This window comes from Lycium barbarum, chromosome 11 (assembly GCF_019175385.1).
Source record: "Lycium barbarum isolate Lr01 chromosome 11, ASM1917538v2, whole genome shotgun sequence".
Taxonomy (NCBI): domain Eukaryota; kingdom Viridiplantae; phylum Streptophyta; class Magnoliopsida; order Solanales; family Solanaceae; genus Lycium; species Lycium barbarum.
In genome coordinates this window covers 25,952,265-26,024,353 of record NC_083347.1, presented here as the reverse complement: position 1 = coordinate 26,024,353, position 72,089 = coordinate 25,952,265, and the positions used below count along the sequence as shown (strand labels likewise).

The 72,089-nt window shown below is 36.1% G+C and overlaps 4 protein-coding genes across 7 annotated transcripts in view; 3 read left to right on the top strand and 1 right to left on the bottom strand.

The window, feature by feature from the left end:
• LOC132616825 (4-hydroxyphenylpyruvate dioxygenase) overlaps positions 1–2,834 on the top strand; it is a 10,790-nt gene extending 7,956 nt beyond the window's left edge. Inside the window, exon 3 of the mRNA XM_060331521.1 lies at positions 2,444–2,834. Within this exon, the coding sequence (XP_060187504.1) occupies positions 2,444–2,630 (187 nt within the window). The 3' untranslated portion in view covers positions 2,631–2,834. The remainder of the gene's footprint in view (positions 1–2,443) is intronic.
• Positions 2,835–30,432: 27,598 nt separating this feature from the next.
• LOC132619610 (uncharacterized) lies at positions 30,433–31,254 on the top strand. The gene has a single exon (XM_060334461.1). The coding sequence runs from the start codon at positions 30,433–30,435 to the stop codon at positions 31,252–31,254; it is 822 nt and encodes a 273-aa protein (XP_060190444.1).
• A 117-nt stretch (positions 31,255–31,371) lies between these two features.
• LOC132619609 (uncharacterized) lies at positions 31,372–32,112 on the top strand. The gene has a single exon (XM_060334460.1). It carries the CDS (start codon positions 31,372–31,374, stop codon positions 32,110–32,112), a length of 741 nt encoding a protein of 246 aa, XP_060190443.1.
• Positions 32,113–48,174: 16,062 nt separating this feature from the next.
• LOC132616621 (rRNA (cytosine-C(5))-methyltransferase NOP2C) lies at positions 48,175–71,307 on the bottom strand. 4 transcript variants are annotated; one of them, XM_060331161.1, is made up of 13 exons: positions 71,164–71,307; positions 70,465–70,583; positions 68,687–69,047; positions 67,166–67,313; positions 66,172–66,309; positions 64,324–64,386; positions 63,021–63,142; positions 60,661–60,871; positions 57,845–58,056; positions 56,826–56,926; positions 49,575–49,656; positions 49,330–49,391; positions 48,175–48,612 (listed from the first exon to the last, which is right to left on the bottom strand). In XM_060331161.1, exons 1-13 carry the CDS (start codon positions 71,233–71,235, stop codon positions 48,498–48,500), a joined length of 1,806 nt encoding a protein of 601 aa, XP_060187144.1. In that variant the 5' UTR covers positions 71,236–71,307; the 3' UTR covers positions 48,175–48,497. The 4 variants fall into 4 exon arrangements, with proteins under 4 accessions (XP_060187144.1, XP_060187145.1, XP_060187146.1 ...); XM_060331162.1 differs by having other exon boundaries at positions 57,845–58,050; XM_060331163.1 differs by having other exon boundaries at positions 70,465–70,590; positions 71,164–71,270.
• Positions 71,308–72,089: the final 782 nt, after the last annotated feature.

The following is a 72,089-nucleotide window of genomic DNA, read 5'->3' as shown; positions in this document are numbered from 1 at the left end:
GAGCTTTCATGCCACATTGGTCCACTCCACACTTCACTACTTAATACTCCTTCCTTAAGGGCCTCAGCTTTTCTATTTGTTACATCCTTTCAACCTTATTGCTTTTTCTGGTGTCATTACCTATCGTCGCTGTTCTTGAATAAGCATTGGGTTATTAGATGTGATAATTTTGGACCCTTTACCTGTTCTTTTTTTGAAACTGTTGACCATTTACCTGTTCTTTCCTGTTGCATCTTTTTGTTGTACATCTTTTTGTTCTTTATTTTATTTCATCGTCTGTCTTCATTCCTAAGTGAGATTCCTTATTGGCTAGAGATCTTGCAGACTTGTTTATATCATCTTTATTCAGTTAAGATGATTCAATTCATTTTCCTCTATAAGACTCTGCTATCCTTTGAACCAAAGTTATTATATCCTCGAAGCACCTTGTTTTCAGGTCCATTTGTTCTTCCAACTTCTCTACTCTTGCCATTATTGCTCGTGGCATTGCTTTTCCCTAAAGGTTCTTTAACTTAGTGTGCCTGACCGTCATAATTTAGTTACATATTTCTTTCCCATGCGAAAAGGATGAAATGCTTCCAGGAGAAGTAGCTACCAGGAAGGACACATTTAGTGATGACAGCACGAAGGCAATTTGATTGCAAGATTGAAGTCGCTGGAAATGAAGGGGCAGAATATCTGCAAGATGCTGTTGATGCCATATGGAAAACTTTTTTATTTCCTTGTTTTTAACTAACACAAGATTTATTTCCTTGTTTTTAACTAACACACGATCATTGTCTCTGAGCGCCTTTTACCCCTTCAAAAGGAGAAAGCATTGTTTTCTTGTTGAGTGGTGATTGCACCTCCTTGAAACCTATCTCCATTGCATACTGACCACAGTAACCACAATACAATATTGTTTGCCTTGCATGTCTTGATTTCAGAAAATTAGCAGAAACTTCAGACTTCTGAGATTCCATCGAGGAAGGTTGTAGTTGTGAACACTGATTAAACAGGGAGCACGACATAGTCTGCCAAACACTAGTTATTGCTTCTGTTTAAACTATGTCGACACTTCTGCTATTATTTTGTTTCAACACTGGTTTGTCTTTTCTGCATTTGATATAATTTTTTGATTGTTAGCTACATTTGATATAATTTCTTTATTCTTAGCTACATATATAATAACATCATGCTTTTTAATGTGTTAGTGTTGTGTTCATTTTGACAAAGCTTTTCTAAGTTCATCTAAGAATATATCTAAATCTTCATCGAGCCATTTTGTCCAACGTAACACTCGAAGAACTTCTTCATTTAACCAAGTCTTCTCCCACTCTGTTTGTCTTAAGTTACTTTGGTGGATAGTTATCTTGAATTTTCTGCTTTTAAATCACGGGCTTGGATAATTCTGCACCAGCTAATGTGCTTTGAAATAATAAACAAAGCTGGAGTGGGAACTAGAAACTGAGAAACAGAAAGAACTGAACCTTTTGGCATTTTGAAAAGCTGTGAGACATGCTTTTGAAAGATTAGCTGAACAAAATGAGTCTGTGATTGACAGCTCGTGAATACACTTAGACATTGGTTTTTCTGAATAACATTTGAAATAGTTTTTTGTTAAACATTGGCTTACTTTTCTAATGGATAGGATTGAGCCCCAAGTAGTAGCTGGCATTCTTAGCTCATGGGAAGATGTAGGAGAAGAAAGAAAAAACAAGAAAATTGTATTTATCTGCAGAAATTTGTAATGAGAAAATATGCTAAAGTAGTGAAGATGCTTATTCTAAAGCCTTCCTAAAGGTTCTAAGAAGCTTTTAGACTGTATTTAAAAATTTGAATGTATTATCGTTGAGTTGGACGAGTTATCAATTCACGTGAGATGCACCAAAAGGATTTATACCCTTGCCCAGTTTTTTTTTTTTTTTTTCCTGTGGGGATGCTTGCCCTTCAATAGCTAAAAGTCTTACTGTAGCCTTACAGTGTTTACACTGGGATGGACAGAGTGCTCGAGATCCAGAAGGACAATTGACCAAGCTTTGGTTAATTACTTAGTCCATTTTTATCTTTTTGATTCTAATCCTACTTCTTATTCACACATTCTAAGGACCATTAATATCATGCTATTTGTATTTGGTATCGTTTTATACAGTGCAGTACAAAAGCAGCTGTCTATTGTCTTGACCAACTACTCCTAGATGCTTAATAGAAATGGCAATATATGATTGCAATAATCTCAGATTGTTTATGCGACTAAAGTTATAGTGAAAGAGTCTTGACACTTAATCTGGGGTGTTAATAGAATATGAACATGATGAAGATAGCACATAAGCTTAGGAAATACTTTTGCTGCTGCTGGCAGTTGTCAGACACTGATTAAACTGTACTCTTTAGCAAATCTATGTATTAATAGAACTAGTTTGGTGATCATAATTGCTTAATTAGTCGTGTTTATTTCCTGCAGGCCTACAATATTTATCGAAATAATCCAGAGAATAGGGTGCATGCTGAAAAACGAGGACGGAGAGGTTTATCAGAAGGGTGGATGTGGAGGCTTTGGTAAGGGAAATTTCTCAGAGCTCTTTAGATCCATCGAAGAATATGAAAAGACTCTTGAAGGTAAACAAAACACTCAAGCAGCCGTTGCTTGAGCATGTGCTCATCTCACAGCCCTGTATAATCGACGTTAAGGATGAGGTACCGTAGTTGGTATAGCAGCTGCATGGCTTCTATTTTACCTCTCATTGTTAATGAAAAATAGTTTTCCGTGAATATGTTTAATTATCTGCTATTGTACAAAGAGACGTTATTATTTAATGGAAAGAACCAAGTATAAATAATGCAGTACAAGGAGAGATCGTTGTATTTTTTTTTTTTTATTATTATTATTATTATAATTATTATTATTTTGGGGCGGAGGAGCAGTACACTTGGACCAACAGTAAGCCTGTTATTATCTCCTCTCTGGTGTTCGCATGAGTACCTTTGCGATAAGTGACTAAAGGTTGATCTAATGAATTTAATCTTCCTTTTTCCAGTCTTTCTTCTCCTTCCTAAATCCTTTATATAATAGAAATCTTTTTCTAAAAATGAAAAGGAAAGAAAAAAATCTCCATGCTTGGCTGTCTCGAGATTATATTATGTAATAGAGTGAATAGGTTAAAATCTCTTTAAATTGTCACTATTTTGCAAGTTTCATATCTAAACCATTGGATATTTTTGCTATATCCTTGGGCTATAACTCCTTTTAGATTAACCCTGCTCTCGCCTCCTCCCAAACCCCAACCCTCCCAGTTGAATATATAGCGAAATGCTTCGCATAACTTGTGAGATGTTTCTACCTAGCACAATAAGTTCATCGCCTCCTCCCAAACCCCAACCCTCCCAGTTGAATGCTTCGCATAACTTGTGAGATGTTTCTACCTAGCACAATAAGTCCATGGTAAGGGTGGGGTGGGGATGATTTAGTGAACACCCAATAGCTAGTTTAGGTATGTAACTCACAAAATGGTGATAGTCTTTGGAGGAGTTTTTAGAGCGTGATGTTCACGTAGCATGTCATATTTTTCTTGGGGTATTTTAATACTAGTTCATGGTAGTTCAGGTATTTTATAAACACCCAATAATTTAGATATAAAACTCGAAAAAAGTGATAATTTGGGGGTGGAGTGGGGTTTGGGGGGGGGGGGGGTTTAACCTAATCACGTATAGAGATTGTATTGTTGACTCAATTCATGCTTACGTACTGATGTAACATGGTTTTGGTGTTGAGGATGCATCGATCATGTGTCTTGTTTTTCCACAAACTAAGTTATATATAGTCCTCCTAACATCATTCTTTTGACCTTCAAAAAAAAAAAAAAAAAAAAAAAGAGTACGCAACTTCTTGACCCCATAATAAAGTAGTGCAATTTTGAGTCCTGTGTGGTTGAGTAAGAACTCTAATATTTAGATAACTCTAATATTTAGATCGTCCAGAAAGTCATAGTATTACGTAGGAGTTTGAAGAATTCTGATGATGTAGAATGGTTATTAGGAGAATATATCATTCTTTAATTCTTCTTTTTTCTTTTTCTTTTCTTACCTGCAAATTTATCTTTGCCTTGGAGCAAAGTTATTGGAACAGAACCAAGGAAATTAAGTGATAATAAGGGTTGCGTTCGAGAATTTTTCAAGCTCTCTCCTGTTCCTTTCTGGCGAAGATATGATTGGCATATATGTTCTCAAAATTAGCAAAAAGTGATTGACATTAACGATATTTAATTTCCTCAAATTACTAATGAAGATTTCAAGATGTGCTAAATTGTCAACCTTTTGGCAAGTTTCCTATTGAAAATGAGATTTTTTTTAGGTTGGGGTTGGGGGTGGGCGTGGGGGTGGGGGAGGCACATAAATCATAGATAGCTTTATCACCATCACACTACATGATTGATCCAGCATGTTTGGTGCCATATATATATACTAGTTACACGATGCCCATGCTAAGTCCGGGCCCAAATTTAAAATATAAAAATAGTAATTTTTTTTAAAGAAGTATAATTTATGTCATATTTTTTTACTGCATATTTAATATAATTCAGTGGCATGTTAAATATGTATTGTGGATAAGTCTTTTAAATTTTTAAAGTTTCTCTTAATTAGATAATTTTTAAACAAAATTTCTTTTATGGAGAAGGAAGTCTGGCAGGAGAATTATCAAAGAGATGCAAGCGACTCAATATTTTGTAAAGTAACATGATCTAAATTATATACAATAATTACAACTTGATGAAAATCATCAATTGAATTTTTTGACGTTTTTATGAATTTCTGGCTATATGATTTCCTTATTTATAGATTGAAATAGATTTTTTTGGTATTTATAAGGTTTTAATTTCACTCATGATACTTCATGCCGCAAGAGTTTATGTTAGTTAAATGTGGTGATTTAAGTTTAGTGTTAGATGAAATTAAGGAAAAAAATAAATTCATTAAATGAACCTCAAGAATCAATTTGGTTCTCCATATATAGTTTATACTTAAAAATATTAATCACCAGTTAAAATTGTAATTATAGTACTTTTGTATAATTTTTAAATATCTTAGTTTAACATAAAATATTAAATTGATTTTGGGTATGAGATGGCTGTAATTTAATTTAGCTTCAAAGATTAATCAAATTAACTCTCGGAAAATGAAAAGTCCCACATAAATTGAAATGAAGAGAGAGTAATCTAAGATCTAATAATGCTCCCGTAAGATACCAAAATGTGGCTCCACAGTTGACTAAATTTTACTAAAATGTATAATGATAAATAATGTAAAGGATAAACTAAAACTCCACTCGGTTCATATGATATGGTGTTATTAGCTAGGACACACTTAAATAAATACTTATCCCGAGAGAGTGAGGAACGATTTCGCTAAATTATCCTTAATTAAATAGTACCAATTTAATATAATTTCTTGGTCATGTTAAAAATTTTTTTATCTAAATAAAGGTAAATTTGAAAGAAGAAAAAAAGCTACTCCATTAATATTCTTTTGATTATGTAAAAATTACTATTTGTTTGAACTAAATATAAAAGTTAAAAATATGATACTCATAATATAAATTAAAGGGAGCAAGGGGCTAAAACAAAATAGACAAAATATTGTAGGGCCCACCTCACGTGGGCTGAAGAAAAATAGATGTGTGTGTCAAAAATGGAACAGGCAAGAAGTAACAGACATGTGTAAGTAAGCAACCAATCAAAATTCATCTTTTGCAATGTGAGGACGACCAAAAATTGAGATTGGCACTTATATATAGTATAAATATATATATATATATATATATATATATATATATTTTTTTTTTTTTTTTTTTTTTTAAGGTTAATTCTTTTTTTTTTTTTTTTGTCCCCACTAACTCTTTTATTAAATAATCCCAATCCAAATAAGTCTGTACACATAAGCAATGAAAAGGAAAAGTCCAAACATAGGTAAAAGAAAAAAATAAGACCAAGAGTCTAGAAAGAGACGTAAAGTAACTGCTACTTCACTGCTCAAGATCGTTGATGCTGTTGTTTTTCTTCGATTCCAGATAAGTTCCAGTTAATTTGAATGATATTTTCCTTTTTTTTTTTCCACTCCCTTAGCTGAATGCTTATGCTTTGTAGATCTTCCTTCTCAATGAAATTCCAGCTGAGATTTGTCATCATTCTTTCAATTAGAAGCATCCACAAGCTGCTGGAGATTTGGTGCCATATATAGCACCGAACATTGATCTATTTAATTAATAATGACAAAAGTCATAGATGGCCCCTCAAACTTTGTCACATTTTCCTCATGGCTAACTAAACCTAAACTTGTTCCAATTTGATACCTAAACTACTCTGAATTTGTACCACATAAGCACTTTTTTGACAATCAGGAAAAAATATAAAGAGAGTGTAGTCCACTCGCGATGACGTGACAAATAGACTAATTAAAAGGTGACATGTGGCATGGGGTCCAAAAGAATTGGGCAACCCATCACTTTAAAAAAAAATCAATGAAGAAACTCAACCCAACCCATCACTTTAAGAATGGACACGTGGAAACTTTTATTAAGAAACCCAACCAACCACTTAAAAAACCCGTACCCGACCCAAAACCCAACACCGGTCCGACCCATTTCCCTCTTAATTTTTCACCCACCACCCTCTGCTATCACACACCACCTTCTAGTTCATTCTCCTATTCATCACCGTGTTCCTCCATAAAACCATCACGAAAGCACTATGTTTTTTCATTGAATAACCACGAATCACCCTTAAAGTGCAATTGTCGAATACCGGAGATTTTGCACACCCATGTACAACTCCGTTAATAAACCAACAAAAATAAGGAAACGCCATTAGAGGGGAGTGGGGAATTCAGCTACTGCCATGGTGCTGCAAATTTTTTAGCCAGAATTAAAAACTCCCATCAGCAAAAATGGAGAAAATCTAATGCTCAACTACCATTCTCCTATTCGTCACTGTTTGTTGCTACACATGAACAATGCATTTTCTAACTGGGTTTTTCCCAATTTCCTATTGGGTGTCACTAAATTTGATCAAAGATTCCTTTTTTCCAACTGGGTTTTTCCCAATTTCCAACTGGGTGTCTCTAAATTTGATCAAAATTCCATTTTTTTCAACTGGGTTTTGCTTAATTTCCAACTGGGGGTCTCTCAGTTTGAACAGAGTTTCCATTTTCGTAAGTGGGTTTTGCTCAATTTTCAACTGGGTCTCTCTCAATTTGATCAAAAATTCCATTTTCTCCACTGGGTTTTGCAGAATTTCCAACTCGGTCATAGTCAATTTGATCAAAAATCCTATTTTCCCAACTGAGTATCTCTAGATTTGACCCAAAAAAAAAAAAAAACTCTTGTTCCTCTTCCATACAACGAACCCATTCATTGAATGCATGTGGGAAGAATATCAGTTTATCGTTTTTTTTTATGGATTTTTTTATTTAAAGAAGAAGAAATTGGGTGTCTTTATTCTTGATGTAAGGAATTTGTGGGTTTCTAAAGTTGAGAGAGTGAAAAGGAGAAGAGAGACACCAATGGAATCACCCTTAAAATTTGTTCTTACCACCAAAGTTTGAGGCTTCACCAATGAAAAAATAGATGCGGGTGATGATGAGTTCCACCACCGTCGCACAATGGCGATAGCACGAAATCATGGTAACGAGGGAGGGTGTGGTTCGGTTTTCATTGGTTGCGGCTCCACCACCAACGCCGACCACTGTCCTTATCCCTTTCTGTTGGCCGGAAATAGAAACCATCGTGTTTTAATTTGGAATAGGATGGAACGGGTTTTGGGTCGGGTATGATTTTTTTTTTTAAAGTGATGGGTTGGGTTGGGCAGCCCAATGAAGAAGAAGACCCAAAAAAAAAAAGGAAAATTGGGCAAAAAAAGCCTCTCATGTGCCTGTGATGTGTGCATTACACACATTTTGCCATGTCAGCAAAAAGTATTCAATAGGTATAAATTTGAAGTAGTTTAGGTATCAAATTGGAACAAGCTTAGATTTAGGTAGCCATGAGAAAAATGTGACAAAGTTTAGGGGGCTATCTATGACTTTTGCCATTAATAATTGATGCAAGCTATCATGCATCCAACATATTCTTAATTAATATCCGAGGCATGAATAATTCATGACACTAAGCATGCTTGATCATATAAAACCTAATGACATAATCTTTTGAACAATCCCTTCATTTTCCGAGCATACACGTCTTTTTTTTTCTCTCCGAAGTTGCTAGGCATGATGAGGTATGTTTAAAAAAATTAATGCTTTCTAAGTATCCTCATTTGGTATTTTTCTAATGAGTCATGGTAATTAATGTGTTAACTATTTAGTCCTCATTCTAATTAATGATCTCATTCTCCAAAACAGACTGGAGAAATAAAACTCAAATGTTTTACTTAATTTCATTGTTTTCCAAGGATAATTTAGTATACAGTAAGACCTCTCTATAACAGCATCTACATATAACAGCACCTGTCTGTAACATCCGCATTTTACTTCTTTATAAAATCATTTTACCTATAACAACAACGGTCAACTTTATAACAATACACTCTTTGTAAAATTACCCCCCATATAACAATTATCTTCCTCTTCGATAATATAATAATTAACCATCTTTATAAAAATAGAATATATGTAGTTACTTGGACTGGGATAGAAAATTCAACGGTTCATCTCCTAGATTCCCTTCAAGGAAAGCAGTTGCATACCCGTTTGCTGAAAGTTTGGATACGAATCTTCGTCAATTCAAATGTTATATTACCACTAAGAGATTAGAATACGAAACAATCTACGATTTTAAATTCCTTCCATCAATCTTAAAGGAATTTAATTTTCAAGTAGATTTAAAATGTGTGCCTTAGAGCTCAAAACTTTACGCATTCAGTTATGAATTTATTGAAATTGTGTTAACTTTCTTTAGTTAGTGAAGTATGCGTCGCTTTGAGATTTAAAATTTAAATAATTTTGTTATTTTTTTATACCATCTAAAAATAAAAAATTAGATTTTATGCATCTTTATAAATAGCCAACTATTATTTAAATGTCAAATGTTATTATAGGTGTATAACAACCATTCTCTATAATAGCAAAAAAGAATTGGGCCCAACGATGCTGTTATAGAGAGGTTTGATGAAAAATGACTAATGACTCTCTTAATTAATACTTTCAGCTTTCCACAGAAAAACGACATACCCGATAGGTCGGGTTGGTTCCATTTTTTTATTTACCAAACCAAAACCAACTATATCGGATTTTTAAATTTATAGGCCAAATCAAAACAATAAAGGTCGGTTTTTCTATCTCGATTTTTTTGATTTTTCGGTTTGGTTCGGGTTTTTCAATTTTTTTCCGGATAAGGTTTCCATAACATAAAATGTATTTAGTGCTTCGAAATATTTCTTCTATCTAGCGAGGTACAACAATTATATGATTCTTTCCAAGAAAATGTTACAAAAAGTGATATGAATCTTGACATTATGCTAAAATATAGTGTCACCAACAATAACGATAATAAAAAATTTTTTAAAAAAAACTGATAAAACAAGTAAGGTTAATAAGAAATAATGAAAATGAATTATTTTGATTTGAATTTGTTTTTGAGTTACTAACATCTATATGGGCGATAATTTTATAGCAAATTTATTGGACCATTCAAAATTGTAAGTCTAACATGAAATAATATGTTGAGAAACATAAACTATGAAAAAACTTAAGGAATACTTGTGATTAAATATTTTAGGTATAAAATATTTTTTTAAATGTATATATATAAAATTTCGGTTTGGTTTAACTTTTTTAGTTAATTAAAAACCAAAACAAATTAATTAAGTTCGGGTTGAATACTTGCGATTAAATATTTTAGGTATAAAATATTTTTTTAAATGTATATATATAAAATGTCGGTTTGGTTTAAATTTTTTAGATAATTAAAAACCAAATCAAATTAAGTAAGGTCGGGTTTTATTTTCCAATAGAAAATCAAACCAAATTACTAATTGATTTTTTTTTATTTGACTCGATTTATTGATTTGACGCAGTTTATCGATTTTCATTGAACAAGATCATGAACATCTCGATGAGAAAAACATATTGCATTATAAGCTCAACAACATTTTTCTTTTCCTCTTTTTTCTTTTGACAAATAATAACTGCAGAGTGGGATTATGCTTATAAAAATTCATTGGGGTAATACTCTTTTTGTTTAAACCAATAGTCAAAAGTCGGTTTTTTACTTCCAAAGCTAAACTACTATCGTACACCAAAAGGTTCTTATTCTCATTGGAGCAATCACACTTCACTTAGTCAAATACTCACTTTACGTGTTATATTCTAGTCCATGTCTCTTGTCAATATCAAACTAAGAGCCCGTTTGGATTGGCTTACAGCTTAAAGCTGTTTGCAGCTTATAAGCTGAAAAAAATAAGTTGAGGTAGTCCAACTTATTTTTTTTGGCTTATAAGCTGCTTTAGATAAACTAAGTCAAATGGGTCCAATTATTTTTTTGAGCTTATTTTAAGCATAAAATGACTTTAAGCTGGCCAGCCAAACACTCAAAAAAGCTGAAAACAGCTTATAAGCCAATCCAAACGGGCTCTAATTAACAAACTCAATTACTCAAAAGAAAACTATTTGGAAAATCTCAAGTTCTTCAGTTTTTCTTTTATTTTTAGGGACTCTTGATAGATGAGAAAAATGTTTACAATAGAGACGTTTAGTTGATTAGACTACTAACTCAATAAATACATACATACCACCTTACTTGATGCATGATTCACCAAAATATTTTTTTTTAATGATAGAAATTTCTTTAGTATTTTCCCATAGCTTTGTTTATACATACCGTCAATACTCAGCAATTAAAACGAATAATCAATCGAGATTTGAAATTGTAAAACTAAGCATAGTCGACGCTTTTGTTCTTCCTCTATTTCTTCTGCTTTTTTTTTTCTTTTTGTTTTTCTTCGATCGAGAGAGAGAGAAACAATATATATACCCCCACTCTACCCCAACCCCCACACCTTAAAAGGATATTTAATCCCTCTATTCAAGTTTATGTGATATTATTTTATTATTAGTTCATTTCAAACGGAATATATATGTTAGGAAATAATTTATTTAATTAATTTAATTTCTTAGTTACCTTTAGTGAGATTTCAAAAATCTTTATTTGTTTCTCAAACTTTATGTAAGTTGAATCAGTGCCGGAGTCAAGAATTAATCAAATAAGGGGATTCAAAAAACAAAATCTTATGACAAGGGAATTGAATAATATATATGTGTGTGTGTGACAAGGCCCTATTTACATAATTTAAAGAAGGGGGATCAATTGAACTCCTTGCACCCCTCTGTCTCCACCCCTAAGTCGAACTACATCATAAATTGGAATGGAGGGATTAACAATTTATAAGTCTTCACGTTGGAGTCACTTAATCAAATAACTGATACAATATTTTAATAAAGATTATGTATTTAGTTTGTCACTTAACTTTCTTTGAAGCCGCAAGTCCATTAGTATATATATTCAAGAGAGCACAAGTGGAGCATAAGCAAGTTTTTAAATTACAAGCTGGCAGTAGTAGTTTAATTTTCTCTCTTCAAAATGGTGAAAATAATGGCGAGGGTGAGATCATTTGGATCGAGAGAGAAGAAATTATCTACTGCCTATAGCTATAGTGATTATGTGAGGAGTGATGATGATCATGAGAGAAATCAAGTGATTAGAAAAGGATACATCCCTGTGCTTGTAGGAACTGAAGATCAAGAAATGGAGAGAGTGATGATACCAATGAAGTTGATGAAGGATCCTTGTATTGTAACCTTACTTGAAATGTCTGCTCATGAGCTTGGCTACAATCAACCTGGAACCTTAAGGATTCAGTGTCAAATTGAACACTTCAAAAGAATTCTACACACCATCTCCAAAAGAAAGTGACTTGCTCTTGGTTGGCCTTGAACTCCGGAGGATTTTAGGGTGAAATCAACTTTATTATCTGATGACAAGGCGTGAGAGATTATATATGATGATTTATTCAATAAGAGATTATTGCTTGAACATGCAGTACCAACTAGTACATCCTAGGACATAGAACTTATTATCTAATATATAGCAATCCATATCACTTATCCCATATATGTCATTTATATCTAGGACTCTTAGAGCTTATCTTTTTGTAAGTGATGCACCTATTTTGAGTGTATCTATTTCAATATAAATAGATGCAATATTGGCTCTCTTCATTCACTGAGTCATTCACTACAATCTATCATGAAATTAGAGCCAAGGTTTTGTGAGCCGTTTGAACATTCATGTTCTATTGTTCTAGGCTTCTATCTCTCAACTGCTCGTACAATTGCTTTCCTTTTCTCTCTATCTATCCATTTAGCCAATTGAGCCATCAAGTAATATTTCTTTAAGCCCATTCATCAGCCTGTTGATCCTAATATGCCTCCTATGACCAACCCCATTAAGCCACCGCCGCCTCCTCAGCTCCTCCTCCCCCCCTCTTTTCCTTTCTAAAAAGATCTATGGGTTACACATGCGAGGATGTGTTAAAGAATACATTGTCTCTCATTTGTTGTGTAGGGGTTTTCAAAGAGGTTTATAATTAATGAATTCTCTATGATGGTGAGTCCGATGAGGTTCCAGTTGAAGCAGATGCAGATCTTCCTCCTAATCCAAAACCTACCCCTGCAGATCCCATAGTAGAACTTAGGAGATCTCCTAAAATAGCTAGGTCTCCATTGTGGATGCATGACTATGTTTTTTCTCTAAGTAATCATAATTTCACTTATCCAATCTCCTCTTCCATTGACTATGCTCAACTATCTCAATCCTATAATAGTACCCTATCAACTTATTCAGCCACCACAGACCACAGATCAAGATGGGTAGATGCTATGGAACTTGAGATTGCAGCTTACTTGGACCATTGTAGATCTACCTCTTCGAAAGAATCCTTTAGGGTGTAAATGAATCTTCAAAGTTAAGTACAAAGCTGTAGGAGATGTTGAAAGGCTCAAGACAACGTTAGTTGCCAATTTTTAGAATTATAGAGAAGGCCTGGACTACAAGGAAAAATTCTATCATATAAACAAAATGGCCACAATCAGGTCAATCATTGCATTTGCAGCCTCCAAACAATGGTTTATCTACCAGATTAATGTTCATAGTGCATTTCTACATGGTAATCTTCTAAAAGAGGTATACGTGCTTACTGGGTAGATGGAGACTTAGAAGGTCAACAAACTCCACAAACTTCTGTATGGCCAAAACAGGCATGCCCAGAAATGGAACTTGAAGTTAACTGAAGCACCGATACAGAGTCATTTTAACAGAGTCATTGTAATTACTCCTCAGTTACTAGAAACAATCACCAACGACTATGTTAGACAAGAGAGGGTCTACAAAAGAAGTTCAAGATAAAGAATCAAGGTACACTCAATTTTTTTCTAGGCATCGGCTTTGCCAGATTAATAATTGTGATGTATCAAAGGAAAGATGCTCTGGAATTAGTATCTGAAATTAGACTAGGTGGAGCAATCCACTAAAGATGAATCAGAAGTTGACATCTTTGGAATATGATTGTGTTAAATAGAACAATGGAACAACATCTCCTGATAAGGTACTAAAAGACCTTAGAGGCTATCAAAGGCTAGTGAGGAAGCTGCTATAACTTACAATGGCTAAACCTGCTAAAGCTTTTATAGTACAGGTTATAAGTCAATACATGCATTCTCCAGAAAAACATCCGCATATTGAGGCTGCACTGATAGTAGTAAAGTACAGAAAGGCGGCCCCTGGACTAGGATTGCTTATGCCTGCTAAAGGCTCAAACAAGTTGTATGTGTACTGTGTGATTCAGATAGGGGAGCATGTTTGCAAACCAGTAGATCTATAACTAGCTACTTACTAACATTTGAGAATGCATTGATATCTTTGAAGCCCAAGAAACAAGAGACGATCTCTAGGAGCTACGCTGAGGCTAAATTCAGAACAATGGCCTCATGTGTAGCTGAAGTAATTTGGTTTGTTGAATTGTAAAAGAAACTCGGAAATGATGTACCTATACCAGTTGACTAGAAGTATGACAGTAAAGTTGTAATTCAGATTGCAACTAACCCAATTTTTCATGACTGGACCAAGCATGTCCCTTTGTAAGAGAAAGAATAAGTCCAGGTTTGATCAAAACTCAATGCGTATACCAAAAATCAACTAGTAGACTTACTGACCAAGGGCCTTAGAGAGCTCAATTGGGAGTGAAGAACCTGTTCTGCCCTCAGCTTGAGAGGGAGTGTTGGAGTAACAAGCGGAGTACCTAATGTGTATGGAAGTTGTGATGCATAGCGAGGTAACGAACACACTATAGGTATTGTTAACAGTGTTTTAAAAGGTGTTTTCGGGCGAGCCCCGGGGCAAGCCTCGGGGCGGGGCGTATCAAAAAGGCCCCGGGGTGATGGTTCGAGGGGAAAGTATCAAAAGGCGTATGCCCAGCAATTCGAGGCGTACGTCTGGGCATTTGGGGCGTAAGCCCAGAAAACCTCTTCAAATTAAAACAAAATTTGTTAAATAAGTCCTCAATATAATGCCCAAATTCTCAAAAGTCAACTAGTAATTACTCAAATATTTTAAAAAGGAACCGAAACATTAAATTTAAAAGTCACGACCTTTTTTTATTGCTAGAATGCCTAATATATGTTCTTTTCCAATTATTTATCTTGTCTTCTACTATCTCAAAAAAGTAACGAGCAGTCACTTGTGCTTGTAAATAGCGTATAATAAATTGTTCTGATTAGTTTTTTTGTGGGGATGGAGCATATATTTATAGTTTTCTTCATTTTTATTCTATTTTACCTATTTAAAAGTATTTATTATAATTATATCCTTTTATGAAATACTAAAAATTAAAGTCCCATGAGGCTTACGCCCCGTGCCTCGGGGCTTACGCCTCGCTGAGGCAGACGTAAACGCCTCGCCTTACGCCCCCGCCTTTTAAAACACTGGTATTGTAGTATAAGTTCAGTGAATTAAAATTAATTCAGTTAGTTTGTTAAGTAGGTAATTAGATGCTAGTCGAGTTAATGATGTATAAAATAGCTCTCATATAGATATGTCAAGCCTAAAAATTAGGGCGAGATGTGATGGGTACACGACAGTAACTGCTTGTCCAGAGAACCCTGAACTAGCTAATTAACAAGATGGATATCACTTGATTTGTCTAAATTAATTAGAGAGATATACTTAATCATTCAGGTCTATAAGTGAATACCGGAAACAGATATTGAAATCCACAAAATCCTCATTAGGATAAATCATAAATCTCTAGGAATACTACAAATATACTATCCCCAGGGCATTTTTCGAAATATAAAACGAAAGTCTAAAGTAATATAAAAAGGAAAGTCTAAAGCAATATGCTGTCATGCTTGGAGTGTAATTTGCGGTATTGCATCAAGAAAAGGAAAGTTGACACTCAGGGGCTAAGTAACTCTAATAGGATGTACCAATAAGTCTCATAGACTACCTCTTCAATAACGAGACTTTCTGGGTTAAAGGTACAAATAGCAAGAACATGAAATATCACATACGTTGGAAACTGACATATACAAATAAGGAAAGCTGTAACTAGAGACTGCGTGCTGCCAACTGCAAGTAGATTGTGAGTTGGACTGTAAACTGAATAACTGACATGTAAAAAGATGCATAAATAATTTTGAAAGCAAATAATTTTCATATGAAAAAAGTTTTCATGTAGTGGCCCTGTGTACGTGACACACATGGGGTGTCGGCCCATCCTCTACAAATTAAAATAAGTTGGCGCCTACAGATGTGGTATAGCTAACCTTGGACCTCAATCCTCATGACTCTCACGCAATGAAGGTTGGCAGATGCGGAGCCAGGATTTAAAGTTTATGGGTTCGGAATTCTAGTTCTTTTAAGTTACTGAGTTCTAGATTAATAATTTGCACATATTCAATAATTTTCTTAAGACAAATATAACGTCTGGGCCGAAGTTATTAGGTTCGGCTGAACCCGTAATCAATACATTGGCTCCGCCCCTGAAGGTTGGTCTCTTCTCCCTTCTGAGTCTGGATGTGATCACAGCTAAATTTGATTTGAGCATATAAACGTGGCAATGCAATCCACATGACATCTAATGGTTCGTAATTCGTTTAATGTAATTTCTAGAATTGACTAAATAAATCACATAAGTTATGAAAGATGTCTAACAGCGCATGTACGTCTCATACTTTTTTACTTAGGGCTGAACTAAAAATTATAATAGGGTAAACTGAGAGCTAATTGTCAAGAATATTATCTATGCCATTTTATTGAACATGTGGGGCACATAAGTTTTGCTAGAATTCCAATTTAGTAAGTTAGTACGAGTTTATTCAAAATCTCATGTTCGCTATGCAAATTTAACGCACAGTTTATGGTTCAGCTGACGTTTGGGGTAGAAAAATAACCCATAGTACATATCTACTAGTTATATCACGTTATTGGGCCTTACAAGAAAGTCGGATTTTCTCATCAATGGAATGTGCCCTCTTTACTCTTTGATATTACCTTTCTTAATGCCGTTCCTCGCGCTAGCTCAAAGCTTTTTTCTCAACTTCATAAATGACTTTTTAATTTGGTATCAGAATCATTCCAACTCTTTATTTATTCAATGTTGGCCTCATATTGTATTGTTCATGCTCCATATGTTCAATGCTCCATATGTTCAATCTGGGCATGCGGGAGATGTTGAAGTCCTATATCGCTTGTGAGAAATATGTTGGCCCCTTTATGTAGATTTAGGCAATTCTCATTTTATAAGCTAGCTTTTAGAGTTGAGTTACGCCCGTGATCAAATTTTCTAGAAAGGTACATATAATGACATCTATCAGTATCAAACTACATGATTGATCCAGATGTTTGGTGCCATATTTAACACCGGACATCGATCTATTTAATTGATTGATGCAAGCAATATCATGCATCCAATATATTCTTAATTATATTTTGAAGGCATGACTAATTCCTGGCACTAAGTATGCTTGATGATATCAAACCTAATGACATAATCCATTGACCCTTCATTCTCCGACCATAAAAGTCTTTTTTGCCTCCAAAGTAGCTAGGCATGATAAAGTATGTCCAAAACATAATCATTTGGTGTTTTCCTAGTAACGCATGGTAATTTATGTGTTATAACTATTTAGGCCTCACTCTAGTTAATGCAGATTTATTCTCCAAAACAGACTAGAGAAATAAAATTCATATGTTTTACTTTCATTTTTTTCCAAGGATACTTTAGTATATTTACTTTTGAAAAATGACTAGATCTCTTAATATTTTTCAGCATTCCATAGAAAAAGAAAACGGACGACATACACCAGTAAAGAGTGTAGAGATCATGAACATCTTGATGAGAAAGACATAATGCACTATAAGCTCAACAACATTAATTTTTCTTTTGACAAATAAACCAATAGTCAAAAGTTTTTTTTTTTTTACCACTTCCAAAGCTAAAGTACTATCGTACACCAAAAGGTTCTTATTGGAGGCCTAAATGTGTTAACTGGTTTCAACCGGACCGGACCGGTAACCGGTTAACAAACCGGCCGGTTCCGATTTACCGGTTAAAAACCCGAAACCGGAACCGGTCCGGTTCAAACACGTCCAAACCCTCTCTTTTTTTTTGTATAGTATATATATATATATTATAGTATTTATTAGTATATTGTAGGTATATTTACATATGTTATATAAGTTTATAAGTAAAATTTATATATTTACTGACTAACAGGCTAACAGCAAGTCAGCAATACATCATATACGTGTGTATATATATATTAAGTTATATGCTTAAGTTATACTACATATACCTAAAATATAGTAAGAATATACTTATATATATCAATATACTTAGGTTATACAACTTATATATATATATATATATATATATATGTTTAAGTATACTATATATACTTATAACTTATATATTATAACTTAAGTTATTTATAGCTTAATTTTTTTCTAAGTTTATAAATTCGTGTATATATATATATATATATATATATATATATATATATATAATGTTTAATTTATATGTATACTATATATTATAAGTATATTCTTAATATATTTTAGTTATTTTTCAAGTATATAACTTTCTAGTTTTTAATTTAAGTAGATGTATATTATAAGTATATTCTTAGTATATTTTATGTATATTCCTAACTTAATATAAGTAAAAATATGAACACAAGGAAATAGAAGAAGGCTCAATGAGCCACATATTTTATTCATTCTTGGATAACATTTATTTGCAAGTTGTAGTTTTTTTTTTTAACTTGCAAATAATACATGAGTTGTAAAGAAATAGTAGAATAATAAAATCACCAATTCTCAATCATTTGGTTAATTTCCCCCATATCATATTCGGCCATGGAGATATCTTCAAAGTCTTCCATTTGGTCCGGTCCACTTGCTATCAAATCTTCAATCTCTTCCTCTTCGCCTTCCTCCGCTTCTAAGTTTTGGTTGCGTCGCTCCGATCTAATCCAATCGCGAATGCACACTAGTACTTGTAAGCTAAAGCCGGATAATGAGTGTCTATGGTCTCCAATTTGTTATCTTCCTTGGCTAAATGCACTCTCCGAAGCCACGGTTGATACTTGAACCGTAAGGATATCTCGACTCATTCTTGAGAGTATCGGATGACTTGCCTTGTATTTCTTCCATCATGCTAAGACGTCCAACTCATCTAGTTCCTTGATATCCACATTTGGATGCATCAAATAAAAGTGATATTCATCAAAGTTTGCACTACAAGAAGGAGTTGGATGTGAATGTAAAATTTTTAAACCCGACAAGACCTTTTTGCTACTTTGAGAAGTAGTAGGGTGTGGAGCAACGGGTGTAGCATGTTCTTTCAAATTATAATAATGAGTAAAAACTTTTCTAAACTCGTCATCAATAGCGAGTTCGGCTTCAGCTAAAGGTGGTTGAACTCCCTCTTCAATTTCTAAAAATGTATAAATTTGACCAACCAATGCTTTAGTATAAGACACTTTTAAACAAGGATTTAAAAGAGAACCCAATATAAATAAAGTTGGGATGGAAAAAAAATACTTCTTAAATTTTGTTGTCATATAAAAAATAGCCGCTTGATAACCGGGTTTATATTTATACTCTTATAAAACTCTAGCTATTTCCGCTAAGTAGGCTAAAATTCCGGTTACTGTGGGATAGAATTGTTTAGAAAAAGCAAGAGTTGCATTATAAAAAATTTCTAAGAGTTCAACACATTCCTTAACATCTTCCCAATCTGTAAAATTTAACCAATCATCACTATTAATATTATATTTGTTGTGAACTTGTTGTATGGAAATCCTATACTCATATGCTTGTTGTAGCATAATGTAAGTGTAGTTCCACCTAGTCTCAATTTCTACTTGAATTTTCCTAGGTCTAAGGTTATTTTCCACACAAGCACTCTTAAAATCTCTAATTCTTCCCCTATTAGCATTACAAAAAGAAACGCAACCGCATCTCTAACTTTTTGAATAGAATCGTCAAAACGCACAAGACCATCATTAACAATTAAGTTTAAAATGTGACAACTACATCTTACATGAAAAATATTTTTTAGCGGAGGGTTTAATTCTCTTTTTAAAAGACCAATCGCCTTTGTATTATTAGAAGCATTATCTAAAGCAATACAAAGTATTTTTCTATAAATGTTAAAAAATCTCATAATAGTAAACATTGAATCCGCTAAAAATTTTCCATCGTGATGACCTTTTCCTTCATCATATAAAAAAGCTATAATTCTTTTTTGCATAACCCAATTTTCATCAACCCAATGACATGTAATAGCAAAAAAAATCTAACTTGTTAAGACTAAGACCCAAATCAGCGGTAAGAGAAACATTACAATTTAAAGAATTAAATACATGGCGCAAATAAAATCTATATTTTTTATACAAATCTATAACATCCGCTCTACAAGTACTTCTAGGAATACCCTCAAATGACGGATTATAACAACGTTGAATGTAAGTAGCAAACCCCGAACCCGAAGGAAAGAAAAATGGTAAACAATCATAAGCTACCATTTTAGCTATTTCTACACGCTCTTTTTTCTTGTCATACTTAAAAATTTTACCAGTTCGTGGGTCTATCGTCATTTGAATACCCCCACATTTGAACCCGTTTGCTCTCCCCAAACATCCATATGTTTCTTTCTCATATGAGCATTTAGTGTACCCGTTCCACTATCCTTACTAGTTTCTTGCTTAAAAGTAAATACTTGTCCACATAGGGTACATTTAGCTGTTTGGCTTTCCCTATCCTTAGTCATGTATTTCTAAATTTTAGCGGTTGGCTTACGAGTTCTAGGTGGTTTGTCTTGTGTATGTGATTGTGCAGGACATGTATCTCCTATGGGATTTTCGGGGGCTTGTGTTTCATCATCATCATCATCATCATCAATTTCACTAAAAGTGTCGATATAATGTTGTTGCATTGCCTCATGATCTAAAAGTGGATTTCCACCAACATCAATACGTAAATTAGGTGTTTCTTCCACAAATGTTTCCTCATTAAGCCCATGCCTAACAATACCACTACTACTGGCACCACGTCTAAATCTCTTCGCCATTATTAAATAGAATTAATTTAAATCATACTCAAATAAATCACAAGAAAATAAATTGCAACAAATTAAATTTCTAGAATTAAATTGCGTAAATTAAATTGCGAAAAATAAAGATAGAGTTGGAAAGAAGGTACCAAATTGCCGGACTAATTTCCAACAAAGTGAAGGCGGCTAAATTGCAAATCCAACAAAGCTACTTTGAATTGTTGCAAAATCACCAACTCCACCAACAATTTTATAATTGCAAAATTAATAATTGAAACTATAATAAGACTTTATAATATTTATTTGAGAGAAATTTAAAGTGGCTAATTGTTGCAAAGTAACTATAATTGAGAGATTGAGATTTGAGAGAAAGAGAAAAGTGAATTGGTGTGGATTAAAATGAAAATGGAGAGGGGTTTATATAGGGGTGGGGGATGGGTTAATGTTACACCTCGGAAATTTTTTCGTTCATGCACAGTGAATTGACTGACGAAGGGCATGATGCATACAATGTTTTGACAAGTAATAAATAATATTTAATGATTCTAAATGAGATTTCGAGGACATTTGAGGTAGGAGACGAAAGTTGTTAAGGAAAGCAAGGTATATGTTGTGTGTCGGGCAAGAATTTCGAGTATCGAATTAATGATGGCTTAATGACATTTTGGAGAAGAGTTACAATGTCCCTTATACTGGTAATGAAGTTTTAAGTATGTGTCAAGAAGGATCCATAAGCCAAATATGGGCATAAGCCATCCCAAAAGGGCGATTTAAGGGAACATTTTCGGATGATCTGACTTGGAGGGGCCAAAACGCCATTATAAGTTTGGAATTTGGAAAAATCTCTAGAAATGAAAGTTGTAGCTAATTGAAAGATCTTTTCAACCATAGGTCGTGGGCCCTCACAGAATATCGGGATCAAAAGTTATGGTCATTCTACGACAGACAGTTCGGGGTGAAATATCACATTCTGACGCACTTTGCGGCGCAACATGCGGCTCGCAAGTACGACATGCGGCTCCGCAGTTCCACCGCAAAGTGTGCCAGTGAGAGTTGGTCAGCTGGAAAGCTTTGCGACCCAAGATGCGGCTCGCAGAGCATGCTTTGCGTCTCGCAAAGCGTGCCGCATGTTGTGTCAGTCCAGAATCTTCTGGACCATTATATGTAGACCCAACTTCGTTTCTAACTCATTATTTCACCATTTTTGGTCCTAAAAACCTCTAGAACCCTCTCTAACATTTCATCCACAAGAAAAATCAAAGGAAACCAAGATTAACAACATCAAATTCATGAACCCAAGTGTGTGAAACTCAAGTAGGATTCATCTTCTTCATGAAAATCCTGAGGAAGGTGAAGAAGGGTTTTGGTGATAAAGGGAGGATTCAACTCTAAGCTTGTTCCACCATCATCTAAGGTATGTTTCATGGTTTTATTGTGTTGTTTAAGGTATTGGAAAGCTAAGATACTTGGATTGTAGAAAAGCATGGAAAATGAGTTTTGGAAGGATGAGTAGTGTCACTATTGAATGGTAGTTGAATGAAACCATGAACGTTGATATGTTGTGATCATGAGTATGTTATAAATGATGTTTAGACCATGAAATGTGATGTATGAGGAAAATGTGACGATAAGCTAAAACCACTAAATGTGGAGAAATCGGAGGAAATTGGTGGATTTTGCTAAATGTATATAAATAATGATTGTTGGTTTCTATATTGTGATTATGGTTGCGAATGTTTGGGGAGCTGAAATAGAATATGGGAAACGTAGTAGAAACAAAGGAAATGCTGCCCAATTTTCCCTAAAAATAGTAGTCCGTTCTTATAATTGCTTAGCTAACGACGGCATGAATTCTCTTGAAGGTAGAGACGTGAGCATTGAAGGAGAACGAACAAGCAATAGAATAGCTAAACGACAAAGGTATGTAAGGCTAGTCCCTTCTTTCTAAGGCATGATTCCTATGATAGTATTTTCCTTACCTCTCCATGACTCTCCTACTTTCCGGAAAACTAAGAGCCTATGTTCATGAATAGTCATATGGGATAAGATAAGAGGTATGTTACGAATGTAGTAATGATGATGATGAGTCTAAGTCTAAAGATACTAAGGCCTATAATATTATGGTTCTACAAGCTAATGATCCACATTTCGATCCATTGATATTGTTCATTGGCTACACTCACCTTATATGCTAATTCCTTCAAGGTGGGGCATAATGCTTATGAATGCTCCATAATGGACTCGGGGGTTCTCGACCTTATGTCACCCCTACATTGTTATAGATTGTCCATGAGCCTTAATGCATGTCCTATGACCAATGCTCCCCAAAGTTATGAGTCTATGTTCATAGAAGATTTCATATGAGATAAAGGTGAGAGATATGCTATAGAAACGATAATGGTAAAGATGAGCCTAAGCCGAAAAGATTATAAAGATTATCATACGATACTTATACGAAATTCGTGCTACGAATATGATGTGATTTTCATAGATTGTCTTTGAATTTAAATATGTGAATTAATGAAAGGTTATGATACGCTTATGAGATGTATGTTATGACAATGATAATGATGAGATATACCGATCCATGCTATGATATATGTAATATGGTCGAGCCACTACGTGGCCGAATATGGATACTGTCGAGCCACTATGTGGCCGAATACGGATATTGTGTATGTGATACTGTCGAGCCACTACGTGGCCGAATACGGATATTGTCGAGGCCTACGTGGCCGAATACGGATAATGTTATATGTGTATGAACAGATACGGTATTACGATGATGAATTATATGAAATGATGATGTATACACTATGATGATTCATGTACGACGATTATGTATATGTGGTATATGTATGAAATGCATTCAATCTTAAAGGTCGCGCAGGTTTTGCCTTCACCTCATGACTTATGATTCTCTATCATGTTTATTTCATTTATGCCTTACATACTCAGTTCAATATTCGTACTGACGTCCGTTTTCTTTGGACGTTGTGTTCATGCCCACAGGTAGACAGGAAGACGGCGCAGACTTATAGGAGCTATCAGCAGATTTTCAGGAGCACTCCATTATTCCGGAGGTGCTAATCGGGTTTATACTTCTATATATATATGTATGTATATGTATTTTGGGCACGACGGGGTCTTGTCCCGTCCATATGTCTAGTACTCTAGTAGAGGCTCGTAGATACGTACGTGTGGGTAATATGGTCTCACGATATTACTATGGTGTAGATGTTATTATTTTGATAGCCGAAGGGCGCATATATATAAAATCAATTATGTTTCCAAATGAAAAACGATTGTCTAATGATTATGATTTGAATATAATTGATGAAAGAGCATAAATGAGTATGACCAGTAATAGAACGAGCGGTGCTCGGTGGTTAGCCCCGGGTACCCGTCGCGGCCCTAGTCGGGTCGTGACAGTTAAAGTGTTAAAAAAAGTTTGGGGGGTTGGGGGGGGGGGGCAAAAAATGGGTTTGGGACCGTTTGGCAACGGCCATTTTGCAAATGGACCGTTGCCCAACGGTCCATTGGGCTGCCCCAACGGCTACAATTAAAAAAAAAAAAAATTCCACCGGTTTTAGCGATTTAACCAGTCCGGTTCCGGTTTTACCAGTTCCGGTTCCAAAAAAATTGAAACTGGACCGGTATATAAATAATCGGTTAACCGGTTCCGGTTCCGGTTCCGATTTTACCGGTCCGGTTACCGGTTTGAACCGGTTAACCCGAACCAGTTGACGGGTTCGATTGGAGCAAGTTGTAGTCCTCTTTTTTGTTCTCAAATCACACTTCACTTAGTCCAATACTCCATGAGTTTATTTGTTATATTCTAGTCCACGTCTCTTGTCAATATCAAACTAATTAACTCAAAAGAAAACTATTTGGAAGTGGCTATAAATAATAAAAATCTCAAGTTCTTCTGTTTTTCTTTTATTTTAGGGACTATTGATAGCTAAGTATAGGGGTGTACAAAATAAACCAAGTCAAACCGAAAAAAAAACCCCGATTAGTGGTTTGGTTTGACTTGGTTTGGTGTTGAGAAAAAAAACCCAATCATAATTGGTTTGGTTTGGTTTTAACTAAAAAAAGTCAAACCGAATCAAACCAACCCGACATTACATGTATTCAATTTTTAAAATATTTAATACATAAAAATATTTATTTGTAATGGAATTTATAGATATTTCTTTTATTTTTTCGTAGTTTTTTTTATCTATTATCATATTATTCAAGTTTGAACTTAGAATTTTGAATGTCAATAAGTTTTATATCCTATGAGTATTTGTAACTCAAATAAAGCTCAAACCAAAACCAGCTCAACACTAACGCTAACAAAAGAAATTTAATTTACCACTAGGAATGACAATAATATTGGATATCTATTCTTTAGTTTTGCATAATTAGTTTAGAGAGTGAAAATACATAACTTAAGTTTTTTTTCTTTTTCATGTAACTAATACTTATTAGACGTGCTTATTTTAGCATGACTTCGTATTTTTAGATTATGGTCATTTTCTTTATGGCTTGTTAATTAGCAATATTATTTTAACTGATTTTATTAGTTTTTGTTGAATATTTTAATACAATGTCATCACTCTTCTTACATTTTGTGTTATTTTCTTAAGAAACACCTTAATTATATAGGTGTATCTTACTATGACAGAAATATTTGAAGTAAAAGTTATATGTATTGTATCAAGACTATTCCGGAAAAAAAAACCCGAAAAACCCGAGGTTGAAAAACTCGGATTTTATTGGTTTGGTTTGGTGTATAAATTTAAAAATCCGACGCCATTGGTTTGGTTTGGTGTTTAAAAAATCCGAACCAACCCGGTCCATGTACACCCCTAGGTGAGTAAACTGTTTACAATGTAGATGTATAGTTGATTAAACTTCTAACACAAGAAATAAAGAAATACATATCATCTTACTTGATGCATGATTCACCAAAATCGTTTTTTTTAATGATTGAAATCTTTGTAGTATTTCCAACCTGACCATAGCTTTCTTTATACATACGGTCAATACTCAAAGCATTTAAAAAGTATAATCAATCGAGATTTGAAATTTAAGAATTAAGCATCGTCGAGGTTTTTCTTCCTCCTTTATTTCTTTTTTTTTTTCTCTTTCGATTAAGAGAGAGAGAGAAACAAGGAGTATATATACCCCCTCCCCCCCCCCACCCCCCCCAAAAAAAAAATCCGCCGCATGCCCCTTCTAAACTAATTACCCGCCATACTCCCTCACCCAAAACTATTTACCCGACATGCCCCCTCTCCCAAACTACTTCCTCCATGATATCATCACAGTATATTTATATATCATGATGGTATTAAGGAGGACTAAGAGAACGACTGAAGTAGTACTATATGATATCGTCTCAGTATATTTATATACCACGATGGTATCATGGTCCTGAGGAGTGTCTCATTGAAGGACTGAAGAAGTTCTACATGATATCACCACAGTATATGAACATGATCATCCATAATACCATCTTAGTATATTTATATACCATGATGGTATCATGGAGGACTGAGAGAAGGACTGAAGCATCTTATATAATACCATCTTAGTATATTCATATACCATGTTGGTATCATAACTGGGGGTAATTGGGAGCATCTCGGGTAAATAATTTTAATTTTTTTGGGGGGTACGAAAGTAATGAAGGTATGGGCGGGTAATTTTTTGTGTTTGAGGGGGCATCCATGATCTTTCCCCTTAAAAGGATATATACTCCCCCGGCCTGTTCAAGTTTATGTGATTTTTTTTATTAGTTTGTTTCAAACAGAATGATACATTTATATGTTTCAAAACAATTTTAATTCATTTAAAATTCTCGGTTACCCTTAGTGAGAAGTTTTATAGTCACACAGATGTTATGACATGTCTAAAATAACCAATGTCAAATATCTTTATTTATTTCTTAAACTCCATGCAAGTTGAACCGGTGGCGAAGTCATGAACTCAAACAAGGGGATTCAAAAAAAAAATCTTATGCCAAGGAGATTGAACAACTTATATATATATATATATATAAAATCCCTATTTCATATTTTAACTTTTCAGGTAAGGGGGTTCAATTGAACCCATGCCATTGCACCCCTCTGTCTCCGCCGTTGAGTCGAACTACGTAATAAATTGGAATGGAGAGAGTAAAATTTTATAAAATCTTCGGGTTGGAGTTACTTAATCAAATAATTGAGTCAATATTTTAAAAAGGCTTAATGCATCTGTGGCCCCCTAAACTTGTCCCTTTTTTTCATTTTGGCACCTCAACTAAGTGTTGTTCCTATTGAACATTTGAACTTGGCCTCAAGTGTGTCTATCAAACACAATCTGACTTATATGACATATATGGTGAGTTTCACTTTTTTTAGCCTTACGAGTGAATATCAATCGCATCCTACGTGGAAAACCCTAAGCCGACAAGACCAAATCACTAAAAACATGCAATCATTTATAGTCTACTACTGATGCCGCTTCAATGAAATGTAGACACAGTCAAAAAAGGATTTCTTGAAAGTGGGGCTAATAAGGCAACAACTCAATAAAATATAATCAATGGAGTGCATCCACCTCCTGAGATCCGCTAACTAACAAAGGGAGCGGATTCTACTTAGCTTACAGCAAGCCAGCTTTCTTCAGAGCATTCTCAAAATCTTCTTCGCTCCTCCATGAGGTAATCTGCATAATGAACATGAAACAATAACTTGAGTCTAATGTTCCCATGGATTACACCAAATTGAACTAAAACTGCCATATAACTCAAGTAGCATGCACCAATTCCCCCGCCATTAAAAGCTCAATTATGTTGGCATTCTACTGTAAAGAAATGGGTGGGGTGTTTTAATTAGTTGAATTTTCCACGTAGGATACAATCGACATTCATGCGCAAGGCTAAAAAAAATGAAACTCACCATATAAACTACTATGTGAGTCGGATTGTGTTTGATAGACACACTTGAGGCCAAGTTCAGGTGTTCAATAGGAACAACACTTAGTTGAGGTGCCAAAATGAAAAAAGGGAGCAAGTTTAGGGGCTGCATATGCATTAAGCCTTTTAAAAAAGATTATTTATTTTACCACTTAACTTTCTTTGAAGCCGCAAGTCCATTAGTATATATATTCAAGAGGGCACAAGTGGAGCTTAAGCAAGTTTTCAAAGTACAAGCTAACAGTAGTAGTTTAATTTTTTTCTCTTCAAGATGGTGAAAATAATGGCAAGGGTGAGATCATTTGGATCGAGAGAGAAGAAATTATCTGCTGCCTATAGCTGCAGTACTGATTATGTTAGGAGTGATGATGATCATGAGACACATCAAGTGATTCGAAAAGGGTACATTCATGTGCTTGTAGGAAATGAAGATCAAGAAATGGAGTGAGTAATGATACCAATGAAGTTGATGAATGATCCTTGTATTGTAACCCTATTTGACATGTCTGCTCATGAGCTTGGCTACAAGCAACCTGGAACCTTAAGGATTCTATGTCAACTTGAGCACTTCAAAAGAATTCTACACACCATCTCCAAAAGAAAGTGACCTGCTCTTGGTCGGCCTCCCCTTAGGGGGGACCTCGAGCTGGGGAGGGTCCTGGGGTGAAATAAATTAACATTATTATCTGATGAAAATGAGTGAGAGATTATATATGATGATTGATTCAATATGGAGTAAGAGATTATTGCTTGAACATACAGTACCAACTAGTACACCTAGGACATAGAACTTCCTATCCTAAATAGCAATCTTAGTACTTACGCCATATATGTCATATATATCTAGTTAGGCTCTTAGCACTTATCTTTTGGAAAGTGATATACTTATCTTTAATGTATCTGTTTCAATATAAATAGATGCAATATTGGCTCTCTTCATTCACTAAAATTTATCATGAAATTAGAGCCAAAGTTTTGTGAGAATTAGAATTTCTCTCTCTAGAATGGGCGTTCCTCTCAGCTAATCTGGATGGCAAAGAATGCACGGACTGGAGGGAGAGGGCGAGGAGGACAAGGTAACCAACTGGTGACAATTGGGGAGAAAGGAGTACCCCAATCAGGGGATGCTAAGAAGATGAAAAGTGTGTACCTACTGCAAGGGGTAACCCCGTTACCATTGGATGAAACACTACTTAGAGCACCTACCATGGGGGCTCAGGGAACACGATTGAGAGCTGGTGAGACCACACCAACGGGTAGTCCATCGGGAAAGATGGAATCGAGGAACGTGTCATGGGCTAATGAAGTTGACACAATAGTGAATTCAGGTAGGGTTCAATTCCAAAACCCCAATTTGAAATCGTGGAGTACAGTGGTAGGGGGTACCCCGCGTACTGAGGGGCTTGAGCTTGGGAGTGAGAAATTAAACACTACAACTGTTAAGCTAACCATGGAGGATGTGAAGGAGGAAATTACTTATTAGCAAACTGCAGCTGTTTGTTTTGTTCTATGGTCAAACCCGCTGATTACTGTTATTGAGGGCTATTTTATGAGAATTTGGGGCCCTTTGGGGTGGATAGGGTGGCACATGTTAGCAAAGCGATGTTTATAGTTCGATTTCATAGCGTTGAGGGACGAACAAAGGCACTAGAGGGGGGTATGCAAACATTTTATAGAAAACCAGTGGTGGTAAAGGCATGGAAGGCAGGGATAGAGATGAGTAGAATCATGGTGGAACAAGTGCCAATCTGGATCAGACTGCTAGGGTTGGACTTGAAGTATTGGGGGCAAAATGCTCTTACTAAGATTGCTGGGGTGATAGGCAATCCAGTGAGGGCAAATATGGCTATGACTATGAAGGAGAAGCTTATGTACGCAAGAGTAATAGTGGAGGTGTCGCTGAATGGCAAGTATCCTGAGGAGATCAAGTTTAAGAATGAACTCGGGCAACTCATTATGCAACCAGTCGAGTATGAATGGTTGTCAATACTTTGTGGGATTGTGGCAACTATAGGCATGAAAAACAAAACTGCAGGAGAATGCAAGGTCCTTCACCTGATACTACTGATAAGGTAGTAGAGGGTAAAGGTCCTGAAGGGCAGAGAAATAGGAAGGGACAAGGTATGAGAAGGGGGTATCAAAAACTTGTGCAAAAGAAACCGGTGGATGCTATACCAATAGGAAACTCATTTTATGCAATTGGGGATACTGGTGTTGGCTCTAGTAAGGTGATGCAAGGGCAACAAGTCCCAAATACTGCAGAAGGGGGTCAAGAGGGTCAATTGTAGGCTCCTGACATTGCTGAGCATGATCATAGGGTAAGTACTGGGGGTGTGGTGAATGGTGATGGGGGCCAGCAGGGGTTCGATAGTCAACTGGAAATCGAAGTGAGTTCAGGTACTAGGAGAGGGGGTGAAACCCCTTCCCCAAATGGATAAGATTGGTTTTTGGAATGCCAGGGGCTTGAATAGACTAGATAAATAGAGGAAAATGAATCTGTTTATGCGTAACTCTAAAGTAGGTCTATTTGGGCTCCTGGAAACAAAGATTAGGCGAGCAAATGCTCCATCAGCTGCGCTTAATCTTTGTAATGGGTGGTCTTTTAGCACAAATCTTACGCACTATCCTGGTGGAAGGATTTGGCTGTTATGGAAACCACAGCTGTTTCATGTCACTATAATTAGGACCTCAGCACAACTGATGCATTGTGTAGTAGAACATAGAGGTACCAAAAATATGTTTCAGCTAACAGTGGTGTATGGGTACAACGATCAGGCTCTAAGAAGAGGATTATGGGAAGAATTAGAATTGATATGTGGGACTGTTTAAGGGGCTTAGGCAGTGATGGGTGATTTTAATTATGTACTTCATAGGGATGAGAAGGTGGGCAGCCCAATCTCTATTGCTGAAGTTAGGGAGTTTAAAATGTGTGTTGTGGACTGCTCTCTGCATGATCTTAAATCTTCTGGGGCTTTCTATACCTGGAATAATAAGCATGTGGATGGGAGTAGAGTCTATAGTAGGATTGACAGAGTGCTAGTAAATGGTGTATGGTTGACCTCCTTACCTAGCTCAGAGGTGCACTATGGGAATGAGGGAGTGATGGATCATTGCCCTGCAATCATCAGTTGGGATACAGGACAACAAACACATAATGGCAGATTCAATTATTTTAATATGTGGAGCCAAGCTCTAATTTTTCAACAACTGGTAAAGGAAAACATGGAAAGGGACATATCTGGCACTCAAATGTACAAACTAGTGGGAAAACTCAACAGGCTTAAATCAGCCTTGAGAAGCCTAAATAGAACACAATTCAAGGATGTGGAACTGACTGCTGAGAAAGCTAAGAAGGAGTTGGATGCTTGTCAGACTACCCTGCAACTTGATCCTAGAAATATAAGTTTGATTGAACATGAGGTACAACTGCGCAGAGAGTATCAAAACAGGGACAAGGCAAGAAAGCAGTTCTTGGTGCAGAAATGCAAAATGCATTGGCTGGCACAAGGTGACATGAATACTAAGTATTTTCATAGCATGTTGAAGGCTAGAAGGAATACTAATAGGATATTCAATATCAAAGACTCTCAAGGGGTTACAAGGACTGATATAGAAGGAATAGATGATGCTTTTGTTGAATTTTATTCCGGTCTGCTGGGTACTTGATATGATCCTACTTGGCACACCTCATTTCAAGCCTTACATCCAAGGCCTAGATATGTACTTCATAGGGATGAGAAGGTGGGCAGCCCAATCTCTATTGCTGAAGTTAGGGAGTTTATAATGTGTGTTGTGGACTGCTCTCTGCATGATCTTAAATCTTCTGGGGCTTTCTATACCTGGAATAATAAGCATGTGGATGGGAGTAGAGTCTATAGTAGGATTGACAGAGTGCTAGTAAATGGTGTATGGTTGACCTCCTTACCTAGCTCAGAGGTGCACTATGGGAATGAGGGAGTGATGGATCATTGCCCTGCAATCATCAGTTGGGATACAGGACAACAAACACATAATGGCAGATTCAATTATTTTAATATGTGGAGCCAAGATCTAATTTTTCAACAACTGGTAAAGGAAAACATGGAAAGGGACATATCTGGCACTCAAATGTACAAACTAGTGGGAAAACTCAACAGGCTTAAATCAGCCTTGAGAAGCCTAAATAGAACACAATTCAAGGATGTGGAACTGACTGCTGAGAAAGCTAAGAAGGAGTTGGATGCTTGTCAGACTACCCTGCAACTTGATCCTAGAAATATAAGTTTGATTGAACATGAGGTACAACTGCGCAGAGAGTATCAAAACAGGGACAAGGCAAGAAAGCAGTTCTTGGTGCAGAAATGCAAAATGCATTGGCTGGCACAAGGTGACATGAATACTAAGTATTTTCATAGCATGTTGAAGACTAGAAGGAATACTAATAGGATATTCAATATCAAAGACTCTCAAGGGGTTACAAGGACTGATATAGAAGGAATAGATGATGCTTTTGTTGAATTTTATTCCAGTCTGCTGGGTACTTGATATGATCCTACTTGGCACACCTCATTTCAAGCCTTACATCCAAGGCCTAGATATGGGACTTCAAGCTCTACAAGCGTCATGGATGATCAAGATGGAGTTGAAGGCCTTTGGAGGCCCATACAAGCCCCACAATGAGGCCTATGATGTGTAGGAGGTGGCTTAGGAGTTGATTGAAGAAGAAGCTATTAGAAAGGGGACCAAATGCGCAAAGTGGCCAAACGTGCAAACAAGGACATTTCTGAAAATTGGCTAGGCTTGCAAACTTGGAAAAGATCGGGAGTTGGCTATTTGTGCAAAAACGGTTATGCTTGCAAGAAGGTCATGCAAGTTTGATTAGAGGGCCATCTATGCAAGGAGGGGCGTGTTTGGCCATTGAAGGTCAATTCTTGAATTGAAGACTACACTAAGAAAACTGGCCAAACAAGGCCCTTACTTCTTTACGGGTAGCATTGTAATTGCCTATTAGTCTTCTTTACTTAGCTTGTATATATATCTTGTCTTTCATTTCATTACGAATATTTTGGATGATGAATATTTGAGTGATGATAGGATTATCGTAGTTTGTTTAGCTAGGGTTTAGCTTAGTTAGTAGATTTAATGGTGGATTCCATTGTTGGTTTGTGAACCTTTTATGTCCATTGATATTCATGAAGAGATTGCCATTTGTGGATTCAAATCGAATCTCTTGCCTTGAGTGTCAAATAGTAGTGGTTCTTTTAGGATCGGATTCAATTGGAAGGGTCTAAGTTTAATATACTTAGGTTTGTCCATAAATTCGCCTTAATTGGGTCTTGCTTTTATCCTCTATTCCTCATCCCCCTTTTCTTCGTATCTTTAAATTTCGCGTTTTGGATTGAATTGGTTCTTCCCCAATTCGATTCGTATCATTTGGTATCAGAGCATAGGCTAAGAGATTATTCTTACAATTTCTAATCCTAGGCTCAAAATCTGAAAATTAAAAAAAAAAACATATTTCGAAAATTCCAAAAAAAAAAATTGAAAATTGATTTTATGTTGTTTTTTTGTTGGATTTAAGGTTGAATCTGTGTTTGGTGCCATCTATAATCTCTAAATCCGAAGTTTGAACTGGTTTTGGTGAAGTTTGAAGTAGTTCACCATTTTTGAACTTGAAGGTTTTTGAAGAACAAGTGAGTTTAATTGATTCGACCAAAATTTTGCTGTTTTTTGTTGGTTTTGATATTAGATATGTGTTTGTTGGTGTGGAAAACCCTTGGAAACGAAATTTAAAGAAATTTGGAAAGGGTTTGTGATTTTCACCATTGAAGGACCTTCAAAAGCTTGAAATTCAAAAAGTGAGTCTTGTGATTTGGTTGAAATTGAAGCTAATTGAGTGTTGAATCTTGTTCTTTAGGTGAAAGGGGATCTTAGATCTAAAAGTTGGTGAAAAAACAAGAAGATTTGAAAGTGTTTTAAATTTGGGTGTTCTTGGTGTTCTTGAAGGTATTCATATCTTCATAGTGGAGAAGAGAACCAAAAAGGGGATTTGAACCAAAATATTTTCCCAAAGTTGTGGAAAGTTGTTTTTCTACCCCAATATATATTAAATACAAGGTTGTTAGAGGGTCAAAACGTCATCAAATCCAAGAAAAACAAAATATAGAATAAAATGCATTGGAGGAGTGCATTTTATAGCCTGCAAAGTCAGCACTGATCAGGGCAGATTCAGAAGGGGGTTTATTGTGCGTTGAACATGCAACGCACGGCCATCGCACAAGGTCCAAAAAAATTCAATTTTTTTCGAAATTTCTAATTCTCTTCAGGGTGCGTGTTGCACAGATTCAGAGAGGGGTATTTTGTGCGATCATTGTGCGACACATGACCATCGCACGACTCTGAAAATTTTGAAAATTTTCTAAGTGTTAGATTCATAGAGGGGTGTTTTGTGCACTGGGTGTGCGACGCACAACCATCACACGATCATTCGAAAGTGGTTCTAAGTGTTCAAAAACGGTTCGATTCCTTCTTAACTTCCTTTCTTTGATTCTTACAACTAATTAACAACTAGGAATCGATCTTATTAGTATTTAACTAGTTCTTGAGTCCTTAATTTCTTTCGTGCCAATTCTTTTCAAGCTTTGCTCATTTTAACCTCATTGAAACTTCTTTGGCTCAAGTCCTTTTGCTTTATCGAGTCGTCCGTCTTTCGATTAACAAAAATATATTCCTCCGCAAAGGTTAGCAATCTTGTGAATTGAATTGGATTAAAAAGGTTCTTGACCAACCTTGGAAGAACCTTAGGTTGAGAGGTAAGTTTGAGTGCAAATACGAGTGACGTGAGGAGCTTTTGCTACTAATCTTGTTTGCTCATTTTGTAGGTACGCGAAGAGGAGACATAACGAGAAGGAGAGATAAGGATGTCATCCATAGCTTCCGAGTCTTGTGGAGATGATTTTGAAGGTTATGCCTCTAGAAATTGAGGGTATGACTATGAGGGTGACGGAGGCTATGAGGGAGATGACATGGGATATGAGCATCACTATTCTTACAATAGATATGATGGTAATGGTACTCATGAGTCGTATAAGGAACGTGGTCGATACGATCATAACTCGTATGAGGGTGGAGAATACTACTCCGAGGGAAATTGTAAGGCAACACCTCATGAGGCTTATGAAGAAGAAGGAGTAGAAGAGTATGAAGAAGAGTCCTATGGTGGATACGAGCATGAAGAGTCTCATCCTACACGCCATGGACCTGGGGGCGAATTGAGGTATGCTCCTTCCTCACACTTTCGATATGAACCACTCAGTGAGAACTTGAAAGAATGGGAAGAATGTGGTGAATATGAGCCTATTGGATATGCACTTCATGGTGAGTACGCTTGTGAAGATAATGGGATTGCATATAATTCTTATGAGGGGTCTTCTAATAGATATTCATGTGCATCGCCTTGTAACACTTCATATTCCAAACAAAAGGGTATAAGTGTGTGGGTTGGGCTGAGTAGGAGTCCGCCTAGAAGGAGAAGAAAGTATACATTTCCACCTCCAAGAAACACGATGAATCATGCTTGTTATCCTAATCCGGAGTTACCATGTTCCCAATATGGTTATGATGTAGAGGGTAGAAGGAGAGAAGTGTTGAGAGGAGATGACCAACATGTCGGGTATAGAAGTCCTTATGGTGGTTACTCAAATCCGACATCTTATCCTATTCCAAGGAATACAATGAATCATTACTCTTATCCTAATCCGAGGTTACCATGTTCTCAAGGTGGTTATGTTATGGAAGGTAGGAGAGGAGTGACAATGGGTGAAGGAAATAGGAGGAATGAGGGACCTCAAGCGAGGAATGATCCCAAAGAAGAGACAAGCACAAGTGGTGGGTTCAAGGAGATAAAAGAAGACGTCGAGTACATAAGGGAAATACTCCTCCGAATGATCAAGGAGAAAGAATTGAGAGAAAAGAAACCCAACCCTTGTGAAGCAAAAAAGGGAAATGAAGAGGAGAATTCCCCTAACCCTTCTAAGGGAATACTTGGCACTTGTTCCAACTCCCAAGAAATTGAGAGAGAAAAGAGTGAGAGGAGTAAGGGAGTGAAAAGTGAAACTCTAGAGAGGAAAAAGGAGAGGAAGTGAGGAGTGATGTGAGAGAGTTGTCACAATCTCTTTCTAACCCTTATAACTTTTCTTTCTTTTCTAGTGGTCTTGTTGATAGTGCAGGTATTATCGGAAGCAAGCCAAATGATGAACCTCAACCTTTGAAGGATTTTGAGGTAGTTGAGAGCTTCCCGAAGGGGCAAGTGAGCTCCAAAGTTGAAATCCGAGGAAAAGGAGATGTTGTGTGCGAACTTCAAGGTAAAATAGTTAATATTAACACCACAAATGATGTGATTGACCATGTTTTTAAAGTGAGTGTAAATGATAGCTTGTCCTTAATTGAGCTTAATCAGTCTTTGCCTTGTGATGAGCTTAGTGCTATAATAACAATTGACAATGTAGTTGAAATGGATGGTCCAACACTAGTTGATCCTATTGATGACTATCTTGACTCTTATTTTGAGTTCAAGTTGTGTCCACCTAGTGTTGATCCCTATGATTTGCATGTTAGTACATTGTCATGTGAGTTGTTAGGACACCCACTAGTTGATCCTAGCGATGACCGAATTGATTCTTCTAGCAAGATCAATTTGCGTCCAACTAGTGTGGTTGATTGTGTTGATCAATTTGTTTTCTATGAAAAGCCACTATTTGATGAACCTTTTGATGTGCTTAATGACCCTCAATTTAGTGATGATGTTGGTACAATTGACCATTTACCTAGTCGTGTGCATGAAAGTATTGTGGAAAGTGCTCGTTGTCTTTATGAGAGTGGAATTGCATGCTTTGATACATCAATGTTAATTGATCCTTCTCTCTTTATAGATAATGCGTTATTTGATATTGACATGACTATTAGGAATGATGAACCTAGTGGGATGTTTGGTAATGTTGAGCATTTGGTTTCCTTTGGAGACTATAATGTGATATGTAACCCACTATGGAATGATGACACTCTTTCCCATGACAGAGATCTTCCTTTGAGGAATTGTGATCCATTTGTGGGGAAGAAAAGTGTTACAAAGGAAGGTGATTCTTGTCTAGAAATTGTAAATTCTTCCGTTCATGTTCAACTTCATAATGGCCATTTGAATGATCTTATTCTTGAACCTAATAGTGAGGCTATATTGGAGAATGACATAGATGAGGAATTTATCTTAAGTGATACCTTTCTTTATTACTTGTTTGTATATGATGACGCTCTTATTTATGTTGGGGTTGCATCTTATGTTGGGGAAGGTACTTGTGGGTAGTTGGTTGTTTTATTAACCCTAATAGGTGGCTATACTTCCCATTTGACCCGGGTATTACCTTGTTGGATTTAGGAACACCTTGTTTGGAAAATGAGTTCCATGGTGCTTCTTGTCAAATAGAACCAATGTAGTATTACATGCTTCGTATTTTGCATCCATTGGTTTTATTACTCTATCCTCATGTCATGAACCTTCGAGGATTAACTTCTTGATACCTCATGTATGCGATTGTTATCCATGATTGTCATTGATGGTGCTTCTTGTCAAATAGAACCAATGTAGTATTACTTGCTTCGTATTTTGCATCCATTGGTTTTATTACTCTATCCTCATGTCATGAACCTTGGAGGGATTAACTTCTTGATACCTCATGTATGCGATTGTTATCCATGATTGTCATTGATGTGTGGTTATACCACAAATTTGTTCATCCTTGGCATGAATATGTGATTATGGTTTTGTGTGCTAACCCTCAATCTTTGAGGAGTATTTTTCGTATATCTTCCCTTGGATTTTGCTAGGTTCAGATTCGAGGACGAATCCTTTTGAAGAAGGGGAGGATGATATGATCCTACTTGGCACACCTCATTTTAAGACTTACATCCAAGGCTTAGATATGGAACTTCAAGCTCTACAAGCGGCATGGATGATAAGGATGGAGTTGAAGGCCTTTGGAGGCCCATACAAGCCCCACAATGAGGCCTATGATGTGTAGGAGGTGGCTTAGGAGTTGATTGAAGAAGAAGCTATTAGAAAGGGGACCAAATGCGCAAAGTGGCCAAACGTGCAAACAAGGACATTTCTGCAAATTGGCTAGGCTTGCAAACTTGGAAAAGATCGGGAGTTGGCTATTTGTGCAAAAAAGGTTATGCTTGCAAGAAGGTCATGCAAGTTTGATTAGAGGGCCATCTATGCAAGGAGGGGCGTGTTTGGCCATTGAAGGCCAATTCTTGAATTGAAGACTACACTAAGAAAACTGGCCAAACAAGGCCCTTACTTTATTACGGGTAGCATTGTAATTGCCTATTAGTCTTCTTTACTTAGCTTGTATATATATCTTGTCTTTCATTTCATTACGAATATTTTGGATGATGAATATTTGAGTGATGATAGGATTATCGTAGTTTGTTTAGCTAGGGTTTAGCTTAGTTAGTAGATTTAATGGTGGATTCCATTGTTGGTTTGTGAACCTTTTATGTCCATTGATATTCATGAAGAGATTGCCATTTGTGGATTCAAATCGAATCTCTTGCCTTGAGTGTCAAATAGTAGTGGTTCTTTTAGGATCGGATTCAATTGGAAGGGTCTAAGTTTAATATACTTAGGTTTGTCCATAAATTCGCCTTAATTGGGTCTTGCTTTTATCCTCTATTCCTCATCCCCCTTTTCTTCGTATCTTTAAATTTCGCATTTTGGATTGAATTAGTTCTTCCCCAATTCGATTTGTATCTGTTCCACCCCGCACTTTCAGAGCATGAGCATGACATTTACATCACCGTAGTAATGGAGTGTCGGAGAAGTCCCATGATGTTTTGAAAGTACGTAACAACAAAAAAAAGGGTGAATTACGATCTCGTAAATCGTAATCGGGAAAGAGTATTTTGAAACACGAGAACATGGACATTATTAGTATAATAAATGATAAGTATCATGTATGGAGAGTTTCGGAATATTTCGAGATCGAGAAAATTGAAGAAAATAAGTTCGACGAAAATTTGAGAAATGCTGGAAAGATTTTTAGTCAACTTTGGAGGGGTATATCTCCATCTATATTTGGAGTTTTAAGGCGTTTCAAAAGCCTAAAATGAATTTCGTCGAGTCTAGTTTGTAATGCAACAAACGGCTCGTTGATAGTACCTCGGAGTAGAGAATTATAGACGTTACAAACTGAACTGTCGCGCAGAAACAGCACTGCTACAGTACCGCTACAGTACTGATACAGTACTGTAGCTACAGTGACGCCGACTTTGCCACATATAAAAGGGGTAAAAATCCCTCTTTTTTTGTCATAAAAAGCTCTCCAAATTTCCAGAAAATTCAGCAACGAAGGGGAGCAAATATACCTCACAAAAATGAGAATTTTGAGTGAAATTTCAAGCTACGAAGTACTAATCGAAGTCCGGGCAACGCATAGTCACGAATATAATTTCGTTTGGAGTTATAGGAGCATGGGAACAAGAAAATGTTGAAGATCTTGCAACTTTCATAAAAGCAAGGTATGAATCTTCAAATCTCTCTTTATCAAGTTTGATTAAGGAATAAATGCAAGAATAAAGGTTATATTTTGTTGTGTTGATATTTTGATTTATGGATTGAGGGTTGAAGAGAAATTTGGATGAGAATACATATATTTATCTTGTAGGATGTTGGGGATGTTATTATTGATGTTGTTGTTAGTATTAATTTCAATTTCCTTACGAAAGTAAAGATTATTAAATAGTCGTATCACAAGTGGGTTGGTTGAGAAATTTGAAAAATAGTGTGTGGGTTGTTTTATGGCATATGTTGGTGTTGGAAATGATATTACGACTATTGGTATTGTTGTTGATGTTGTTGGTTATTGAATTGGAATTTCGGGCGAGGCATACAAGCAGGGGAAATGCTGCCCGAATTTCGACAGAACCTAAAAGGATTTTAATTAAAGTTTCGAGTTGAGCGTATGATGATGATTCTAATAATAGTATGAATGGTTGTAGATGTAGATTACGAGGCTACGAATAATTCTTAAGAGAGGTGCAAGACGAGAAGTAAGTTAGAAGTCGAGAACTTTCTTCCAAGTATGTTAAAGCTAGTCCCCTTCTTTCTAAAGGCATGATCTTTTCGTTATAAACCTTTGTGTCGTATCCATAATATCATTGATTCTGCAAATGCTAGAAACCCATGACTTTCGTGATCCTTATGAGGTTATCGAATTTCCAAAAGCATGAATCTTTTCCTACCAAACTATGTATGGATTCCATAAAAATTTTCATTTCTAAGAATGTTAGGAATTTATGACTCTTAAAGTTTTATGATGGCAAATATGAATGATTTCTTTTATGATAACCATGACGATGATTATGAGGGATTTATTTATCTAAGCTCCAAGGCATACGGATTTCATGTTATTATGAGATAATTTGTATTCACAAAGATTTCCATGTAGATGAGCTTTATATTATTATGATGACTATGATGAGAATGAATCCACGCTTAAAGGTTCTAAGTTTATGATTCCAACGACGATATAAGAATGTTGAGTTATTTACTGATTTCTCAATTCAATCATGGATGATGACTCATTTCTTTTAAGATTCCAAAAATACATGGCTTGATGCCTTATGAGATTTACGAACCTATTCTATGTTTTCTCTTAATTCTATTCTTCATCGATAGCCTCACCTTAAAATCATTGTTCCTTCAAGGTGAGACAAAGCGACGATAAGTATTCCATAATATAATCGGAGGCTACCGACCTTACGTCACTCCGATACAGTAATGGCTTTTGATTGGGCTCTTATGCATGCTTTATATATATATATGTATGTATTTTTCTCACACCGCGCCGCGCTATAGTCTGCCGGGCAGGCACGTAGATGTGCACACCACTGCAGTGGGCATGTTATGATATTGCCCCGGACGCGGGAGGCCTGGACGCAGGCTAATGATGATAACACCGAGCCTTAATGGCCGGGCATGTTACTATTTATATATCACACCGCGCCTTAATGGTCGGGCATGTTACTATGTATATGTATAAAAATATTTTTTAAAAAGGCTAAGCATGCATGACATCTGCCCTACGAGGCATCCAGACGTACAGGTTATCTCTCTTATTCCTTGTTATTTTTCATGTCTATATTATGTTGTTACTCATGCTTTACATACTCAGTACATTATTCGTACTGACGCCCCTTCTTGTGGGCGCTGCGTTTCATGTCACGCAGGTGCATACAGAGGAGTAGAGGATATTGATAGAAGATGTTTCAGCTGGATTGGCGAGCTCCATTTCTTTCCGGAGTGTTGCCGAGTCAGAGTATCCATGTCATGGTATAATGATTTATGTTAGATACTTTGCAGACAGAGTCACGTATTTAGCCTGCCAGTCTTGTATGCGGCTATATAAGCCGATGTATTCATTATGCATCACTTTACAGATTTATATGATTACAAATTTTATTTGATTCGAGAAAGATAAAAAGAATGTTTTTATTAAAAGCTTTTCCTATGCATTTCAGTTCATGACTTAAGAATTGTTAGTATAACGAGATCCAACGGGTTCGCTCGGCTCTAAGTAAGGGTCGGGTGCCCGTCACGCCCTATCGGCATTGGGGTGTGACAAGTTGGTATCAGAACGGTTCGTCCTAGGGGTTGTCTGCAAAGTCGTGTCCAGTAGAGTCTTGTTTATGGGTGTGAAGCGCGCCACACTTATAAACAAGAGGTTGCAGGGCATTTAGGAACTATTGACCTTCTTTCTTATCTTAGATCGTGCCATAGAACTAAATCATAGGATAAGACATCTCATGTTCTAACTGAATATTTTGATCATGGATAAGCAATTGATTATGTCGCTACGAGGAAATTGCTTCGAAGAGGTTGTTCATTCGAAAGGTATGTTTCCTGTTTTATTAATATGGATAGATGTTGATATAAGAGCTTGAGCAAGATATTATGGTATTTGTGATTGCTCGGTGGGGGCATTGAATGTGTTTTCTGGGCTGTGTGCAGGAATGAGGTAGTAAGAATTATAGGGGGAACTCTGTCGAAATTTTTGCAAATTGAATTGTTTGCATGCTAATAGAGAAAGAGTAAAATGAAAGTGTGGTCATTAGTCGTTCATTGAAGGAACGGTTATGGGACTTATTGGAAACATAAAGAAAGTTGATACCAGGAACTTAAATGCAGTATTACGGTTTATAGATTCGAATGGTTAGTAAGTGATAACAAAGAGATATTGAGATGGGAAGGAAGTTAACGAGTACGGGAAAGTTCCATTTAGAAGTATATATAAATATATACGAGATTAAGATGGGTTTGTACTCCTTGTGGAAGGATCTACAAAACTACTAAGTAGATATTGTTAAGTGGCAAACGGGAAAGGAGCCCCTTTAAGAGCAATGGAAATCTAGGAGGGCCTTCAAGATGAAAATACGAGAAATAAACATACATACGAGCAAGCTATGTTATCGTAAAGGGGAATAAGAAATGAACGAAGAAAGAAAGAAAAGGACGTCTAAGAGTGCTTATAAGTTGAGGAAAATGTGATGAAAGTATGATTAGTGATATATTCCTCGATACATATCAGCTCGGGTGAAGGGCAAACTTGGTTGTAAGGTGTTCGTTTTCCACCCTTCTTTGGGCGTAAACTCGGCTAGAACATGAACATGATCGTTCCATAACCAATCCAGTCCATTCCCATGCCTTATATTTCGAATCTTAATGCCTTTTCATTTGATCGATTCTTGAAATATTACTTTACTCACCATCGATTATTCCTGTGGATTCGATACGAATTCCATAAGCAATTCAGAGATTATGATCTTGTGTTACTCGAAAGGCCAAGAATCAGATTCATAATTTCTCATTCAAAATCAGCTTCAGAACATCGCTGCGGAAGAAAACAGAGTTCTGCGCAGAAAGCTTCAGGGAATTGCGCTTTCCGTCCGCATCGCGGAAGGAAAGCGGAAGGCTTCAGAACTTCCCGCTTTTCATCCGCATCGCGGAAGAAAAGCGGAACTCTGCACAGAAGGAAGTTGTGTTTTCCGTCCGCATCGCGGAAAGAAAGCGGAAGCTCCCAGAAAGTTGTGATTTTCTTCCGCATCGCGGAAGAAAAGCGAAACCCTGCGCAGTTAATTTTTTTCGGACTAGACCAATAATGGTACACACGTATGAATAAATGTAATGCACCCTTTTAACGACTGAAGGAGCACGATATAGTCAGGCATTTTATAAGGATCCTAACGAGTTCTAATGTCATCATAGATTCATTAACCTAAGGGACTATTAGATGTGAAGGAAGGAAGTGATTTGAATTGTGTCCAAAATGTGTGGACATTCGACTTGATACAAGAATTCAATTAGCAAAAGAGAAATAAGTTAAACCATACGATAAAAGTAGCTCCGACACTATATGGACTAGAGGAGTTGAAGGTTCGCTAGGATCAGCCAATTGACTACCAAAGACGATCAATACTCGAATGCTACTGGTATAGGAGAACCTTCTTAGACGAATTAGAATAATTCCAAGTATAGAAGAAAGAAATGTACCGGCTTGAAGGAGTCGAAATTTGAAATGAACTAATAAAGCAAGGATGCGCTAAAGAAAAGTGGCAATGGACTAAATGCAAGTATATTATGAGACATACGGGGGAAAGGAGGCATGACAAGATAATGAAGGTTTAACAAATCGAAAGAAATAAGTTTTTGTCGAAAATAATACGTTGTGTCCCGGGCTATGATTTGAATCGCTCATACCAGAGAAATATTTTGTTACAAGTAAATATGCAGTCGATGTACCCCAAAAAGGTAACGCAGGAAATGAGAATGCCTACAAGTGATCAAGGATAAGTATCAGGACAGATGGGAATTACTAAAGAAAAATCGCGGCGTTGGAAGAGATGAGAGTTCTAAAAGAGAAATACTTATAAGAACCTCAATGATCGTCAAAGGAAAGAAAAATAGTATGCTTATGGATAGCACGACAGCAGTACTATCTGAGGTTTGAAAATATCTCCTGCGCCGTGAAATCGCAAGTCACCGTTTATATTGAATTGCGAGAGTATATGTTACAGGACCATATGAATAATCGTCCTGATAAAATGGCTAGTAAAATGGTGCGGAGACGACGATAAATATTTGAAGAAGAATAGAAGCTCGTCAAATCTCAATTAGCCGCTAGTATAGGAGAGCCAAGTACTTAAAGAGGGAAGCACGCTTGTATTGAAAGAAAGTTGTAACTAAGTAAGATTTTATTTTAATCTCATGCTAACGAGTCATCTTGTAATGATGTGAAGATCAGAGGAGAAGAAATTGGAGCACCGGCACTGCTACTTTTTGAAATGTCATATACTACAATAACTGATCAAGACACACGAAATTAAGAGGTGAACTAGTAGTTTTCACTCTCAAAACTTTGATTTTTTTTCTCAAGTGAAATCATATTCAAACACAGTTCAACTTTCAAATACTTGTTATCCAAACACAGTTCAACTTTCAAATACCTGTTTTTCAACTTCACCTAAATATTGTTCAAACATGATATTTTTGCTAAAGTCGGTAAACTAACTTAATATTATTATATTTCTATATTTCTTGCTTAATAAGCAAACAGTTTATCTAAAAACGTTTATATCAAATTTTTATTGTCAATTTAATCTTACATGAGCACATTTGTTGCGCACTATATTCTAAAACATAAGAAACTTTTCCTCGTAAGAAACCCAAAGTCTCTCCCACATTATTTAAGTTCTTGTAACAGAGTTTAGTTCGCTACTTCGGTGATTTTTAAATTTTTTTTTTTTTATTTGGTGTACAATTTATTTGGAGTGCAACAATTTAAAAGTTTGCCCTTTTAATTTCTAGTGTTGAATTGAAGATGATGTTCCCGATATGGAATCATCATCATCCGAAGATGAGATGATGAGCGAGGCAACAATGAGCGTGACAACAAAGACTCTATTTGTTGCAATGGAACTATGAGAAAGGTTTGTAAATTGAAATTAGTTCCAAACTGTTATTGCAAGATAAAAGTTCTCACATATTTTTATTGTTTGGTATCTTTAGCACCCTTCATGCTAGATTGGAACTGAAAATAATAGAGATGGAGGTTATTTTTGTGCTACCTTAAAGAGCTATTGGAGGTGTTGGATTTCATCCATCAAAAGGGAGTAATCCATGGAGACTTATCTCAAGACAATATACTCCTAAGTGAAAATTGAAAATTTTGACTTGGGTAAGTTGGTTATTCTTTTTTGAATTAGGACATATGGTATAACAACCGCTTGCCTTTTTTCGGAGCTATTTCTTTAACATTTTACTAAACTCTTCTTTTTTTTTAGAAATCTGCATAATTGTCACCAAAAATTCATTATGATTTGAGTGTTTTTGAGATCAACGTATATATAGCATGATTTAAAGAGTCTCAAATTACAATTTTTTTATATATATGCTTAATATGTCAGAGAAAAGGACCAAAATCATCCATAATGTTTGGGTTTGGATCAAAATCATACATATTCTTTCACATGGAGCACTAATAATACATTATGTTTGCATAAGTGGTGCACTTATAGTCAAACTCCCAAATAAATTTAACGGAAAAGAACAAAAATGCCCCTGAACTTTTAGAAAAGGTATAAAAATACCCTTTATTCATCTATTTTGCTAAAACTACCCCTCAATTCAACTTTTTGGCTCATTTATTCCCCTTGACTAACGGACAACACTAATTTAAAAAAAAAAATTTACACATGACATTTTATTACTGAAAAAATGATTTATTCTTTTAAAAAGAAATCTGAAACCTTGGAATTTTTTTAAATTTGAATTTTTTTTAAATTTGGAAAACTTTTTTTTAACGAGTAAAACCTTGACTAACGGACAACACTAATTTTGTTTCTTTTCAAAATGTGAAAAATTGGATTTTTATAAAAATCTGAAAAAATTAAATTTTTTATGGAAAAACTGTGTTTAAAAAAAACCAGAAAACTATTTTTTTTTAAATCTAGAAGAAAATTATGGAGTATTAGTTTTGCACATTTTACTTAAAAAAACAATCAGTTTTTCAGATTTAAAAATTGAATTTTCTAAAAAAAAAATGGGGTTTCCACCCGTTAAAAAAAGTTTTCCAAACTTAAAAAAATTCCACATGTTTTAATGAAAATCCAATTCTGTTGTTTTATATATATATATATATATATAAGGCTTACTACATTTGTTTTTTAAAGAAACGGATGTTGAAAAATTATTTTTCCTTATTCTACAAAAAAATCCAAGGTTTCAGATTTCTTTTTAAAAGAATAAATCAATTTTTCAGTAATAAAATGTCATGTGCAATTTAATTGTTTTTTAAAAAAAAAAAATTAGTGTTGTCTGTTAGTCAAGGGGAATAAATGAGCCAAAAAGTTGAATTGAGGGGTAGTTTTAGCAAAATAGATGAATAAAGGGTATTTTTATACCTTTTCTAAAAGTTCAGGGGCATTTTTGTTCTTTTCCGTTAAATATATTTGGGAGTTTGACTAAAAGTGCACCACTTATGCAAACATAATGTACTATTAGTGCTCCATGTGAAAGAATATGTATGATTTTGATCCAAACCCAAACATTATGGATGATTTTGGTCCTTTTCTCTAATATGTCACGTTAGATTAGTTTCTATAAACTATATACAAAAATGTATGACTACATAACAAGATATGTTTCATTGTGATATATTTTACAAATCAAAGAAAAAATAGTTGACTGATGATCTGTAGAACTTAAACAACATATAAACACTTTCCTTCGACGTTAACGTGTCCTAAACTTCCAAAAGTGCTTTTTTTTTTTTGTTGTTTCTCACCCAGTTTCGGTACCACATTGGGCCCTGATGAAATCCGGATACACCCCAGAAAGTCTCACATTGGGGATAAAGTGCCTTTTTTTTTGCACGGATTGTCCTTCTTTTGGGGTGGTCTTTAATTTTTGCCCCTCAAATTGGTGATCTTTAATATTTTCCCTTCGCTTAACACCCAGAGGTCCTGGGTTCGAACCCAGGCTCCGTTAAAAAAAACAATCGTAAGGCATAAGTTGGGATTCGCAGGGTCCGCTTGGGGTCCAACTTATGCCTTGAGGTAAGGCAAATTTTACCCAAAATTAGGCCTTAAGGCAAACCTCTATCTTAAGGCCTAACTTTTGCCCAAATTAGGCCTTAAGGCACAGGTTTGCAAAATTCAGCAATTTCCTTCTTTTTTTTTTTTTTTTTTTTTTTTTGCCTTAAGGCAGAGTTTGAAACCCAACTTATGCCCTGCGAATCCCAACTTATGCCTTGCGAAATTTTTTTTAATTTTTGACTGGGCGTGGGTTCGAACCTGGAACCAAGGGGCTTTTAGCCACTGATTTGAGCGGCAAAAATTAAAGACCACCCCAGCGAAGGGCAATCCTGCAAATTGCTCATAAAGTGCTCCCTAATAAATGCGACATACCCAAGGCTCGAACCCGAAACCGCTGATTGAGGACGAAGGAGTACTTATTATTCCATCACAACCCTTGTTGGTCCCAAAACGTTTACGTGTATTAATTTTGCAACAAAATTAAATGCAAACGAATCCTCGAGCTGATCATGGGGTAATATGGCTCTCCTTATGACCGTGAATGTATGCAATAGGAACTCATTTAGCCGTATTCTTCTTCGTCTCTTTAGCTAAAATCTTACCAGCTCCCCATGGCATGTTCATTTTTACTTGTTTTACAACTTTGGCTCCTACCAACTATTGATGTCCTTTTTTGTTGTATCCTAAAATGGCCTGAAATTTCCCTCTCGTTCTCAAGCTCTCAGCCTCTCACCAGCGTCCAACGATTTCGAGACTTAAAAATGACACTATCTGGTAAAGACACACTATTACTTGAAGACCTTCGAGAAGTCCAATTGTCCAAAACGAAAGAAAATATTGATTGCAATTCAGCTCTGATTGAAATCGAACAAATATGTAACATGTTTCTTTTGACGAGAATCGAAATGACTACTTGGGGTGGACAGCCTTGATGAATTAACAAAGCCATATCCAAATAAAGCAAAAGTGTTTTTAATAGGAGCATTTGCCCCCACTTGTACAATGCATTTCCTTCAGATGATAAAGCTTCCAAGAAGAAAACAAACCCCCCTACCCCCGGTTCAAACTAAAAAAGACCATTGGAATCACATACATGGCCTTCTAGGCTATGTTAAATTGGACTCCGGTTAAATGAACAAATAATTAAAAAGAGGTTAAAAGAACAAAAGATTTAAGTAGTGTCAAACTATTTAAACTTGAAGTTAAATCAAGCCAAAGATAATCCAAATGGCCTCTTTTGGGCTCTTGGTACCCCTATGTGTTTAATTTTTCTTTTGCTCAATAATGTCCCAATCTTCAAAGCCGAAGTAGCAAATTCAGCAGTCTCCAATGAAGCCAACATAATGCTTAAAATGTTAGAATTACAATCAAGAGCTTTTCATTGCAATCAGTGAGATGTTTAAAAATAAAATCACTGCAGGGATAAATGAGAAAGTCCCATAAATTGGTCAACCGCGTGAGAATCATAAACCAAGTTTTTCATGACCAATGTGCAAGGTTGAAATATCTTTGATCATTGGAGGTTGAAGAATTTGGCAATAGTAGAGTTTAACTACCAACTGAATATAAGATTGTCGGTTATCTCTTACAGGACTAATAGTAGTATCTACCTAGTCTATCTGGCATTCATAGTTACACTAACTGATTCTGCAACCTATATTCCAGCATGTGATTGTCAACGAGGGTACAACAAGAGAGGAACTGGGAGGCTTGGACTTCCATCGCCGAAGCTCATATAAATTCATTGCCAAATTACCTATCCCGAGAGTTGTATCACATTCAACTCAGATGTTTTTGGGTCCAACGCTGAACTTTGCTATGAAAAATCCTATCGTATCAAGGTCGGATGACGGATCAAACCTCTGAACGAGATTTTCCTCACCGGGCTTTAACCATTCCCTGGAGAATTTAGAAGCAGCAGAGATGTCAATACCACCACTAATGATATAATGCAACACTATAATAGTGCGTTTCCATACATGAAACAGCATCTAACGGTGATGTTTTTGGAAGCAGTTCTTAGAGTGAAGATGAAAAAACTACTAGCATTTAGATAAATGTACATCCATTGCAGAAATTCTGTTCCTAAATTTAATTTCCTTTTACCCACTAGTATTGGCAGTTAAAATTCAGAAAAATAGACATAACTCAAAGGTTCTTTCTTGATCTTTTTTTTGGTTAGCTTTTTTTGGGTATGCACCCACATATTGACAAACAGAAACTGTACGAAAGCAAGAAACAATTAGCGACACTCTCCTATACTATCCAAACATTTGAATCATAACTCATCCTATATACCATCAAGCAAAGGAACGAGTGCCTCGGTCTTCACGTCTTACATCAGTATCACAACCCAAGACACATATTTTTCTCCACTGACGGAACAAATTCAAAGAGACCGACCTTCAAGCTTCACCTTATTTACTTTAGAAATTACTCAATAGACACTAACACATCCATCTTATAAGAACAGATGAAAACGACTGCAGAACAAAAAAAAAATAAGATTAACTTAGCTAAAGCACCTGTCACAGGTATATACTTATACAGGTTTTCAACACGCAATTGATAAATAAGTCTTGCAAAGCAAATACTATGAAATGGCAAGATGCTTACTCAACAAATCCATCAGGCAATTGACAACTACCAGTAAGGCCGGGTCCTCCAATTTTTGGATGCTGAAAGACATACAAGAGTTAGAAAAATATGTAAGATCGATGGTAAGTTAGAAAAAATTGATAAGTATATCTATGAAAAGTATTAATCAGACATCGTCAATGATATCTACACAGCAAACAGTTCCTTTAATATCATTCCACTAGATTATTCTTTTACATAAATATACAAGCTTTTAAGCTAACCTGAGATGCCAACGAGAGAAACTCATATGTGTTCAATGCATATCGTACTAAAGCTTCATTCTCACCAGGGTTTATCGTACATCTGAAGTTGGAACCAGTAACATCAGTTGTTCATGCTATTAAACATGACAAAGTATTGAAGCTGGAACTAGTAACATCAGTTGTGGATGCTATTAAACATATGACTAAGTAATGGAAGAATCAATCGACCAATCTGCTGAAGTGTGTAACCATCTCATCTAAAAGTTTTAAGTGTAGGAAAGAGTACACTTTTATTTACTTAATTATATTATGTCTCATAAAGTTTAACATAATAAAATGCATTTAAATGCTTGTCTTGCATACAGTGTTGTCATAGGCGAAAGCATTAGAAAGTGCTCCAGGTCCATTGGGCTTTAAGTGCAGCGGAAATGTGGGCTTTAGTTAAGAAAGGAAGCAGTGAAGAAAAAATAAAAATATTTATGTAGTGCAAGAAAAAAGTAATAATCTTATTCATAATGGTTTCCTTAACAATTAATATATCTTCTGCTAATCAAATTTATTGTTTAGTATCACTCTACTCAAATTAGAACTTAAGCACGTCTAAAATGAGCCTTTGACAACGCTACTTAAATAATGTGCAAAACAATAGGTGAAACAAGGAGGTACTACTGTCAGAAACTAAGAACTCCATTCACTAAGACATGCACTACCACACTCAAGATTTCTCTAACCAAAAAGATAGTCATCTCTTTTGGAGATGGAGATGGAGATATAGCAAGTGCGCACAAACCCAATGAATTTTCTCTGGAGGGGAAAAAAAGGTAGCATCACGATCTGCATGTTATATTCACACAGAATTTAGCACCTGGTGAATAACCTATGGGATGACTTTAGCACAACTAGACGTTCTTTCAATCTCCTCCATGCAGGATTCAGAAATAAGAGAAAATATTTTGTATTAGATTCATGCATCACACTCAGAACATCTGTGAATTTGATTTCTTATAATGTAACTTTTGCTGTCCTAATTATTTATTTGTACGACGACTGCAGAACAGGCAGTTAGACATTTGAATGATCCAAAAGGAGAGAAGTTTAGATTAAGATAAAGAGATGTACAGCTGGTATAAAGGTCAGTCAGGAAGAAAAAGGACAGATGGAATGATAATTCTGACTCAAAAAATTGCACTAGACACAAAATGATCTTACAAAAAATGCTCTCAGGCACTCTTTTCGAGACTCTTCTCTCTCCTTCCCTCTAGGAGGGAGAATCTCTCTTTCTCCGGTATTCTTCCACCAGAGATACCTCTTTTTCTTCTCTTTCTTCTCTTTCTTCTCCTCTCATTCTTCTCTTCTTTTCTCAGGGACTCACCTTCTGTGGTTGCTTCCCTCATCTTTCTTAGCTTCTCTCTCCAGCTTTTGGAATGGGGGAGAACAGGATTTATTTTAACGCTGGGTTCAAATCTTTTGATATCACCAGGTGGTCTGCCAGCAACTCAGAATGGTACGAATGGGTGGAGAGAAGTCGCAAAATGATGAGGAGATCAACCATCAGCAGCAAGATCATGGAATGGATTTGCTTTACTCTTACAGAGGCTTCAAAGGACCAGAAAAGAGTGGTTAGGAGATGGAAATTCTCAGAGCAAGACTCAGAGCACTTTTGCACCAGGAAATTTAATGAGCATGGGAGATACATGAGCATTCTGTCCTTGAATGGTGGAGGAAGATCAGTACTTATTATTCCTGAACCAGTCTTGAATGCAAGTTGGAATGAGATAGCATTTAAGATCAACAACTTTATTAAATGCTCCAAAAAAGTAGCATTGGCTGCTCCCCCGAGATTAACTGAGGCCAACTACCCGTATGTGAAGGCTGTACAAGATAGTAAATGGCAGACTAAGAGTCTTCGTAAAGCAGAGGTGACTAGTAACAGTGGAAACATTGTCATCTCTGAAGCTGCTGCAGGACAAGAGAAAGGGCTTCTGAAGAGATGTTTAGTGGGGTGTTTTGGAGACGAGGCTAAGGAAAGACCCACACTTGCTGATATAAGAAGGTGGTCAACTTCAACTTGGAAAAATGTTTTTGGGGTGAACATCTATGAGATGTACGGGGATTTGTTCTTATTCGAATTCCCTAATAGATACATGGCGGAGAGGACCATTCATGGGCAATGGTTTTGGAAAAAGCTCAGGTTGCAATTAGAATGGTGGAATCCTATGGCGGGCAGTATTTCAAACTCTGTTGAAATCAAGGAAACCTGGATTAAAGCGGTCGGAATTCCTCTTCATCTGCGGTTGCAGAAAAATTTTCAAGAAATAGGGGAGTTGTGTGGAGGATGGATGGCAACAGAAGAAGAAACAGAGCTCAAGAATCATCTAAAATGGGCCAGAATTCTGGTAAGGAACGATGGGAGGAATATGCCAAGAGAGGTGTCCATAACTCGTAATGGATTCACTCACCACATTCCAATCTGGCCGGAAAGCAAGACAAGATACGAATTATCACCGGAATTAGCAGAAGGAGGCATCGGAGAAGAAGAAACAGAGCAAGAACCAGTTATTGCTTTTACCCATCAGGCAAATAGGGTTACCAACTGCGTTGAAGTACAAAAATCCCCTTTTTACAGGGATTTCAAAGACAGAGACCACGTGGGTGGTACTTCTTCTACTGCTGAGGTTTTTTTGAAAACATATGCACGTGAGGAGCATGTGGTTGATTTAAATGAAATAACAGAAGTGGGCCAGCAGGTTGAGCCCAATAAGGAGGCAGCTTTTAATAAATATTTTGGGCCAGACTTTGCAGGCCAAGTCATTTTTAATGACTTACAAGGCCTCAATTCACAACATCTCTTCAGCGATCACTTTGTTGAAGTACTGGAACCTTATTCCATTCAAAAGCCGGAGCCTGCAAAGCTTCAAAGTGCAGAATATCAAGTAAATAATGCAGAGATAACTGCGATAACAACAGAGGCTGGTTTTGGGGGAACTTCTCAAGGTTTAAATGGGGCAACAGAATCTTTGGAGGAAAGAGAAGATGAGAGCAGGGATATGGAAGATCAAACTATGGAATTAGCCCAACAAAATTCAATCACAGCTATAGAAAATTGGGAAGTAGAAGAGGCTGAACCTCTTCTCATTCAGCAACAACAAGCCATTCATGACAAAGAAAGGGAGACATCAGTTTGGGTTCAACAAAATATGATCAAACTGGGCAATTACTAGGGGCAGATTTCCAGGGGCATGAAGAGGAGGCCTTGGAATTGTTGTTACAAGTAGATAGTTGCAGACAAGCTAGAAGGATGGAGTCTGACAGTGTGCGCAAAAGACAAGATTCAAAGGGGCACAAGAATTAAAAGGTCTACTTACTTTTGATGTTAAATTCAAGAGCAAAGGGGGAAAGGAGTAAGGGGAGCAAGATACTTAACGTGGATCCATGCAGTTCAAAATAGTTTCTTGGAATGTGAGGGGATTGAATGACAGGGATAAAAGGAGAATTGTGCAGAGTTTGGTAGTTGACTGGAAGGCAGATATCATATGCCTCCAGGAGACTAAACTAGAGGGGGACATTAGAGATATTGTCAAACAAGTATAGGGAGGAAGATGGATCAAATTTGCTTACTTGGAGGCTAGTGGCACTAGAGGGGGTATCATGATGATGTGGGATTGCAGAAGATGGAAGGGGAAGTTTTGGAAATTGGTAGCTATACTTTGACGTGCAAGTTTGAAGCACAACTTCAGAACTTTTCATGTCATATAACTGGGGTCTATGCTCCAAATAACTACATCGAAAGAAAGACAGTGTGGGACGAGGTTGGTGCAGTCCGGGGATTGATGGAAGGGCCTTGGGCTGTTTGTGGAGACTTTAATGTCGCCAGATTCATCTCAGAAAAAAGAAATTGTAGGAGAAGAACAAGGAGTATGGTGGAATTTTCTGATTTCATTGAAGACATGAACTTAATTGATCTACAATTAGAAGATGGTAACTACACATGGTTCAAAGGGGATAATCAAGATAGAGCTTCCAGAATTGATAGGTTCCTGATTTTTGAGGAGTGGATGACAGTTTTAGTAATATAAAACAGATTCCCCTACAAAGATTAGTATTTGATCACATTCCACTAGCTTTAAAGGGGGGCACGTGGAACAGGAGCAAAAACTATTTCAAGTTTGAGAACTGGTGGCTAGGAACAACTGGTTTCAATGACAGAGTCCAAGAATGGTGGAGCTCTTTTAGTTTTTCAGGCATGCCTGACTATGTACTGGCTTGTAAATTAAAAGCTCTCAAATCAAAACTCAAGGACTGGAGCAGAAGTGAGACAGGAAATCTGGGTCATCAAAGGAGAATATGTTAAGCCAAATGGCAGAACTGGATGAGGTGCTGGGAGATAGAGTTTTAACAGAGGAAGAAACTGTAAAGAAGGCAGCACTGTTCATGGAGTACGAGGAGTTGATAAAAAATGAGGAAATCTCATGGAGACAAAAATCTAGGGCCCTATGGTTGAGAGAAGGTGACAGGAACACAAAGTTTTTTCACAAAGTGGCAAATGCACATAAAAGATTCAACAATATTGACCAACTGATGATCCAGGGAGAATTAACAGAGGAGCCACCTAGAATAGAAGAGGAAATTATTGCTTACCATCAGAAACTGTACAAAGAAACTACTCAGTGGAGACCTACATGCCATTATGACAATTGCCCAGTCTTATCTGAGGAGGATAAGGATTCTCTACAAGGTAGCTTTGATGAGAGTGAAGTGCTAAGGTGCTTGAAGTTGTGTGCAATAGATAAAGCACCTGGCCCGGATGGCTTTACTATGGGGTTCTTCATCAAGTGTTGGGAGATAGTGAAGCAGGACATCATGAATGTTTTTCAAAACTTCTATGACAAAGAAGTCTTTGAAAGAAGCTTCAATGCAACATTTATTGCTCTCATTCCTAAGAAGAAAGGTGCTAAGGAACTAAGGGATTTCAGGCCTATCAGCTTGATAGGTAGCATCTACAAATTGTTCTCCAAAGTTTTGACAAAGAGATTAAAAGGAGTGATCTCAAAATTGGTGGATTCTCAACAAATGGCTTTCATTAAAGGTAGACAGATCATGGATGCTGTCCTCGTAGCTAATGAAGCAGTTGACTCTAGGTTGAAACAAAAGAAACCTGGTATCTTGTGCAAACTTGATATTGAAAAGGCTTATGACCATGTTAATTGGAGTTAAGGATGGGTTTTGGTCAAAAATGGATACACTGGATTAAATTCTGCATCTCTACTGCTAGCTTTTCAGTCCTTATAAATGGCTCTCCAGCGGGGTTTTTCAAAGCACAAAGGGGACTCAGGCAAGGTGACCCTTTATCACCTTTTCTGTTTGTGATTGCTATGGAAGGCCTTAATAATATGATTAAAACAGCCAATCTGAATGGATGGATAAAAGGCTTTGATGTAGCTAGAATTGGCAATGACAGATTAGAGGTGACTCATTTACAATATGCTGATGATACTCTCATATTCTGTGATGCTGAAGAGGATCAATTGAGATATCTTAGGGTGATTCTGGTTCTTTTTGAAGGAATATCTGGCTTGCATATCAACTGGAGGAAAAGTTTCCTTTACCCTATTAATGAAGTTGCAAACATGGACCTGTTAGCTGCTGTTCTGGGTGGTGAAGTAGGCACCTTACCAACAATATATCTTGGAATGCCTTTAGGAGCCAAATCTAAGTCAGTAGAAATTTGGAACAATGTCATTGAGAAGTGTGAAAAGAAATTGGCCAGGTGGAAGACCCAATATCTGTCTATGGGTGGTAGATTGACTCTTTATCAACTCAGTACTTGATGCACTTCCAACATACATGATGTCCTTGTTCCCCATCCCAACAGGGGTCATCAATAGGTTGGATAGCATCAGGAGGAATTTTTTAAGGCATTTTTTATGGCATGGGAACAAAGAAAAGAAAGGTTACCACTTGGTTAAGTGGAAAGCAATCACTTTTGGCAAGAATCTTGGAGGGTTAGGGATCAAGAACTTGAAGATTCAGAGTGAAGCTCTTGGAATGAAATGGTTGTGGAAGTTCACCAACAAGAATCAACTCCTTTGGGGGAATATTATTAAAGCAAAGTATGAACAGGAAGACAAATGGATGACTAAGGAGGTCACTACACCATTTGGGGTTAGCCTATGGAGATCCATTAGAACACTGTGGAGTGAGTTGAGGTATAATTCAAAGATCAAAGTGTTTGATGGGAGTAAAACTAGCTTTTGGAAGGAAAATTGACATGAAGTTGGCAGATTAGATGTGGTCTTCCCAGATATCTTCAATATAGTTCTAAACCAGCAAAGGACTATAGCAGAGATGTGGACACCTCAAGGATGGAACATCATTTTTAGAAGACATATCAATGACTGGGAAGTGCAAAGAGTGGTTGAATTCTTTAGTACACTAGAGCAGTTTAGTGGACTACAGACAGGCGAAGATGTATTATGGTGGCAAGGCAGCAGTAAGGGTTTATTCAAAATTAATGCAGCTTACAAGTTGATGAATCATTCCAATCAGCAGATAGCCAACTGGCCTTGGAAACACATCTGGAAAACAAAAATTCCTCACAAAGTTGCCTGTTTTGTGTGGCTACTGGCTAAAGAAGCAGCTCTTACACAAGATAATTTGATGAAAAGAGGTTTCATTTTATGTTCCAGATGCTTTTTGTGTGGGGAAACATCAGAGACAGTTAACCATCTTTTCCTTCACTGTAAGATAACAGCTCATCTATGGGGAATTATTCTTAATCTCAAAGGCATTTCCTGGACCATGCCTGGGAAGGTTACAGATGCTCTTAAAAGCTGGGAGGAAACAGGCTTACAGGCAAAGGACAGGACTAGATGGAGAATTATCCCTGCTTGCATTTGGTGGACAATTTGGAAGGAGAGAAACTCCAGATGTTTTGACAATGTGGAGAATGGGGTGCAGAAGATCAAGTTAAGCTTTATTTTGCTGTTGTGTTTTTGGTGCAATCAGATCTACTCTAATGATACTGTCACTATAATTGATGTTTTAGATACAATATAGAGAGAGGGCAGTAAAAGTTAGACTTTCTTGTAAATACGGTTTCAGTACTACCTAAGTACTGTTTGCTACATATGAAATATAGAAAAAGTTACCAGTTTCAAAAAAAAAAAATCTGACTCAACAAAAGCAGTGATGAAATATGCGTAATAATCTCAATACCGAAATTAGTCTCGAGTCTCATTAAAGAAAGTTCAGATACATGTTTGTACTTACGTGGAATAGACAATGACTCCACCTGGGCGAACAAGCTGAACAGCTTGGTCAAACATTTTTCTCTGATATTTGGCATCACTCCTCAAGGAATCAATTGTGTCCTGGATACAACAAGAGACATTTTATGAATTAGTTGTCCTGAATATAACAACAGAAATCTCTTCTCATTTACAATGTAAAGGGGATACACTTTAGAGTAGTAGTGTTGAAATATGAAGCAGGAACAAGGAATAAACTTGTTCTGATTAAAAGTGGTGTAGATAATCAAGAGCATCGCCCCCAACCCAGCCCATCAGAAACCTCTGAACAAGAAAGAAACTTTCAATTTCATCGTCAAATAGAAAATAGGATGTCGAAGAACATCTGCATGTCATTGGATTAGTGAAGTATGACTAATAATTATTCAGATAGACATGGAATATGAAAGGCATGGAGGGAATTAAAAGCTACTGATCCACCCTTAATAAAATTCATGGAATGAATCATTTGATTTGGGTACTTAACCAAGTCATCTTTTTACTGTGTATGCCTTATTTTTTCTTTATATAACTTTTCTATGATTAAATTTCACCTTTTTCCTTAACAAAAAAAATGTTAATTTAAAATAAAATAAGGCATACACAAAAAGAAAATTGATAAGTTAGGCATATACAATCCCACTTCCTTTCATAATCGTCTTCTATAGCAACACTTATTCTCAATTACTAAACACAAGCAATTGTGCTTGTCTATTTAAGGAGAACAGTGTAAGCCATTTTTTGCTCTCTATGTACCATACAATAGTCCCAAAAAGACATCCAGTTTTATCTTCTCTCTTTCCATCTACTTTTATCTGATTATCTCCGTGCACCTTATAACCATTCCTAAATAAGCAGAACATGCTATTTCATCCATACTCCAATCAAATAAAATGGTAGATAAACTTTTAGCATAGAAAAAAGAGTAAGAATACTAGTCTTATAAAAGGAAAAAAGGAGCAAAAATACAATGGAAATGAGATAATTCAGAAGCTAACTTACCTCTCCAGCAAAGAGACGAGGTCTTAAACCTAATGCAGAGCAAGGAGCATCAAGCAGCACACGATCAAAGCTATTGGGAGAAAAACCTCTAGACTTTTCAACCCTCCCACCTGCAGTGTGATTCCTTCCTGGCCCATTTTTTAGTTGCCTGATACGTTTCCGTAGTTCAGCTTTACTAGTGTACTGACCATCCTTCAGCTGCAAATCTTTGACTGAGAGATTTGTTTAGTTACTCTAGTTAACTAGAACTTTCAGTAAACATTTTTATACTGAATTGACAGAATATGATCTTGTGAAAATGTCCTTGAATTAAGAGCATGAGCTAGCATTCTTCAAAAGACTATCAAACCAGTCTGATCAAGCAACTTATATTAAAAATTTTAACCAAATAAATATCTGCTGTTTATATACACACATGTAGATGTAGGGGTGGCAAAACTGACCACCAACATCTTATAACCCGCCCAACCCGTCCAAAGATAATGGGTTGGCATGAATTATTTTATTCATGGACTGATTGGGGCTATGCCCAAATAAACCCATCACTGTACACTAGCCCAAAATAATCCGTGTACATGCCCGAAAGTGACCCATCAGATGCCCAAGGATAAGTTCCATTCTTGTAATAGTTTATGGCCTGTCACCTATGTTGCTTGGATATGGGTGTTGGCACCCGACTCGGGTGCATATCTAGTAGTCAGACTCAATATCATCACAATCTTAGTTTTCGTGGATACAGAAGGAGTATGGCTACGAATGTTGAGATACAACCAATATATATAGGCTGCCTGTCTTTTTGTAGTTGGATCTCCAAGTTTTTGGAATGCTCCAAATTCGACTTGAGCATCTAAATCTGGGTCAATACCAGCAAAAACATCTCTGAACAAGGTTCTAGCACCATGCCAAATGTGTCCGAAGAAGAAGAGTAAAGAAAACGAAGCATGCCCAAAAGTAAACCAACCCCTTGAACCAATTCAATTGTTTACTTATTCAATGAGACTGAGTGAATTTGCAAGCTCACCCAACCTATTTTCATTTAAAAATCTCAAGTGGATGAATCAGAATCTTGACAAAGTCTTTCATTTGTCTATCATTATAGACAATCCCATCCGTATTATCTATTCTATGGAATTCGAACCTGAACTTTATTTTCTATTTCTATTACGATTCATTATTTGTATCTAATTGGCTCCTCTTCTTATTTCATTTTTATTTCAATTTCAGCATATCGATTTATGCCTAGCCTATTAACGACCATATATAAGTGCATATTTCGACAAGCAATTGAAGTTATTAAACTAAAGCTAGTATACTTAAATTCAATGCAAAACACTGGGCCCGTTTGGCCATGACCTCAAATCATGATCTATAATCAGGTTGATTTGAGCAATTTGGGTCTCAAAGGTTGTCCTCCTTCTCATAAACATGAAAACGCCACAATTTGTGAAAACTATCAAAATTTCTCCAAGTCTTACAATCTTACCAAATAAGCAAACCATACTTCATACACAAGGTATTAGAATATCCTAAGGCGTAGCCATCAACAAATCGTATATTTCCATGTTCCTTTTATAAATAAATGCTTGTGATTATTTATTACAAACTTTCGAATAATTTTATAAAGATCCACTGGTCCAATAAATCAACAATAGTAGTAAGCAGCTATTCTTTAATATAATCCTCCCACATGGTTCGGGCAATCTCTTCACGTCGAACATAGGTCTTTTTTTTTTGCAAAACTTAAAATTAAGGTCCTTTTTTGCAAAGTACAGACTTTGGGTCAAGTTTTAAAAAAAAAAAAAAAAAAATTGAAATCCTACCTTTTAGTAGAATTTGGGATTTGAAATCAAAATTTCAAATTGAAGTTGAAATTTTGTTCAAATGTCATAAACAAACACTGATTTCAAATCAAAACTTCAAATTTAAGCTCCAAATTGCATGGTCAAACGCCTACTTAGTAATATTTTATTAGGTAGGTTACCTCGTATAATTGCAAAGGGTTTTAGTGTTGTATGTGAACATATATATGACATCAACCTAAATTCAACCCAAATATTGAATTAACCTATACTTTTTGGCCATATGTGTAGCCAATGCACCTAAGTTAAGTTGACCAAATCCAGCGCACACCCACACCCATTAATTAAATAGGAATGGATTTAAATCACCTTCTTAACAAAAAAAAAAAGTTATTTTCAACAGTTTTAAGTAACTCCGTAAAGAACTGAATCTTGAGCCTAACTCAACCCCAAAATCTAGCTCATGACGGGAGGATTCTCCAAGACCATATAAGGAGACCACACATCCCCTTTTCATCCAATGTGGAACTCTTTCAACACCCAACCTCACGCCCAAGGCTGGACATTTGGAGTATTGGCAATTTCTGATTTGGGGGCCCAACATCAGGAAACAAGAAACGGGATAGATCCTACATATTATTCTTCTATAATTATATTTATTAGCGGTACCCCCAACACCCGCATCAGCACTCAGATCCATACCCCAAAATCACAAAAATTCATGTGATGGCGAATTTGACATCTAGATCCACCCCCGTATCTCATACCTGCACCCATATCTGAGAAACATATGCCAACGCACATCAATCTAGTGGAACCACTAGTTACGACGCTCCTTGTTTCAGGAGATCCCAAAAGACAAACAAGGGGGAGATACCAAAACCTCTTACAGGCTAAAAGAGACACCAAAGACCGTTCTTTTTAAATAGATTATACAACACACAAAATACAACATTATCAACACATCACCAAACTGAAAAATATCATGATCAAATCGAAAGATTTCGAACTACTCACAATTCTTTTCCGATAGCAACTTTGCATCAAATTCATCTATAACAGTGGATAATAAATGTGTTGTTCGCGTATTTTGAACATCCTCAACACTGCATGTGTTAGGCAAACTATCAGATTCAGCTCCATGGCAAACAGACTTCAGTGCATCAAGCTTATATGTAGTTATACAGCTTAAACCCATCTCAGCCGCCAATTTCTGAATTCCAAGCACCTGCATAATTGTAACAAAATTAGAACTCTTCAAAGAAATGGACCACCAAAATTTGGCCCTCTTCTGTACAATTCAAAAAGTGGAAAGAAGTTTGAATTCTGGACTGGAAAAATGTAAAAATTTACAGTTTCTTCTTAGACACAGGATATACTTTTTATGTACTTCTCAAGTTCTTTATTTACTAATTATGAGTTATGACATGATGAGGTATGAGTATTTGGAGCAGAAGGCGTTTACCCGCAAATGAATGTGCTTTTAACCTCAAATATAAGCATTAGGTAGGCTTTCCTATCAAGGCTGGAAGGCTTTGGCAATAAGAGTTCTGTTAGGTAGTTTGTATGTATATTATACTTAGTGCCCACATTGGAAAAACATGTGCTGTGTAATGTGGAAAGTATGGATGTAAAAAAGGGTTCAGTGTAAGACAATTGTCAACACACATCTCAATAATACTGTCTCTCATGCCTTTATTTCTCACATGGTATTCTAGCGTTGGGGAGAAACCCTCGTTATGCGGTAGTAAGCTACATCTGGGACAGTTTCCGAGCCTTCTTTTCCAGCTACATCAAACCTCTGATCTGAGGTTCTTGGGAGACGCCCGGTGATTCTTACCTGAGTCCACCCATCTCCAGTTCCGACAACTAAATTTACAGATCTGGTCATATTTTCACTCTCCACAAACTTGTTCTCCAGGTCCATAGGCTTCTCGGTTTCTCCTTTTACTGTGGGTGTCGCCTGAACAATCTATACTCTTCAGATTTTATTTCAGGTCACTTTTGCAGAACACTAGCAGTTTAAGCCACTCTTCGACGGGTTTTTAGGCAGAACTGATACTGTTTCCTTCCTGAATCTTGATTGTTTACTATTTTGTTTGCCTAGAACTCTCTTCAATCCAACCATGTCTTTCAGGTTCGCTGTTTTTAGTTCCAAAGAACAGTGTCCAAGATCACTTAACCAAAAAGGGAAGCCAGGGTGATGAGAAGGCCTGAGCACAATGGGGAAGGTTGATGCTCAGTTGTGCAGTCATTTGTGGCAATCTATTGATTGCAAGTTGATACCCTTGTTTTGTCCATTCCATACATGTTATTAAGTTTGGAAAAGGCTCATACTTTATACATTAATGGCATATCTCGTTTCTATGATGTCATATCAGATGACTAACTAAGGAAGCAGAAATTAGATGTCTTCTTATTTGGGATTGGCATAGGGAACCATGGAGGAATTTGGAAAGTTGATATCAGTCACTACTCACTACTAGTGTTGAAAAACAACATGAATAACAAAAAATGTTTCTAAATTCTTACACTTATTGGACTTCCTAATGACCTTGATTTGATATGTGATCACATTTTGGCAAGTCCTATTGTGCCTACTGTGGATGAACTCTCTCGAATACTTCGCCTTGTTGTGCTATCTAGTCACACGATGATCTCGTCACCGACCATTGACTCCTCTGTTCTTGTATCTCAGAGAATGAAAACTCAGATATCTCAGACTATGGAGAATCAAAGAGGAGTCGTTTTTAATATCTAGACCCCAAGTGTAGTTATTGTAACAGGATGGGACACACTCATGCACTATGGTATACTTTACATTGTCGACCATCCAAAAATGTTCAAGTTGCTCAAAGTGCCACTGCTGGTAACCAAGGGCTTTCTTTATCTGAAGGGGAATATAATGAGCTCCTTCATTATGGGGCAGGTAAGCTGACATCTCCACAGACTTATAAAATATGCACCTAAATCACTCCATAAAGGCTAATTCTTCCACTGCCAATCATAGGCTAGTGATACCTAGATTTCTCAAAGTCGCCAAAGCAGCACCTGAACAAGTGTCACCTATATAAGGTGTATGCCATTGAATAAATTTGCTTCAAGTAAGGGATATGTCAGCTTACATGTCATTGTTTCTATTACTCAATGTAAAATGCTACACCATTCTTAAGCAAATACTCAAAATCAATGAATGGATCAGACTGCCATGGTGCAAGTCCCAGCAATTTAAGGACACCTTTAACCCAGGTGATAACCTTCATGTAAAATCATTTCGGTTAGCACCAAGGATTACAAAATGCTGTGAAGTTAAAGATGTGTCAAATATTATAGACAATAATACACTAATAATCACCTGCCAAGTTCAGAAGGTGCACCTTATTATGAGATCTGTCAACAGCAACAACCTCCCCTTTGTCCTTCATAAGGCTTGCTATTGCTGTGGTTTTCCCCCCTGGAGCTGCACACATGTCCAATATTCTCTCTCCTGGTTGAGGATCTAGGAAAATTTGTTGTGGGAAGAAGAAACATGTCATTGGAGATGAGAAAAATACTCATTTAACCAAGCTATTGTTCGCAGAACTTACGTGATAGGTTGTATTAGAGTGTTGAAGGAAAGACAAAAGAAGAAGAAACTTCATGCATAAAAAGAAAGGGGAATATATGTTCAAGTTATCACAAATGCAGGATGTAGAGCAAGGTATCGTATCACAAAACTAAAATTCCATTTCCACGCGATAAAATATTAGGCTATAGATTATGATATCCAGCAAAAACAATAGCTTAATCACCAGTCAGGACATAACGTGCATTTGCTAGCAAGTGCCTGCAAATGCAACACTTTATCGGCATTCAGGAGTTACTCTCTGAGTGGCCTTTTTTAAGCTGATGTTCAAGTTGGACAGCATCGCTCTCGATCAATGATAGCTATGTATAGTAGAATTTACAAGAGTAAAAGGGGTTAGTACAAGGGATGGTGAAGCTTGTTATTCGATACTACTGATATCAGTATCAAAGAAAGCGAGTATTTAATCAAGGATGAACTGATGCAGCACTACCTTAGGTCAGATGTTGAGAGATACTCCCTCCGTTTCAATTTATGCGAACATATTTCCTTGTTAGTCCGTGTCAAAAAGAATGACCCCTTTCTATAGCAATGATTTATAGCCGCACAACATATATATGTGACTCATTTAACAACACAAGTTTCAAAGTCTTCTCTTTTTTCTTAAACTCCGTGCCCAGTCAAATGATTCACATAAAATGAAACAGAGGGAGTATAAATTATAGGAAGACTTCTTCGTTTTGCTGTACTTTCAGAGGATTATGTCTCATTCTCAGAGAAATTAATGCCAGAGTTTCATCTTTCAGAGCAAACTGAAAACAGCATAATCCATTTAATCAACTTACCGATTACATCTTTTGATCTTAAAGCGTAATGATCAACCAAATTATTTTTTACCGTTCCCCTTCAAATTTAAACTGGCACTTAAACTAATGCAAACTCATTGTTCATACAATATGGATACTTCAAACCTTGCAGCATATAAGAAGGAAAAAGGAAAAAAGTTCAAAATCCATGAGTCACCGTAAGAATCTCTATTTTGCATATAATGAAATGATACGGACTCACCCAGTCACCGTTACACAAGAAAAAAGTCTGAGAAATTATGAACATACCTAAGGCATGTGCAGTTATTATGCTTGGCAGGTTCTGAAGAAAAATCTCACCCTCAAGCAAATCTGAAAGCAAGATATTATAATCAAACACCACCACATGTACTCACGACTGCTAAAACAAGTTGCTATTCACAGACAATCCAACTCACTTGGAGTATATTCAAGTGTGTATAATGTTTCCTTTTCACTATTTCTTTCATATTCAGAAAACCACGGTGCAAAAAGATAATAGACAACACTGACAAAATCATTCATGGAGATGACAAGTGCACGAAGTGTTTCCTTTTTCATAAATTAAGATACTTTTAAAGATCAGAGAAGAACTCCCAAGTACACTGATAACAGCAAAAGTTTAACTTAATGGACTTCCCCATTCTTTTTGCACCCTTAAAAGCTCTAGACTACTACTAAACATTCCATTTCCTTCAAAGAAAGTGGCAATAACATCTTTTTTTGATAAGTAAAGAAAGTGGCAATAGCATCTAGCGAAGCACGAAGCACTATCTGCAGGAAAATAGTGATTTGTAATATTGTCGGCACTAACCAACTGAGTTGAAGCTTTGCAAATATGGCATCCCTCCAAAGAGCCTTACCTTCTTAAAATGACCAAAGCCTTTAATGTCTCTGTCTCGCAATGGAAACCTATATTGTTTAGCGACTGACCAGAAATCATTATGTACACTACTTTTCGACCACTAATGGGACTAATTCTCCCCTTGTCCATTCTCAGGAAAATGATTAGGCAACTGACTATCACGACAAATATATTCAGAGAGAGCTTGAAAAGGTGTCTATCGGCAAAATATCATTCATGTAGATTCAATCCTGGGTCTAACAAAAATTTGGTCTTTATTTGCCTTCCAGGATGGCCAGAAAATTCTCTACATTCTAATCACGGTAATTTAGAAAGGTAAAAAACTAAAGCTTCTGACACGGAGTTAGTAAAATCACACGGAAATAAATTATCTATTCTACTTTCTTGATAAATGGATGACATCTAATCAGTCATCACGAAGGAGGTAAATCAACTGTTACTATACTCTAAGGCCTATGAACCAAACGAACGAACAAACGCCATATTAGCACTTCTGATTATCACAGACATCTTACATCATTTCTGCCGTTGCAAACTTGAGTATGTTAAAGTTAACCTCATTCCCAGTTCAGAACCATGACTTAGACTTAAAATATTAGCTAATAGTGTGAATGTCCCACATTAATTCTTTTTTTTTTTTTTTGGTAAAGTAATAAAATTCATTAGTAAAACATCAAGAAGATGCAAGGTTACAGATGGGAAAAGCTGGCAAGCTTGGCAAAACCTGTAGAACAATCTAAAGATATCCTATCTCTACTGAACTAGAGAAAAGGAGCTGATAAAATCTAGAAAGTTACCCACATTGTTTACAGGGGCAAAAAAATGCCAACTAAAAAGACTAACTAAACACCTAGACTTTAGAGAGCAAATAGGAGTTGAGATTCCTTCAAAGCATCTGTTGTCCCACATTAATTCTTGACAGGGATGAGAAACAGGAACCGTAATTGATACAGTTACCCAAAGAAAAAAGCCAGACACACCCTTTTTTTATCAATTAAGAAATAATTTCATTCATAATGGGGGCAAATCCTGTATACAGAAAGGCAGAGATACCCTCGTCAGACTAGAATTAAGTAGCAACTTTAAAAACGCTCGACTGTAAACATTCTTTAAAACTAGATGATAACAAGATTTATTAAGTTGAAGCAAATTCTCATCATCAGGTGGGATAAACCGAGTGTGCCATAAAAATATATGCACATAATATCCTGTAAATGATTTCAATAACATTGGAAAAGGCGAGAAACTTATACCATAAAAGGAGGGTAGTCTAAATACTCTTTCCTTCATATCCACCGCAACTCCTTCAGATACACGAAACATCCCAGCTCTTGACATCATTGCTGTTGCTTGGCCAATGTAGTAGCCATCTCTTTCAAAATAATAAGGATCTAATCAAAACTGAGATTGGTCACTCTATTGGCGGCAAGGATGTGATAAAGCTTAGCAATAATATAAAGATGAAATAGATTTATATACTGCAAAAGTTGATTGTGTAAGAGAGGAGACAATATTTGGACAAATCAAGCAGATATAGTGTAAATTACAGAAAGATCATACCATACTTTTTTTTACAAGTTATAAAGAAAAGAGACCATAGCAAACTTATATCCACAAAATCAGACTAGATGAAAAATCATCTAGGTATTTAACCATAAAAATGCAGTATATCCCACCATAACCATGTGATAAGGAGGATAGTCTGGTAACATTAAAATCCTTTCGGAGGAGTACATCAGTGTGAAATGAAGCCAAAGGTTCAAAATAAGTTACTAAATATCTTACTGCAAAATTAGTATTTCATTGGTAAGAAACTCACCGAAATAAGGAGTCAAAATGATTATCACATTAAGGAATTTCTCATTCATTTGAGAATTAACTATCTGAATTATGTGTATTAAGCACATTCACGTCACCCCATCATATGAACCTTTTCTACGTTGAAAACAACTGGCTTACCCCCAGCTCTAACTACTAATTGAGACAGGTGTTACCCATACTAAATGATTAACTTATTGATGCCCTGTCATAGTTGAGCAAAAGTGAAAATGAGGAAAAGCCAGAAGCAAGACCAAAATGTATTCTGCAGTTACATGCACATGTCAAGTTTATGTCAAAGAAATAGTAAGTCCTCGGCAAGCTTTTCCACAGAGAAAACATATTAATGCCTTTGGGGTCAACAGAATAAGATTTCAGAAAGAAGACTTTAGTAGATATGAAAAGGTGCAAATGAAGAAGTTAGTTTACCTTCTTGTGATCCTTGTAGAACAGTCCCACGTGTGATTGCAACACCCCATCCACCATCTGGACTAGACTGTTCCACAGCAACTGAAACTGCAACTGCATCACCTGTTTCAACATGAGCACTGCATGCCAAAACACCAGGCACATAAACCTGGGAACATGATAAGTAAATGGTAAGATTTAATGTGGAGGGTATTCATTTGTAATTTAACTAAAGTACATGCACTCTTTACAAAAAGATTCCAGCAAATCAAAGAAGAAAGATCTTCTGGTGTTCCAATACCATCTTTTGGTAATATTGCCGACCTGCAGAGATATGTTTCTCCTGTAGGTATATTTGTGCCCCTATAGACAGAAAACTATTTCATAACATCAAGTGATATTGAAGGTCAATACGTCACTTATCCTGACAAAGGTATGAGCCTATTACATAGCTCCAGATTAAACAGTGCATAGATGGAGAAGAAGGGTAAGTTACTACTTGAAGTATCAATCAAAATTTACACCCCTGAGTAAGACAGGATAAATTAAGAACACAAAGAAGAGAAGAATAAATCACCAAATATGATAATCACATGATTGCATGACCTTAATTCTTAGAAGTCATCCAGTTTATGCAACAGCACAGTTCTTTCTTCTATTATGATTTTTTTCTTCTTTTTCCTTTTTCTTTATAAAATCTTTTCCAGTGTACTTTCTGAAAATACTTCCAAATAGAACTAGAGATGGAATTCCAAAACCTAAACAGCTCGGCTGAGGGCACCGTCACTGGTTCAAGGGAAGGTCAACCAATGATTTATGGGTCATTCCCTCTCTATCAGTCTCTTTATCCCTCATTCAACTAATCCTTGTTACTTTCTTTTAATAAGGTAAGATTTTATTAAATTAGTATCAAGGTGATACTGTGAAAGTACAGAGAAAATGCTGGCTTTATTCACTAAAATCCTAAGCAGTCTAGCATGTCCACTATGTTATCTACTTCAAAACAACATTTCCATCTTCCCAATAGTGCAAGTGGTGCAAACAGCTCTATTTCAGACTGCAACTGCTCCTTTTTGCCTTCAAAACACCTCTTTTTTCTTTCTTTCCATGTATAGTCCAAGTAATGCCAAGAGTAATAGCTCCCCATTTCTTTGTCTTATTAGCCCAGGGTTTAGGCTATAATGTTGTTGAAAGCAAAGGCATGTATGTTGTCGTGTAAACAGTCAAGTGTTTTAACATGATAGAGAAGATAATAGGTAAAAGCAAACAACTCTTGGACACTCTCAAATACCAAAACAGCATTATGCATTTGCATGCACATACCTAAGAAGCAATATAGATAGCTTAAACACACAACACATCAATTGGTAAAAGTTGGAAACACCATCATGATTTGGCATTTTTTCATCCTTCTATCTAAAGGTTGAAATGTACCTACTATCCATATTGACTCGGGAGAAAGACAATGAACTTCTACAATTCAACTCAAAATGAATTCCTATAGCCAAGCGGGTTTATATAACTGCGGAAAAACTCACTCACTTGGGCACCACGAAGAACTGCCTCTGCACACTTTCGGCTCACAATTACCTCCTTAAGAGGTTTGCCTTCGTTGTCCCCATAATGAATAGCATGCGGTCCTGTACCTTTAACAAATACTACATAGTCCAAGCCAGGATATTGACACTTTGAGATACTTTTGATGGCCTTAAGAGATTCTGCACTTCCAGTGCATTCTAGGGTTGCCTTACAACAATTATCTGGCTCCAATGTAGTAGCAGATTCTTGAACTACGACATCGAGCACTCCTCTTTCCTTAAAAATTTCCAAAAGCTTCTTGATAACAGCATCACTTGTTGATTTGAGCGTATTCACCCGGATACAAGAGTAACATGATGGACGCCTTAGAAAAGCATTATAATTTGAATGTTAGAAGGAAACACCTACATGTAAAGGAAATATAAGTGACACTTTTCATGCCTACAGTTAAGGCATTCAAATATCACAAACGAAGCAAAGAAACATGTTTAGACACACAGGTGTAAACAAGAAGAAATCATAACAAAAGAGGAAGTACTTATTTTGTTAACGGTATAGAAAATATTCTGTTCAACTTTTAGTACCAAGATGATACTGATAAAAGTATAAAATTCTGGACTTGTGTGAATCACATAGTGAAAGATTCTAACAATCTATACGTCAGATAGTGCAGTAGCAAAACTCCCTTTGTGCCAATAGAATGAATTTTTCATAAATTTGAATTTGACAACAGCTATACTCTCCAACTTTTCTTCAAAGCATCTTCTATTTATTGAACAAGGAAGTACTGGGAAGCAACATGAATAATGAATTTAACTACTAATAGTCTACTTTTATTAATCTCTTCTTTTTCTCAACCTCATTTTTGCCTATATCGCTTGGCATTGATTTGTAATACTGAATACCAGGATCTACAAACACAGAGATTGAGCTCAACTCTACAAAAACAACAACATACCCAATTTAATCCCACAAGTGGGGTCTGGAGAGGGTGGAGTGTACCCAGACCTTAACCCCACCTTGTGCAAGCAGATAAGTTGTTTCTGATAGACCCTCAGCTCAAGGAAAGCATAAAAACGGCATTTATGGAAACATAAGCGGAAACAACAGCAACATAGTAATAAAAATGAAGCATAAGAGAATAAGAGACAACAAGTAGTAATAGAAAACTAAGAATGAGAAATACGGAAATAATAAAACAAAATAATAAGAATACTGAAAATAATACTGTTACTATTGGTAAGGAAAAGCAAAAGGCGAAACTACCTACTACTAGCCTTCTATCCGAATCCTCAACCTCCACACCCTCATATCAAGGGTCATGTCCTCCTATTGAGCTCAACTCTATTTAAGCAAATCCAAGAACTACTTTTAATCAATTCAATGTAGAACTCAAGTTAAAACTACAAGTTATCTGATAGATACTCCCTCCGTCCATTTTCACTTGTCATGTATTGAATTGGCACGCCTATTAAGGAGCCAAAAATAGAATGAAAAATTTACTATATCACCCTTCGAATATAATAAATGCAATGTTTTGGGAAATGCATTGAGAAGTGATTATAGTAATAAATTTAGAACTTTGTGTTAAATTCTATCTTGGTTTTCTAAACTGGGCAAGTAAAAGTGGACATCTATTTTTAGTATGGAGGACAAGTAAATATGGACGGAGGGAGTACATAACAATATAAAAGGTGTAAATTGGATGTGATGGATGGTAAATTGGTAATAGTACGTATATGAAAAGCTCAAAAAGAAGGTAGATGAGGCAAATAGCATACGCGAGAGCAGTGGAAATACGAGAGAAATGATCAGCTCCGTAAGCTTTGATGAAGTATTCTTCAACCATAGGATTCCATTTCAAAGTTGGACCGAAACGGTAACGCGTCGATTGATCCATCTGTACACTTGCACAATGTCACCACAGTTTTATGTATAATATAGCTTCTAAAATCGCTTATTTTGAAAAGTACAACAACAACATACCCAGTGAAATCTCACAAAGTAAGTTCTGGGAGGGTAGAGTGTACGCAGACCTTACCCCTACCTCAAGAGGTAGAGAGGCAAGGACAAGCAATACAAAGCGTATAGTAAGTCGGGGCTTATTTTGAAAAATGTTTTCCAAAAAATTACTTTTGTTGAAAAGAAAGTTTGTGTTTGGCCAATTAATCTAGAAAACACTTTTGAGCTGCAATTAGTGATTGGTTAAACTTCTAAAATCACTTATTTTGAAAAGTATTTTTCAAAAAGATGGTGTTACAAAAAAGTTAGTACTTCTTTTAGCTTCTGAAAAACAACACCTACTGCTCCTGGAAGCGCTTAATTTCCATAAAAGCTTGACCAAACACACTCACTTTTTAAAAAAATAAGCACTTTTTTTTGGAAAAAATGAGCAGTTTTGACCTGGTAAAAGCTTGGCCAAAGAGGCTATCAATGTGAAAGAGTGTGATTAGAGCGGAGAAAAGAGTGTGTTTAGTTACCTGAGAAACGGGAGTGTTGCTGAAGAAGGTTCTAGAAATGGCTTTGATGAAGTAGTCCCTCCCTTTCGGCATTCATTCAACGTCAAAGGTTGGAGGGAGGGGGAAAAGTGTTTCCCACCGCATTGCGATGTTTATATACCAACCCGCAACATCTATTCTCGGGTCATCTTATAAGAACTCGGGTCATGCTCATGTTAATTTAAGAGTCAGTGGGTTTAATTTTAAATTAAATAATATATGTGGTCATTATAATAAGTAACTTAACTTATTAAAATTAAAAATCTTCATAAGGTTTAGGGTGTTAGTGTGAGAGATATTTTTTAGCTAAAAAATAGGTTGGGTGTTGGAGGTATTTGGGAGCAATTTTCTATATGCTAGTGATATTTTTAGTTCTTTTTGTTTAATAAATAAGCAGTTACGTGTTTGGGTAAAAATGTTAAAACTAATTTTAGCGAAAAGGTGTTGCTAATAAAAAAAAAAAAAATTACAATGAATTAATTGCTCTTAAAGTTGCTTACACTGATAAGAACATTTAAAAAAAAAAAAAAAGATTCTAATATGAAATTGGTTCAAATACAAAAATAATGTAAGCCTCTTTATTTTTAATGCAAAATTAATTAGATAAGATTTTATAATATAAATTATTTTATGACAAGCTAAAATATAATCATAAGCCATAATACAACAATTAATGATTTGATTAAAGGTTTTCTTTTTTGTAAAACTTACTACAAGAAAAAGGACGTTTAGCGAAGGTATTTCAATCATTATAAATCAACTAGTTTCATGAGGCCCATGCAAACTCAAAATATAAACGCAGATATTTTAATTAAAAAAATATAACATTTGTTACACTTCTTACTGTATAATAATTAAAATTTCAAATAAAAATATTTCTAATGTATAAAAGGAAAACTTTTATTTAA

What these genes read in the sequence shown, in the direction of transcription:
- LOC132619610 (XM_060334461.1), top strand. Translation starts at nt 30,433, where the DNA reads ATGGGTGATTTTAATTATGTACTTCATAGGGATGAGAAGGTGGGCAGC.
- LOC132619609 (XM_060334460.1), top strand. Translation starts at nt 31,372, where the DNA reads ATGTGTGTTGTGGACTGCTCTCTGCATGATCTTAAATCTTCTGGGGCT.
- LOC132616621 (XM_060331161.1), bottom strand. Translation starts at nt 71,235, where the DNA reads ATGCCGAAAGGGAGGGACTACTTCATCAAAGCCATTTCTAGAACCTTC. An exon ending in CTCGTCTCTTTGCTGGAGAG is followed by an intron (nt 56,927 to 57,844) that starts GTAAGTTAGCTT and finishes TGTTGTATCCAG; the next exon opens with GACACAATTGATTCCTTGAG. An exon ending in TTCTCTCGTTGGCATCTCAG is followed by an intron (nt 49,392 to 49,574) that starts GTTAGCTTAAAA and finishes TATGTCTTTCAG; the next exon opens with CATCCAAAAATTGGAGGACC.